The sequence below is a fragment of the Teleopsis dalmanni genome, chromosome X (assembly GCF_002237135.1).
Source record: "Teleopsis dalmanni isolate 2A chromosome X, ASM223713v2, whole genome shotgun sequence".
Taxonomy (NCBI): Eukaryota; Metazoa; Arthropoda; class Insecta; order Diptera; family Diopsidae; genus Teleopsis; species Teleopsis dalmanni.
The window spans coordinates 66,178,632-66,243,862 of record NC_051848.1 but is presented as its reverse complement, the minus strand read 5'-3'; the positions used below and the strand labels follow the sequence as shown (position 1 = coordinate 66,243,862).

The following is a 65,231-nucleotide window of genomic DNA, read 5'->3' as shown; positions in this document are numbered from 1 at the left end:
ATAAAATTTCATATAAAGCTTACTTATTTTTGCATATATGTACATACATATGTATATACAGTCAAACTGCCATAACTCGAAGTATCATTTTGCAAAAAAAAGGTTCGACTTATGGAGACTTCGAGTTAGAGAATTTATAAATTTCTTTTTATTTTTGAAACAAACTAGAATTACATTTTAAGATATTTATATACTTATTTGAAGTCAAATATAGCATAGAAGTAATAGCGAAGTAAAATATACAAAAATTAGGGTTTGGGATTTTATTTTTTTTTTCTATTTTCAGTAAAAAGAGATTTCAATTTATTCCAAGCCTTATAGTGATCATCAGTTGTTATATCATTCGTTTGCAAATATTTTGAATGAGTCTTCTACTTGATTCTTGGAAGTCTAATGAACAATTGCATCCACCGAACCCTCATCATCACTTTCTGTTGTAAATTTCATTCAAGTACAAATTTCATTGTCAAGCTCAACATAATCGGTAAAAGTAGTATTGAAAGTTATTTTATTTACTTTAACGGTCTTCAGCAATATTATTCAAGAAAACTAAAGGAATGTCGTCCTGTTCATTCCATGTTAAAAATTGGGCAAATCCCGCCTTTTTAAAGCTATAGTTTATCTACTTACATCAATATACCTTCTATACTCGGATTTTGTAAATAAAACACACAAATTTGAATTTTATTCCAAATTTATTTTATCTCCTTCAAAATATGCTCCTTCTGAAGCGATACACATATGCCAACGCTTAACCCAATCTTCCATACACTTTTCGTATGCCCGTGAAGGTATGGCTTTTAGTTCCTTAACGAATTCACTTTTACCGATTCAATCGACTCAAAAGGCTCACTACGAAGGGGTAATTTGAGTTTTGGGAACAGGAAAAAGTCGCACGAATCCAGATCTGGCGAATTTGGTGCCTGAGCGATGACAGTGGTGCTGACAGCCGTGTTTGGTCAAAAAATCGCGTACAACAACAATTTTCCATAGTAAAAATCGCTAAATGCACTTGAGGTAGTCTCACATTAACAGCTGCTGTAAACAAACTAATTGACAGATGGCGCTCAAATTTGTACCATATATCAAGAAAGGTTGTAGCAACATAACAAAAAAAAAAATTTTGAAAAAAGTCTATTACTTAAAGAGTAGTTAACAAACAATAAAATCCGGAGCATGCAATCTATAAGTGTAATATCCCTTTTTTTATTTATTTCTATATGTTTTAGTGTATCCTTTACGATTCTGTTGCTATAGTTACACTTTAAATTTTGAATTACTCCCTTATAAAGCAGTTCAATTTAGAGTTCATATGCGGCGGAAGAAATGCCAATTCTATGCAATATAAAGAAAATATTAAACATTTGATTTGAAAAAAAGGGTTTCCCCTAACATCAAAATGGTTCCTATTGGCATGTGACAATTATAGAGAAATTATAGAGAAATTTGAGTTATAGAAGTTTGAATTATCGAAGCAGAATTGTATGTTATTTGCTCTCTAAAACCCTGTTGGACTCTTTTTGGTTCGAGTTATAGAAGTTCGAGATATGCATGTTTGACTGTATATATATATACCCATTTTAGGTTTATATAATTATTTCAACAATTTCGCAGAGTGTTAATAGTATTACTGAAACCAGAAGCCATTTTAATATTCCATAATAACATCCAAAATCGTTTTCTCTTTAGTAATTCATTCTTTTTTTCTAAGCCATGCCAATGTGTTTTGTATTCTTTTTTTTTGGGATACAAAATGAACTTTGTTGGTAGATTACCTCGAAACTGATACAATCTTAAACTCAGATTAATATGGTAATCTATTCAACCAATTAGATGTTAAAATTCTTAAAAAAAGCCTGGTAATAAAATCAGTGAATTAAAGCACATTCTGACTTCTAGCTCTTCTCACATCTCAAACATTTTTTTTTTGGTCTACGAATTTTATCAAGCGAAAAGTAAATAGCTGCGTAGCGGGTTCTTTTACAAATTTTTTAGAAAGTAACTACAAAGATGGGACTTATAATTTTGAGATTTGTGGGAATAAGCATTACACGGTAAAGAAAAGTATACTGATAATTTTCCATTCCACGAACAACCTTATGTAGCAGAGGTATCACCAACGGTGTCCAAAGTTTAATTTCAAAGTTTTCAATAAGTTAAAAATTTTACTAGATATTGAATTACCCTGGTATTATCTCTGATTATATATATTTTTTTTAAGCTTTATATACCAAGGTTCAGTTTTTGAATTGTCTATTAATTTGTGTTTTTCTGTTAAGTGTTCGTTATATGCGCGATTTATACGCTTCAAAGAACTTCACTGTTAATTCCGAACGTAGTTTGACCATTCATTTTAAACAAGGTTATTAAGTAATTTAGACTGCTCCGTAGCTTAATGAAGACTCAGAGCAAATTGATTTTATAAACAAGCCCGTTGATGAAATTGGAGTTTACTTTTATATTATTTATTAATTATTGCTAAATTCCAGCCAATAAATATTTGCGATATCATTTGTTCACTTCCTCAGCGTTCTAATAGCATTTAGCATTTCCTATTATGTACTGCAATTATTTGTACTAACACTTGAGGAGCACCTGACCTGAACCAAAAACAGTGAAAATACTCTGACTTCACCGACGCATATAATTATCAATAAATGTCATCACTACAAAAGACTGTATTTAAAAAATTCTATTTTTTTTCGAATGCATCTTTTTTGTGGACTGGGAGTATTCGAGAGAAAAGTTCTTCGTAAGATCCTGGGTCCTCTATGAGTTGGCGACGACTTCCGAATACGAATGAATCACGAGCTGTACGAGCTTTATTATATAATTCAGCGAATTAATATTAAGCAGCTTCGCTGGCTTGTTCATGTCGTGAGAATCAATGAAGATGCTCCAGCGAAATAGGTGTTTGAGGTAGACCATGTCTCCGGTGTAATGATCAAGTTAAGGGAGCACTAAACGGACTTGATGTACGAAACTGAAGAAAGCGTGTACGCACCAGAGGCGCCTGGAAAGACATGCTGCTTCAGGCCGAAACTAGATAACGAGTTATGTCGAAATAAGTAAGTAAGTGTAGATCGAACAACACTGTACCATACCTTAGCAATCTGTGCACACCTTAAATCTGTTGAAAACAAAATAATTAAAATCGAAGAATATTTCAGAATTGTGATATATTTGACTTAGAAACACAACTGTGGCAAGATTTATGTGTTAATGTTAATATGGTAGTATGACACTGTAGTCTTGGCAGGTAAGTAGGGTTTAATTTAAATAAAATCCATGATGCATATATAAGGGAATTTTTATTGCGTGCGCTTTTTGACATTTTCCGAGCTCAACTCTACCGCAAATATAACTAAACATTAAGTAATTTTTATAAAAAACTTCCGGTACTCTGAAATAAAAATTTTAACTATAAATGTCTTTAAAATGTATTAATGAAAAAAATCATTTACTGCAGTGTGAAATGAACTTGTGCTGCTCTCCCTGCTATCAGAATCAGATAAAATACCATTGTAGTCCTTTTGTAAATAATCAATAGTGTTCTGCATAATTTCGATTCTTTTATCGCATCTCTCTCCAATTTTATTTGCCTCCTTAATAAACATTTTTTGTGCTATTAAGATAAGTCTATTTATGCCCAAGATTTGAATAGCATTTAGAATTGAATAATCATAATCGTCCAATGTGTTATTCTTAAAAAGATTCAAATCTGCAGTTGATATTTTAATCTTATTAAGTGGAGTTTCTAACTTTATAAAGGCATTTTTTTTTTGACATTTCAACCAATTAATTATTTTGTAGAATTGCTCATTTGGAATTTCAGGTAGTGCTATAAAATTTCTTGTAAAAATACCTGTTTGCCAAAAGTACATCCATTTTTGAATAGTTGGAGATTTCTGTAATAGACAGTAGTCTATGGGAATTATGGTATTTTCTTGAGTTTTAAAATATAAAATTTTTCCTGATTTATCCATCACCAGAACGATCAACTTATATTAAGCTATAATATAAAACATACAGATATATCCATATCTATATATAGTGAGTTATATATAGTAAGTTAAAGCTGTAAAATAAAACATAAATAAATTAAAACTATAAAAAAGTAACAAAATTTGTTAGGTTTCAAAAATATTCTAAGTTTGCGTCATATTTCCACTGCAGCTAAAACTTCTTATGTTAAAGTAATTAAGATTTGGATGTTTCTATTGGCATGAGCTGATTTACGCATGTGAAATAGCTTTTTTGTTTACATTTTTGTTTACAAATATAAGTTTTTTTTTCGTTATAAGTCAGATAATTTATTTGTAATGAGCTCATTTCAATAAAAGCTCTTTGTATAGTAAATTTTCCTCATTAGCGGCTTTAATGAGCAAAGCTGCATAAATGATACAGTGGAAACATGGTATTACAGTACAAGTAACGTCAATAAATCCGAGTATAGACCATTAGAAAACAGAATATAAGCTGATTTGACAAGAAAATAATTTTTTAATTATTTAGAATTAAGACTGAGTTCGGTAGCTTGGTTAAAAAACAAAAATCTGCAAATGTTACTTCGTAAAGTTTCTTCTAGGTAAGTATAAGTTATATAAATACATTTTCTAAAGAAATCCTAGTATACATCTGATATCCTAGTATATATCTGATATCTCAGCAAGAATTTAGACATAGAATCTTATGTCAAAACTGAGATATAGTCCTAGCTTATAGACAACTTTTATTTTAATTAAACTTATATACATACATTTTCTAAGGAAGAGACCTGACCATACTTTTATGTTATCTACATATCTGAGATTTTAATGTAGATATACATATGGTAACTTAGTAAGAATTTAATCTGTCAATGATACATCAATCTTATGTCAAAGAGAGAGAGAGAGAGACTCCTAGCTTATAGCCAATTTTAATTTTATTTATTTAGGATTGAGAAATGGTTTTCAAAATTGTGAAATAAGCAATGATAAGTAATGATTTAAAATGTAAACTACAAAGACCAGGTCCCTGCGTGTATGCCAAAAAAAATGTGTATACCATGTCCCATTGTAATATATGGTATTTAACTAATTTTAAGATTGGATAGGATTCGTTTGGATAACCCGTCAGTTTTGTAATGAACAATAGATAAATAGGCGCATAATATCAACTAAATAAAATTTTTCAAATTTGGAAAAAGAAAAAAGGTAATAGACGATACCGTATTGGGTCAATTAGTAGTCTCAGTGTACGGATATAAGATGGCTGTTGCATGAAATTGAAATTATTTACTTTACTTACTTGAGTAGGATTTGTTTTTTAATATTTCTTGAGTTTTTGTTGGATACCGGGTTATAAAGCCTTTGGAATAAAGTCTTTATTGATAACTTGAATTTTGAAGTGATTAAGCCAATATCTTTGAAAAATAAAAATAAATAAATTTTTAGATCCCATTAAGAAAAAAAATCGTTTTTCAATCAAAATTGTTTAACTAACTTTGTTAAAAAAATATTTTTGAGTTAGAAATGGTGATGACATTTTCTTGAAAGCGGAATTCTTTCAAAATGAGTTGTATATATATGTTATAAATATTTTATAAGAACTATATGATATTTATATTATCTAAAGCTAACTTAAAGTTTCAACTTAATGTTTTTAATGCTCAGAAAAAGTAGATATTCTTTCATGTAAATTAAAATGACATTAATTTCATTACCAGTCCATTTTTCAATTGGTTTATCTCTTATAAATTTCTTCAAATCCATTTGTTTAATTAAGATCCTTACCATCAATATAGGTCTTAGTTAAGTTAGTTTGTCATCTTTTTTCTTTCATGGGTGTCATCAACATTATATCACAGGATAGCCATCACTGCAAACGCTGTCATAAAGATTTAGGATCACTGTCCTCATTACAAACTTTAAACTATCTGACTTTTGAAATGTTGGCAGTACTGCATCCATATTTCTCTTGATAAATCTTGTAGAATATTATCATGTAGAAGCAAGTGTCGATTATGTCATGGAAATGTGAGACGATGCTATAGTAAATGAAGATGTTTGATACTATAGACATATATATATATATAAATATCCCACGAAATGAAACAAGAATTTTATTATTTGTCCGTTTTTTATTTAATATATTTGGAAACGGTTATTAAATTAATTATAATATAAATATATTATTTATAGTAAATATCTTAATTTCAACTTATATATAAATTTGTTCCTTGATTTTAGTATTTTCAACAATTAAAACTTAAAAAGCATTTAATAGGAAGCAATTATTAATGTAGTTAGTTATAAATATATGAATTAGAACTTAGTTTTATACGAGAGTATACTTATATAAAATAAAATTATTTCATAAAGCCAAGTACAGTAGAGGTTCACAAATTCGAACTGTCCAGAAATTAAAACCCAAAAATTTTGAATACATTGTATGCACGGAACACTCTAGAGTTCTCCTTTCTGTTAAGTTTTGTATAACTTAGTAACGTAATAAATGTTATTGTTCGTTCTTTGTTTTAAAAAAAAATAAAAAGAGGTATTCCCAAAATGTACACCTCAATGAAACGCAATCAGAAATGCAAGTTCAAGACGAATCTGAATATGATTTCAATACTGATAATGATACAATAAATATGTAACAGTGGAGATGACGTTCCCACCCCATCCCACACTAAATGTGTCTCTTTCTGATGCGATTGAAAGCATCAATCTTAACAAAATCAATCTTAACAAAATCAATCTTAATAAAATCAATCTTAACAAAATCAATCTTAATAAAAGAATGAAAGAATGAATGACTTTTAACTCTCCGTAACACAAAAATTGTAAAACATTTGACTAATTCAAACAACAAAAAAACATCACTGAGTATTTTATACAATTATGCTTAATAGTGATTGATTTTAATTATAAAATAAATTTTTATATGGAGTTTTAATATTTTGATCATTTTTTATAGAAATGAAGAAGTCCAAAAATTAGAACTTTTCGCAAATGCGAACTACTCGAAAAACCAAGTGGTTCGAATTTGTGAGCCTCTATTGTACTAACATCCATTTCGCACGAACCATTGACATAGAACATCATAAAAAAAGATTTCCAACAGAATTTTGAAATTGTAGGAAAATGGATGCTAGTACTAGGTTTAAGAAAAAAATACAGGCTTAGGTGGCAAAAATTGCGAAAAGCGGAAAAAAGTGTAATACCCAATACCCGCCTGAACTGGTTTTTTCGGATTAGGCGTTGCATTCGGCTTAAAAATCGTTAAAAATACTCATGTAGGTATATAGAGTATGTGCAATATATTTTAAATAAGTATGGTTTAATCTTCAACTTAAAATACATTCAAGTTACAGAGAACTATTATTTTCAGACAGATATATGCGAATATCTAATGAATATATAATCTGTAATATTTAATCTTAATTGAATTTAAATTTTGACTAAAGACAGCATTCACAATACTCACACCAATATAATATTCTTGAGAACCATCTGTAAACAATGTGAACAGAAAACTCATCCTCTTTTATTAGATTAAACAAACATTTCTTACACCGACACTCAACGAGAATTTCAGATTTCAAACACTTAGGCAGCACGTACCTCACAATAGGTTGCTCCGTATCAACGCTAAATAAGCAAAAAGACTGCCGAGTGTTAACATACCATAGAATCCCTGGATTATTCAGTTAATAAGCCAACTGTTGTTTTATCTAATACATTAAAGGAAGACGGATATTGGCAAATATCGGATATATTGGCAAATAATGTTGTAGAAACGATAAAATGGGGTTTTGTGCGCCACTGTTAGTGGGACTTGTATTTATAGAAAAGTTGAAAGTCCACAAAGTTCAAAAAACGATCACTAAAATCAGTGAATCAAAATACGAATTGTTGCAATACCAGGCCTATACTGCAAATCTAGGTGTCTTTGATTTCTAGCTCTTTTCACAGTTTAAATAATGGTTTCAATTAAAACGATTGTTATTAAAAAAGAGATAATAGAGAGTTAGCAAATTTTTCGACAACCTACTACAGACATTAGATCCATAAATTGAATAATCATTGAAATGGGCATATTAAGGTTGCAAATTTATCTTCTTAATAATATGGTCATATCTCTTTAAACACTATCGCTAGCTCACGATACAATTGTAACGTCTGGTATTCATATGTAACACCTGGTTCACAGGTCTCCGAATTTCTTCGCTTCGGAGTCACCAGAGTGGATATTGATATATATTGATATTTAAGTCGAAAGAGTTATTTGTACACTCTTTTTGTATCGGTTTAGAGTATCTAAATAGTCTTGATTTGGGATAGTCAATCAATTCAGTTGTGGGATATTTTATACTTTTTAAGAATGACCTATTACATTCTGTGCACTATAATTTTATTTGTATAGGTTGATTATCGCACGGCCTTTAAACAAACTTTCAAGATATTAAAGTTTGTCCACATCTTAGTCTTCTTAATAATTTTCAGAAAGCCTATTTTATATTTATTCACAATCATGGCATTATCTACTGGTTCGATGATGCGACTTAAAACTTTTATGATAACGTTTTTAAAACGGTACAGATTGTCCCTGCGCACATGATGGATAGTGCAATAGGAACACATAGTTCGACCTAGTTTTTAATCGGATAATTTTAAACAAAAGCCATTTCTATCATTGTTTGTTGGTTGGGATGTGTTTAGCTATGGTTTATAGCAGTACAAGAAATTTTTTAAGGCACTGCACTCTGATTGTATACCTGATTGGTTTTATTTATATAATTTACGTAAGTTTGTCTATATTAAATCTCTATACCAGATTAGAGTCATGTTTACAGCTGTATTGCCATACATATTGTATTTTAATAGCTGATATAAGAAGGATTGTTAGTGATGCTGATATAAAATTTTTGTTTGTGCTTTATAAAATATAGAAAGTCAATGTCACTTCGATATGGTAGAAGAAGTTATATTGATAGGACGTCAATGGCAAAACTGGTTTCCAAAACCAGGTTTTCCTTTTGGCAAATGTGTTGAAAGTATGTTACACCACGTTTTGGAAGGTAAAAATAAAATGAAGTCATTTATTGAATTGCATTCTCAAAAAACTGCCAGTGATATTTTATCTAGTGATATATTGCTGATAAATTAAATTTTTTAACCTTTACCGCACAATACTATAATTAGATTTGAAGTACTATCCTAACCTTTACCGCACAATACTATAATTAGATTTGAAGTACTATCCTGAACTGAACAGATTCAATTATTTAATTAAATAGTCCTTACTTGACTAATAATAAAGATGTAAGATGTCATAAAACTGCCGGTCATTCCCTAAAAAATTTTATTGTTCGGATGGTATGATTTACCAGACCCACTTTATTCTTAAGATCTGCCACCATTGGATTACCATTTGTTCAAATTTTTTATTTGGAATCATGACTGATAGTTAATTAAGTATTTTGGATTGAATAATTTGAAGGCATTAGAGAATTATGGATATGGTGTAGAATTCATGTCCTAAGTATTGGATTTCCTTGCAAGATATAATGGATTATTGAATTTCCTTGTAAGTTAAGATTTCTATATATGTTAAAATGTTTGGTCAGTCTAAGCTTAAATGAAAGACTACAGATAAATAGAAAACACTTATTTCTTAGTTATTCGACTGTATTTACATTGCGAGGTTATAAAGAATAAAGTAAATTACGCATGGGAATATTTTGAATAATGAAATAATTATTTCACTGGATGTATACACTTGAAATCGTCTTTCAGACTTTCGTGTTTTCCGCTTAAAAAATATATGTTTTTTACTGAAACAGTTTTAGATAAAATTTAGAACAATATTTAAAGACACATATATTGTATATATAAATTAATACACTAATAATGAATAAAGAATAATGCATAATGTAAGTAATTTTATTGATCAATAATTAAATTAAGCAAATATTATACAAAATATGTGGGTAAATATTATCAAATAACGGAATGTATATCTAATTAACTACTACAGACATAGCTAGAATTTCACTAATATCCTGTTCACACCACATAAATAATTCTTATTTTTATTTTAATTTTATTCGTTCGGCTCGCTTCGTTAAAACCTTGTTCACATGGCAAATCAATCTTTCAGTGTGATTTTGATTTTCATTTTTCTTATTGTATTTGATTTTATTTTTCATTTTTATTTTTGTAGTTACGTTGTTTGTTTCATGAATATTTTGTTTCTTTTTGTTTTGGTCTCTAAGTGTTAATGAAAGGAATTTTTTGTTTTATAGTTTCACTATATACCATAATTGTACTATTCTGAATTACCTACTTTATTTTAACTTGATTTTGTACAAATTCCAATTCCATTATCATTTTGGCAGTCAAATATTTGTTTGCAACCGGGTTATAATTTCAACTTGATTTTGTAACAACGGTACCCGAACGAGCCGAGCGAGTAAAATGACAAGTTAAATTCAAACTACTTGTGCCGTGTGAATACAATTATATAGGAGTGATGAAATGTGTTTTGGAAATGAATTTTTAAGGAATTGATGCTAAGCCGAAGAAGGGAAGGATGATATCGAGATGGGCTTTGAACATTTATTTCGTAAATTGTTTTTGTTTTATACATCAAAGCTTGCTTAGAGTGCAACAATAGTTCTTAGATGCAAGTGCGAAAAAATTATTGTTTGGTTTTCAAGGAAAAAGTTCATAAATATTTAATATCAATTTAAGCTTGGTTTTGACCGTATAAGTTCGGGTTCTTTTCACATTTTTAAAAAAGTATTTTTAAATAAAAAAGTAACAAAACAGAGTGCATATAAAATCAGAAAGTTAGTTGACTTTGTACGTTCGCCGTAGCCTCGCAGTTCATTGGAAAGTGTGGTAAACTTTTCAACTTTAGTCCAGTCACTAAGGCCAGCCAAATTCATTGAAGCAGCACGCATGTAATAAGTAGTATTTGGTTCTAACTTATTTAGTGGGTATGTTGCACCTGAAATGGATATATTATCTATAGATATAAAAACTTTTAATGTAATTTCATAATATTGGGTGCTAATATACTATATTCTATATCTTAAAATGTGATATTACCATATTAGAAAAATATTGTATTTATGGTACAGGGTTATCCATTTTGTGGTTTTTAAAGTAACCATAAGTAAAATACACTTACGATTAAAATTTTAATGAAATGTCAGTATATCGTTTAGACCTTCCTTATAAATGGGGAATATCATATCAATTAAATAAAAGGATATCCTATTAAAGTAATTTTCGATAGTAATATAGTATGTCGGGACATACTCACTGGTCGTACATAATTTAATGGATGTTTGCTTTAAAAGGATCGAAAACTTGAAGATTATCTGTATAAGCATGATCATTTGTGTAACTTCTCAAATAAATGTTTAGTGATGACTTATCATATAGTCTTGATAGGTAATTCATAAAAATGTGAAATTACACATCTGAAAAGTTCTTTACTCAACAAAGTAAAAACAGGGCACAATGCAGGCCTTATGGTACCTTTTTATATGAATCACACATCCATGTCTTCTACATCCATATCTTCAGTTGTGCGTCTAAAAAAATTAGTGCAGTCATATGGCTATAGCAATCAGAATTTGTGACACAAAATCATGATATTCAGAAAAGGGTTTGGAATTTTGAACATCAGACCAATTGTCACACCACAAAGTAATGTTTTGCAATCATCTTTTGAAAGTTACATGTGAATTTAAGACATAGGTATCAACCAAAAAATGACGATATCGCTGAAGAAAATTAGATGCGAAAAATGTTGACCATTTTTATGGTGTTTTTAAAATTTTATACGTTGATCGGTTATTACACGATCCAAATTATAAAATAGCAAGTTTTAGACTAATATGACATATAATGTTTAAAAACTTTAGTGCCAAAGTAGCACCACGAAATGGATAACCTTTTACATATATATTGAGAATTTCTTAGGTCTTAGAATATTGAGACAGGTACTTTGTCAAAATGTTGAAGTTGCTAATGAAAACGACGATGGTTTTAATATCATAATTATAGGTTAAATTGGGTGTATGACCCAAAAATTCTGAATATATACTACTAATATTTTCATACACAATTTTACTGTATATCTAATTGGATATTTAAGCTTTGATTTCTTATAGTTTCTGATAAAATAATTATTAAAAATGTAATCCATATACTATGTTTTTTTTGTACTTGTACATGTGCGTCCCGGATATGCATACTTTATGATTATTTTATTTTTGTTTAAATAATAAGAGTTTTAAATAACATAAAATTAAATAAAATTAACAATTTCGAAACATACCATTCACAAATGGAAAGTCTCTTCGTTTTGCATTTTTCCAATTTCCAGCATTCGTTCTAAATTCATTTCCTGTCTGGAACTCAATGCGAAAGGCAATCACTTCCAAAGGACTACGCATTGCTGTACGTGGTGTTCCCAAAACGATGTCAAAAGTATTGGAGTTATATCCACGCAAATGAAGACCATCGGGTGCAGGTGGTTTTTCGCTTTGTTTGAGAGTAATTGTTCGTTCCAGGAAGCCCAATTCATTTTGAATACGACACTTGTAGACGCCCATTATACTTGCATCACGTGCTCTTATGGTTAAAGAGGACATCACATGATTGGTTTCGATACTAAAATATTCATTATTATGTATTCGTTTTTTTAAATAAAACCAAGTGAAATTTGCCGGTGGCTCCGCAATGGCTTCGCACAGCATTGTGGCTGTTCCATTAATATATGCGTACTGTACACTTGTATGATGGGAGTGTATCCAAACTGGCTTATCTAGAAATATGAACAAAAATAATGACTTCCATATAACGTAGATATGGTTTTTTCTAGATTTATTTAACATTATACTTTTAACGACATTAAATAAAATTAAAAAGATAATTTTATTAGATAAAAGTGTTGAAATGACTTTTTATGTCCTTCAGTGGTGTAAAAAGGGTTAAGTAGGGAAATATTACTAGATTTTCCTTCCTTATAGTGTCAGTATAGTGTAAGCATTGAATTAGATTAGTGTAAGTATTGAATTAGTTTTCTTTATATAAAATTATTTTTTTTTTTAATTTGTTTTGTTGTTGCTGTTCTGATAGTATATAATAAATTATTTTCAAATGTAAATAATATTTCTATATCAAATGAAATAACCAAATATATAAATAAAATTTACACGACGTAGAAACAACTGCTAAAGAAATAAACACTAGTGCATTGGAGTAATAAAAAGAAATGTAATGGTAAAAAGACAAAAAGAATACTCACAGTGGCTTGTCAATATTTATGTTTAAAAAGGCAAATTAAAATCGGAAAATATTCATCTACAACACCTCACGCGAGGCTCTTCAAACTCCGCAAAAATGGGTATTCATCCACATCGTTTTATATAAGCCACAGCTACAATCTAACCATTACCCAGTTACTCTCTGTGTTATGCCACAGTTGTAGTCTTATCTTTACCCAGATCATCTTATGCTGATAGTTATTCTTTTGCTGTAGATTAATTTTCACCAAATCTTCTCACACGGTTCATTGCATTTATCTCTTTCCGTGATATGCCATCGTTGTAGTCAAATCTTTACCCAGATCATCTTATGCTGATAGTTATTCCTCTGCTGCAGATTAAACCTCACCAAATATTCTCATACGGTTCATTGCATTCAGATAATTGTATTGCTGCTAGTTTGTTGCCATAACCGATACTGCATGCCCAATTCGGTATGCTCATCCGAATTATGTGCCCAGGAGCCTACAGCGAACTCAGAATGCGGAAGTTATCACTAAACAGGTGGTGCAAGATAGATATTAGCTTACTAATGAAGAGAACTGTTTAGAGTCAAGAATAGCTTCACAATAATATAGAAGACAGAAAGTGGACACTAGTAATATCATAAGAGACAAGAAAAATTACAAATATGGTAAATTTTAAGATCAGAGAGCAAATATGTTTCAAGTGGTTGTTGTAAATTGAGCGTACTACAAATGCAGATTTAAATATAGTTGAGTGATCGTTCCAGTACTAATCAAATTTTTTATAGCGAAACAAATTTTTTTAAGTGAGTTAATGCGTCACTAAATCGCCAGTTTCAATTGGAACTATAGGAGAAGTTACTTTGCCTAATTAGGTAAAGAGATAGATGTCGGTATTTGAATGAATCTTGAAATTGTAATAACAGTTCTGGGCTGATGTTCCGTTATGAAATCAAATCAAATGATTATAAAATTAATTGACTTATTCTTAAATTATGTTTTGGACAACTTGGCTTTTACTAATATATCGCGTTAACCGTTTCAGTACTCTTGTCGATCTTATCATTAATATATATGACTGTATGTAATATTAGTATTGTATCTCTGTCTGATTTTTAGATGCGGTATAATTTAATTACATGATTGGTGTTACCTAAGGTATTACGATGTATGGTTGTAACATTTGTTACGTTAGTGTTGATCTTGAAGTATATAGTACTTAGGAATTGATCTTAATTCGATAAAGATCCAAAGGTAGCCAGTTGAAAGCAACTAATCATCATATATTAACTACTTTGCATGTAGTAACATGCTCACAATTCAGTAGTAGGTTCGGTAACTTGGTTTCTATCGTCAGCACAATGAACCAAGGTCAATATTTGACTACTCTAAACGATTATGCGTTTCTTTCCGGAGATAGGCTTATTGGAGAATCACTTATCTTGTAACAGGATAATGTTCCATGCCACAACTCCGAGATGATTAGTATTTTTTTTAAGGATATTGGTGTTACTACTTTGAACTGGCCACTTTAAAGTCCAGGTTTAAATATAATAGAAAACGTCTGGTCTCTTTTTACACGGAAGAGAACAGTTTCGGTAAATAAAGAGAGGAGACAATTTCTGAAGTCACTTTCCTTTGGAAAGAGATGTCTCTAGAGATTCTTCTTCATTTTATTAAATTCTACTTACTTTCTTCACTTTTAAGTTTAAATTTTGTTATCTTAGTATTATATATTTGTCAAAATACTTATGCCAACATATGAAATTACTAATTAATTTGTATCTCTTAATATTTGTTTGCTTATTTTTAATTTTGTATTCGTTATAAATAAAAACAAAAAACAGACAAGAATTCTTTAGAAAGTCATTTCAAAGTAAAACTTAAAAATGCACGATTTTTATTTTATGCCGCCTAGTGTACCTATATGTATTCAAAAAAAATGATTGTTACAGTTAGTACATCAGTTAGTATACCAGGTTAAATTATATAATTAAAGTGCTAATACAAAAATCGTAGACATCAGTGTAGAATAAATCGCATTTTGCTAATCCGCAGTGTTTACATACATTCCATATTTCTATGCTCCTTAATTTGATACTCAGATTTTAATAATAGTATTACATTTTTTCGTTAGATAAGTGTAGTCCTTTCTTTACTCTCGGACTCAACTATAGCTGGTCATGGTTATTTGGTTAGTGAAAATAGTGAATTAACAATATAAGGCTACTACTTGAAGTATTGTAAGATACTATATTTTAGTAATGTCGTCGTGGTGTTATTTGAATAGATAGATCACAACGGTTTTGCGTCTACCAGTCAATCTTATACAAATATATAGAATATATATATGTGAGTAACATTGCATATCACTTCGTTTATACCGTATACATATATATCCGAAGTATTTGTTTATAAAATGTTTCCAAATTCTTAAGAGAAACAAAAGCCGTTAATATTACTTGAAATAATTGTAATAGGGTCGTAATGGTAATTTAATGTTGATCGTATGAATTATTTAGACTTAGTATTTAGATTTTAAGTTTTTCTAAATCTACTTAACTGTAAGTTTGCAAATATTACATCTTCCATTAATCACAGAATCTTTACTCTATCAGTTAAAAATCTAAGGGTCTGATGGACGTCCAGAAACAGATAACTGGAAACCAATTTGTCTTATCTATAGGTCTGATGGACGTCCAGAAACGGATAACTGGAAACCAATTGTCATTATAACCAGCTAATTATGCTGGTTATAATGAATGAGGCCTGACTTATTGCTTAACTGACATATAATGTGAGGGATATACTGACATATAAAATAAAATATTCTTACGTCAAGAATTATTGAAAATGTATCAAAAACAGTAATTGCTTTATAATTTTATTTTTTTTAAATTACGACTTTTAAGTATTTATAATGCAATGAACAGTTATTTATATTAAAATATAACATGTAATCTATAAATTACTAGCAGTAAAAAATGTTTTTTTTTTTTAAATTTATAATTAATAGACATCGGACTCACGTTCAATTTTTAATAGGACGGTGCGTTCCTGCATATCTGATGCAATTGAGTTCACTTGGTATGCGCGGCACGTATACTCGCCAGTATCATTTTGTGCTACCTTGTTGATAAGTAAGCCATCAGCTAAAATCCGGAGCTTACTAGAATTTGCTGTTTTAATAATAAATTTATTTTCATCAAGAAAGTATAAAAATATAACAAAACTTTTCATTCACATGGAACTTACTATCGATTGTTATAGGTTGCCCGTTGAAACTCCATGTAATGGTTGGTTGTGGCTCTCCTTTTACTTCGCAAAGTATTGTAGCATTTTTCCCCTCCTTTACAGCTTGAACTGTGGCATTTTCAGTGAAGATGATTTTTTCTTTATTTTTGTATAGAAGAAATACATGAATTCTTATTCAACTGACTTATAACGTGTTTTAGCATATGAATATATCGATAAGTTCTATATACTTACGATACACAATAAGATCAAATGTAATGTTATGTGTTCCACTCTCAGTGTCTTCACAAGTCCAATTACCCTTATCGGCTAAAGAAATGTGCGTGAAAACTATTGTAAGTTGACCTATATATAAATGTATATATATATATGTATATATATATATGAAGAAAAATAACTTCAGTTTTCAAAAGATGTTGGAATTTGAATAATGTTTTACCTGTAGAACTATTGTTTTCAATGTGAATACGTCCTTTATTCTTCTTAATAAGGTCGCCATTCGGAGACTTCCAGTGAAGGTTTAAATTGTTTTTTACACTGCTACATTGTACTATAAGCGATTCATTTGTGTATCTAACTAAAGTTGCATCGGAAGGACTTAGTGTTAGGGAAGAATGATGGCCATTACCAGGTACTGTAAATGTTTAAACTAAAAATTATTACGAATTACGAAGAGCAATATATATAATATTTATTAAATAATATAATTACTGTAAACGTTGTTAGATAATTTGTAATATACATTTTAAAATATACTCAACTTCAATATACATATTATACAAATAAAATGAAAATAAAATAAAAATTTTACGGAAAAAATATATTAATAAAAACCAATCAGAAGGTCAACAGTAGTAGACAACAGTAGTTTCATTGTTTTGTTTCATATATATTTATTGCAAAATCATCAAGCTACCCCAGTCTAGAAATTAATTTTTGAATGTGATTTTTACTAATAGATAGTAAAACACAAGAAAAATACGTTAATATTATTAACATTTGTTATAGTATTTTTTTAGAACTTTATCTCTATCTTTTATTATCAGACAAAGTTTTAATAATTTCGTAACCACAAGACAAAATTCATTAAGAGCCTTGTTATGCAGGTAGTCCCATATGAAGAATGGAAACTTTAGCTTGACGCCCTTTCTGCTCAAGAACCCAAAGGAATGTTATGCAGATAGTTAAATCTCAATTGCTATATTATCACTACTATCTGCACACTGTCTTATTGTTATTATAATAATAAAGTAAAAAGTTGTGTGAATATGTGACCATATTTGCTCCTAATAGGCGCAAGTTCTGACATTCATTATTGAGTGAATTGTTTTAACTTATGTCAAGAAGTATAGAAAATAGCGTCGTCGTGATCAAATTTTACTTGAACTTACTCTATAATACTTAATTTTTATTGTAAATTGGTTGTTGTTACCAATTTAAATTACTTAAAATCAAAATAAAAAAAAAATTAAATAATGACGTATAGTGGGTGGCGCAATATATAGATGGCTGTAGAAATGGGGTTGACATACTGGAATCTCATTTTATTGTTATAAAATGTCATGTGAATTTTATTTAAAACGTTTTTTTGGATGGCTGGAGCGTTATTGAAACGGTTTGCTTTGGTTATCGGTTTCAGATTGGTAAAGTGCCAGAAAATCATGGTCAAATCAAATGCATACGATATGTGATCGAAACAGTTACAGTTTTTTTGGTCAAGGATTCAAGTACCATGATGACTCTTTTACTATTCCGGTCGAATTTTGACTCCAATTATTGTTAGGTTCAGTTAGAGGTGAAGAGAAAGAAGAAACGAGTCTTCCTCAATTAATTAAAAAGCAGTTTTGGTTCATTAATTTTTCATAATGGTAGGTAGGAGAATGTTGAAATCATTATTAAACTCTCAAATAATAATCTATGTTAACCAGCTCTCCTTTTAAGATAAATTATTTTATATATTATTTTATATGAACAATTGCTTTTAAATCGATGAAAATATTAGCATTGTTTTAAAAATGCTCCTCTGAGATAGTAATTTCGTTTTTTTTTTTGCTAATCTGTTGACTTTTTCTCCGCACTCTGATATTTTATATTCGGATTGTATTAAAAATACCACCTGCCATGTTCAGTTACAATGGCTGAAATGCTTAGCGAATTCTTTTGGAACGTTTTTAATATATCTTTGTAATTTTAATGCTATAAATTGTGTTAGACAAAACACGCACCACCTTTTGTTTTGCCCAAATATTTGAATAGAGTATGGTCTTCATTGTTCCACTTTCTTTATAGATGAGTCTTGCAAACATTGAGCGGTCTCTTGTAAGAATTTTTTTAATATTCTGGATGACTTCTTTATTGTCAGTTGTTTTTGGTGGTGGTGTTCAACCATCGTGTTCAACATATAACCATCACAGTATCGGATACTTCGGTAATCTAGATAATCTAAATTAATTATCCCAATGCTTTTGTTTCTTTACACATTGTAAAGTACTTTCATTAAATTTAAAACCAAATTAAATATTTGTGTGATGTTTTTTCTATCGACATACACAAAATAAGATTATATAAAATGCCAAGTCGTTGCAAAATATTGAGCAAGTTCGCTCAAATTTGGACAGTAAGTAGAGAAGTTTTCCACCTACTATACTTCACTCATGGATATCGCTACGCTAAGAACTTCTATGAAACCAGTCTCATCGCACTTGGGATAATATTTATGGAGGAAATTGTAATTAAATACAGCAAAATTCTATTTCTTTGTCTTTTTAAAGTAGTTTATTCATCAGTCTTTAAATAATTTAAATAAATAAATATAATATATATAAATATATACATATCACTTTACGAATTTGAAAAGGCTAAGTTGACATTATCGCTGTGCAGTATTTATTGGCGTTTTTCATATAAAATCCATACAAATGAGAATTATCAACAGTATAAGTGAGTTCATAAGTGATGACACATTATCCACCAAGTGAACACTTAAACAATAGAGATTTAGAGATAAATCAAATACCGCCTCCTAAGTGTTTTCTAAGGATATGAGTGGGAAGACAACATAATTATCAGTGACTTTCGATAAATATTGCTAGTCGTTGAAAAGCAAACTGTGTTCAATTTAAAATTTTAGTTAATTTTGAGCAAAAAATTTAGAAATATTGCTTTCTTAAAAAAAAAAATTAAATTTATTATGTAATAAACTATAAAGGAACCGTTTAAATCAATAATTTCAAATATGTTAGCACATACATGGACAAATTAGAGAATTAATTTTTTTTTTTTTTTTTTGAAACGTATACATAAATGAATTTAATAAAGTATATAAATTTAATTTAGATGAGTTATACAAATTAATTTGATTTAATTATATTCATTATATTATATGATTAGCTAAACATGGGCTAATCATCTTTTATTCATACTGATTAGAATATTATACAATTAAATTCAATGTGTAGATATTAGATAGATACAAGGTAAATATTAAAAGGCTTGGGAGTTTTAAAAATTAATTGTAACTGTATTACTTAACAAGCTATTTTGACACTGATTTAATAAACACGAAAAGTGTATTTTTAATAATATGTTAAAATAAACTTATATGGTGGTTTTGGGACGTTGTTGTTGTTGTATCCTGCAAGGGCCTATAAAGCAATTAACATGAAAGTAATTACAAGACGAATACATGGATTAGAATGTGGATAAGTATTGGTAGTGTGAAAGTGGATGTCATTACTTAGGAGTGAGAATGCATTGGGGGAAAGTTGAGATTTAAATGGAAGTCTATTTAGATATAGGCGGAAAAATCTTAATCCTTTGAGAGGTAAATCCAGCTGGTTTCAGAATTTGTTACTGATTATAATGATAACTAAGATGCAAAATAAATAGATTCATATCTAAAAAAAAAATTTAGTGACAAGAAATTTGACCTCAATGCTAACATTCAAATAATAACTTTTAGATACTTTTTTATTATATTATTAAACTCTTGCACTGAAGAAAACCTAGATGTGAAATTTATTTTGAGGAAAATTCAGTTATTGTTAAGAAAGGTTCATCAGAAATAAAGCCTGGGAAAAATATTGAAACCTAGATGTGAAATTTATTGTTAAGAAAGGTTCATCAGAAATAAAGACTGGGAAAAATTTTTAAATCTGTAAGTTGTACGTAAAAATATTCCATAAATTTATAAAACCTAGATGTGAAATTTATTTTGAGGAAAATTCAGTTATTGTTAAGAAAAGTTCATCAGAAATAAAGACTGGGAAAAATTTTGAAATCTGTAAGTTGTACTTAAAAATATTCCATAAATTTATAAAACGGTATCAAGCTCTCACAAATATATTTTAGAACTATGCATTTGTCCAAAATAAACAAAACCTTTTATATAAGACAAAAAAAGAAAAAAAAACAACTAAAAGTTGTTTGGAAAAACCGATTTCTTTTATTTAAAATAGTACTATTTCTGACTCAATTCGATACTTATGCGAGTATGAAATGTCCTTCAGGATGTCATAAATTTGTATGACTTCTACAATAACAAACGCATTAGTTTTATCCGGAAATGTAATTTTCCGAAAAGGTCACTGGGAGTGGTTGGCCTTACCGACAAATGCAGTTGCCAAAAGTTGGCCTCACTGCAGATATCTATTTTTAAGAAATGTGCTTTGGTATGCATAATTTATACGCTTTTGATATGCCAATAATAGTTCTTTTAAGTCAAAATATTAAAATTATTCAATTTTCATAATAATGTCTCTACTTTTTATTAGTATAATTGCAACAATTTTTTTGACCTATGCTGCTAAGTTTTTTTTTAAAATATCTCTGTATCTGGATCTTCTCTTTCCAAGATACTATGAGTGAAAATAAAGAATTTTATACATTTTTCAATGACTTAAATTAATTAATTTCAATATTTAGTTCACATATATACATGTGTACAGATTTTCGTATAAGATTCATAGCAAAAACAAAAAATCAACTTTAAAAACTATTTCAAATACGCCAATAGGAAAACACACTCACCGGCAATGGCGGTCAAATACAGCAATAATCCAATTAGGTTTCTCATTGTCCAAAACAATCAATACCCCCCGCACTACGAAACCCCTTAAAAAACGTCTACAAAACAAATAATAAAAGTTAATTCACTGAAATGCACTTCTGAACTTCAAAATTAAATAACGAACGCAACTTCATTTAACATTAGAAAGCACTATTGGATGACACACACACAACAACACTTAAATCCTATCATTTAGTTTAATAACAGAACTCATAGTAAGAGCTGCTTTCATTCCTCATTAATTGTTTTTGTTTTTATTTTCTGTAATTAACATTACTGTGTTTTTAGTTTTCGCTCAAGAACTTATCACTATTTTAGCGCTAGCAAAAGTTAAAAACTTCGACAAATTGCGTAAGCGCTTTAGCTTTCGTTAATGCATTCTTTGAAGTTGCTTAAAACCGTTATCTAATGTTTCACCAAAGTCCTTCAATCCTTTTTCTGTGAAGGGCGAAATCGTCACCGAAATTGTTTTCTTGCCAAACTGTAAGCAGCCCAGAGCAATTATATTTTAATTAGTTGTAAAAAAGCGTTAATGTAAGATTTTAATGAATTTAGTTTCTCAACAAAAACATACTAACGCCACTAACGGCACTAACGTATCAGTATATGTCTTCTTAGGCGCCTACTTACGTTGTGCTTTGACACAGCTAACTGCAGCTTTAAGCGCCACTCTGTCTTCGAGACTCGAAACAATGTTGAGCAAAATTTAAAATTTGTCTTCTTCTTAAAGCAACTAGTGTCAAAATCAATTTTTGTGGCATAAACTTAAGAAAAGCTCTTTTTTCATACAAAAGCAAAGCATTTGAAAGCAATAAGTAAAAGTTTATTTTCTAAGAAGGGATGGTGTTAACATTTGAGCAAATCTAACTCAGATTCCCTTAACCCATTTCGGACCACCGTGTAGCGCACCACACGGCTTGCTTTGAATACTTTTTAATATTTAAAGAATATTTTATTTTTTTTAGGTATATATAAAGTGGGAGTAATCTTTTAAATATATATTAAACTCTTCTCATTTGCTTGTTTTATTTTACCATGTATTATCGAAATTTCACCGCAAAATTTCAAGTTTGAAATTGCCTGGTAGTTAATGGGTTAATGTAGGTAATTTAAAACAGTCTTTTCATATGTTGATTTGACGAAGCGCCAGGTAATGCCGTTCTATGCTGCCTTAAAGTTCCAGGTCGATGTTCGATATAACTTCAAGATAAATATTAAATTCTGCATTGCACAAATTTTTCTCGCTTTTTTTCTTTGATATAGTCTAACACTGTTTTCTATTGGTAATGATTGGTAACTTCAATTCAAATTCACTATTTGTATTATATTCATTTTTGATTGATAAATTTCGAGGGAAATGTATACCACTTGAGATTAATTTATAACACTCTAGATAAATATCCCAAATAACAAGATTACGCTGATATTAACAACTGTTTTATATGATAAAAAATAAAGTGTAGTATATATTTGAATATGTATTTACGAAATATGTAAATATATATTAACACTACAAACAAAAATGTTATTTCACTTTAAAAATGTTTGATTGAGCAACAAAATTTGACAGATCAAGAGTAAATCTAGATTGAATCCAGAATTATCAATAGAAAACGCCATGAGTTCATAGTATTATATTATATATATAATACGAGGGTGGTTTGATGTCAGTGACTTTTTGAATTTCCCGCGTAGTTACTTCAAATGCAACAGTGTTGCCGTCAGCTGTGATCTAAAAATGGGCAACTTTTTAATTTTGAGCAAGCTACGTCGTTCTGTTGGTGTTTGATAGGCGTTCAAAGCAGACAATTTCGTGAATTTTTACGAAAATAGAAAAAAGTAAATTTCGCCATTTCTTTAGGTTTGGAAACAGAAAATAATCGCAGGAGGCTACATCTGGAGAATATGCTGGATGGGATAGCAGTACATATCCCAATTTGTGGATTTTGGCCACAATGCTTAATCAGCACACGAAATTTTTATCTATCCTTAATTACATTTCAAAAAATTTATTCCGTATTTTTCACAATTAGAATATACAATGAAATTTTAATGGTTTTTTATATATTTTTAAATCTGGCTGTAGGTCTCTTCTTGTTAAATAATTCAACGTTTAATATTTTTTATTATACTCTATAGTTTAATTGTTCTTGAGAGTCTTCATCAGGATTATTATTATAAGTTAATATTATTAAAATAACATATACGTCATGCTCTTTGTTCTTTTGTCTTTATTACGTCTATAGTGCAATTTAGACAAAAAAACAAAGAGGATGACGTAAATATAGTTTTTGAAATATTAATTTATGTTAGATTGTGATCCTGATGATGACTTTCAAGGAGTATTAAAATATAGAGTATAACAAAAAATATTAAATGTTGAATTATTTAACAAAAAGAGACCTACAGCCAGATAAAAAATATATAAAAAACCATTTTAATAAACAGGTCGATAAATAAATTCAAAAAATTGTATGAAATTTTAATTTTAAATATCTTAAGTAATTGGTTTCATAAAATTCATATAATCCATGTATCTCTCCAATAAATTTATTACAAATTTTAAAAATATTCATAAAATCAATTATTTCTGCTTTCTTGTTGTTCATTTTCAATTTTCTCAACAAAATAAATTTTTAAAACAATTTTTGTTAAATATTCCAGAATTTGAATAAAACAACAAAATTTGACGTTAATTGGAATTAATCAAAATGGCCAGCTTGTACATCTGATTTAGTTAATCTTAATACATGCATTTATTATAATAAATCAATACCAACTTGAATAAGCTATATTTTACCTTTCATTCATTGTCTGTATTCTTTGTTGTTCATTGTATCCATTCAAAATACTCATTGGTATGAGTACGAAATGCAACACTACGTTCAACCAATGTTTTGCTACAAGTAAACAAATATTGTAACGCCTTTTGTTATTACATTATGCACTTGTGTCGAAAGTATTAAAAATTCAATTTACTTTGCTTTAAACTATTGCATTTTATACATATCCCGTTCAAAAATGAATGCAAATGAATATAGTGCGGTTAGAATTAAGTAATGGAAATTTGATATTTCGGCTTTAATCATCGATTTATAAGCGGATTTCGTATAATGTATATACGTTTAATAAAGATTTACGTTGCAGTTGTGTTAAGTTTAATGTTCACGATTTCGTTAGTGAAGATAGTTTTATTGATTTGGAAAATATATCCACAGTGGAATCGTGCCGATCAGAATAACGCACTGCAAACAGTAGACCAGTGGTTGGAAGAGAATAATTTAACTGCATACAAAAAGCTTTTCGTAGATATTGGTAAGTTGAAGTAGTAAATTGTACTTCTACTGATACTATTTTATTTTGTTGGTATTTATTTGCATTACCTTCCTCTATTTCATTTTGTTTAAAAAATAATTATGTACAATATTAAAAATAAATGTATTGTTTTTGTTGACAAACGTTCCCTACACTAATATTCGGTCAGTTCAGTGATACATTAATTATTTTAAAATAAATAATTGTTCATATGTTACATTTTTTTATATAATTTTGATTTAATTTAATATTTACAGTGTATACAATTTGTGGGGACAATTTTGTGCTAACAAATTGTTTTATTTCAAACGAAGTGTAAGAAACACTTAAAACGTTTATATCATACACATATGTATAATTTATATATGTATAAGAACAATATATAATACATTTAATATGGCAATCACATTGCATTATTGTCGATCACAAACAAATGTTCTAGAGCTTATATTTAGTTTTACTCGAAATTCTCAACGACGTCTCAATGCCATTCTCAACGACAGTAATATGCATAAATTAAATAATTTTGACCAACTGTAGCTCACATGTCGCAGCATTTTTGATACTGTAGTTCTGTTAGATAAGATATAATAAACAAACTTTAATATCAATCCAATGATTTGTATTTTTCTTCTACATAGTGTTGAAAACACAGTGAGCGCGAAACGAGATTATAGAAAGTCGAAAATATATCATACAGTCTGACGAACTTGGTTATAGCTTCTCTAAAAGGATTGAAACCTATATGCAATTCGTAATTATATATGCAATTCTAATTTAGTTTATTGTTAAGTTATCAATAACAATATTCAATTTTAGTTATCTACCCAACGATTATATATCAGTAGTATTTATTCTTTTTCTGTGTTATTGTTATTTAAAATGATTTAGATTCTTTAGAACGATTTCTTTAAATTTATTCAGAATTATTTTTTTTTATTATAAATACATTTTAAAAATAAGTATTTGTAATATACAACAATGGATGACGAGTAATGAAATGAGGTGATATACCAAATACTAAAGTGCAGTAAGATAAAATTAACACAATGCTTTGAATGATAGCATAAATATATACATATATAACATAATCGCAAGACACATATCTTATAACAATTTTAGTATTGAATAAGTCCTGTAGATCAGAAAATAAGTAATTGGAATGAATATTATTTAACATGTATTCTCTTCATATAATGTACATATGTATTCATATTTATTATACATCTCTTTAACTAGTTATCTAGAAACGTATATGAGAAGTAATTATTTATTTAGTTGAACATAAATTTTTTGTGTTTATATATTTAATTTTATAATGCAGTTGGATTAAGGAACAATTAATTTTGAATACGCAGCATGTAATCGGAAAAAAAACATATTATTTTTACTTAGGAACTTTTTATAAAACTTATCAAATTTTATTAATACACCTTTAGAGAACCGACAATATATATCAACTTTAATAATTTTTTAATGTTGTTATATAAAACTTGTTGTTACACACTCTTTCATGGAAATTTAACAGAAAACGATTTAACATGATTCCAATTAACAATATATTTAAAGTTATTACTCACTTTGTCTTGCAAAGTCATTGCAAGGGTCACGAAATGCAAGAATACAGTACTAAAATTGCTAAAGCACTAGAACACCTCTGTTGCAAATTACAACATCAAAATGAAACAGCTGTTTTTACAGCGTACCCCATCCACATGATAAGCAACAGATGTCACAACAGCTGTTTTTTTCCTTTTTTGTGTCGTTGCAAGCATATATACATGGGTTTAGGTATAGCAGGATTGCAATCAATTGCAAGAAATTTGCATTGCAACGTGCGCCTTGCAATGAGTTTGTAAGACAGAATGAATAACCCTATTAGTTCTATTATCATCGACACTAAGTTTTTATTTATGTATTTAACGTTTTTAATGTATAAAAAACAAAACTTCAATTGTTTGTTCTAAAATTATGCACAGATTTATAGTGTCGTTATATGTATCCTAAAAAAGTTCCTTTAGCTTTAAAAGTGATTAACTATCCGCGGAGCAGCTTTAGTTGGCTGACCTCATTGATTACTGGACATAGAGTATCACCTTAAAGTTGACTGATCTCATTGATCACTGGACATTAAATATCACTTTAAAAAGATAACTCGTGTTGAGGAAGACACTTGCAGACTCTGTATAGAAGAAAAGGCGACCGCGGTGCATATTTTGTGCTTATGTCCAGCATTGGCAAGCAGGAGGATGACTGTCTTGGAGCATCATTAGGTTGGTGATGACTTCAACCTTAAACAGTCAGCCTTAAGTTAAATACTTGCAATAACAAAAGATTTTGTTATGCGAACTAAAGCCATTTTAGCTTTAACTCAATAATGACATCCGAGAATCGAAGGCCGAAAACAACCCAAGTCGTTTGCAATATATCGTTGTCTGCAATATATGTATAGCTTATTGGAGAAATTTGGAAATGTAGATCTACTTAATATATTTAATATACTTAAATTATTAATATTTAAATATCAATTCAATGTTTATGTACTAAAATATTATCATGCATGTGCAAAGCAATCGAGATCTAAAATTAAACAATTTCACATAGTATATGTAGTATTTTGCATTTAAATTAAAACTTTTACAAACTGAAATATAAAGTAATAAAGTTTTTTAAAATGTTGACTTTTCTCTGATTTATTTCAAATAAAATATTTGATATATGAATTTTATGTATATATTTAAATATTATTAAATAACATATATAATATTTATAAAACTGAACTATAGTCCACCTCAGGACTATAGTTCGTCATCAGTTAAAAGATAAATAAATTATAATAATTCTAGTGCAGTTACAGCTTAGTGTGGGGCAGGGTAAAGCCCCCAAAAGAGTAAAAGTGAGTAATAGCACTAACATAACTCAAATCACAACAACAAATGAACTATAGATATTTCATACTACATAAATAATAAATTTTTATACATTTTATTTAAATTAAGTTATATATGTACAAGAAATTGTTTGCTTTAAATAAAAAACAATTATAGAGTTGCAAATTACATGAATGCGTTTATTTTTCTGTTTGTGACTGATATACATACATAGGTATATCACTTATATGTAATTTTTATTTTGTGATTCTACCTACGATTTCAGTTTGTGTTATGTCGCATGTCGCAATTTGCTGTGATTGTGATTTGTATGAACTTTGATTTTAATAATGTAAAATAGTAAATATTTTAATTTATTAAAACGAATCAATTTCATACATGTGGAAATGATGTAATCAGTACCCTAAATTGAAGGACGTACAACTGGTTTTCCGTAACTCTGTCTGTCAGAAAAGTCAACTTTTATTTCCGCGTGGTGCTCTCTGTTAACCAAATTGATAATTCTCCTTTCATTTTACTTAAACTTTCTTATTTTACTTACCACTTTACTTACCATTTACCACTTCCCACCCATTTTTTCTTTATCCTTTCCTAACTATTTAGTTCCACTACTTCTTTATCCCATCATCTTACCGAGTGTGATGCAAGAGCTTGTCCATTGGTATTTGCAATCGAGACAAATTGTAAACGGATAGTGTGCAATGGTAACAAAGGCCATAGTAACTCTTCTTTTTGATCGCCAAACATGGTTTTTGAGGCAACTTCTCTGAAATAGATAATGTGTCGAAATATAATTAGCTCAAATATTATCAAGAAAGTATACAAAATGTTTGAAGGTAATGTTGATGGAAAGGTTCTGGCATCTAGTCAAAAGAGCATTGGTGATTGTATTGTTCTGTTTACTTTACGTAACATACTATTAAACACATTTATCCATAGATAATGTGAAATTCAATCAGTTCACAGTGATATGTGTGCCACTAAACAAAATTGTGTAATCGTGTAATCGTTAAAAATGAAGTTGCTGATATCATTTTGTAACACATCCCAAATGGACAAAGTTAAAATTACCGCAGCAGTTGAAGTATGCCAGGAGCTATACTATAAGAAAACTGCATGTGATCTTAAAGAAGATTTCAAAATATTATCCATTTTATTGGTGCAGTTCAATGAATAGATCCACAGTCATATATATACCTTATTTGACGACACACATACCCATACACAATTAAAAAGTGAGTTTGAATAAATTTTAAATCAACTTACTGCATAAAATCTATACAACTCTGATAACTTTATACCTTCGTTCGGCTGTCTGCAATCATTTTGACCAGGGCTGTCTAGACTAGATACGATGGCGAGTCAATATAAATCACTGTGCAGATTAGAGGGCTGTAAAAACAAATACTTATGTTCATGATTTTTTTTAAATACTATATGATTTTTGTATATACTATATATATAATATATATATACTAGATATATAATATATATGTAGGAATGTTTATTTAATAGTTATTCATTTGTTACAAAAATCAAAGTGTATAATACGTACAATCGACTGACTACAACAACGACTTACTACTAACTGACTTCTTCTTCATTCTCCTTGTTCCCTTTTCCCCAGCGTTGCCAGATCTTACTCTTTCTACCTACATATATATACTTATATACATATAATAATATATAATAACTATATATACATATAATATATATATAGTATATATATAATATATATATAGTATATATATACTATATATATAATACATACTTCTCGAAGTAATGCGAAAGCTGTTCCGAGGGTGAATAAGTCTCGCTGAAGAGGGGGTGTTCTAGTCCGTATACTATATATTAATGTTAGGGACACACCATTGCGACGACGGTCGGTTCACCTCCTCACCACAAAAAAAAAATATATAATACATGTATAGTGTTTTTTTTTTTAATATAGAGAATTTATTTTATCATTTAACCACTTTTTCTCTCTGATTGCCAATGTCTTATGGAATGGCTTAAACAAGCCAAGCTGGGAATAGGTTAGCTGTGTGTAATTTATTTCATTTAGCAAGTGCGTGATATGTGATTATCCAAAGGTTTCGGATAGAGGACGTGTTATGATTTGAATTAAGTATGATAAATTTTGCACTTATATCTCCCAATACTAAAACCAACACATTTACTTGCGCTTCCATTCCCAAAAATTGTTTGTCTATGTAATCTGGTTTTATGTTAAAGTTTTTTAGTTACCATAAGTCCAATGATGGTTTCACAGAGTTGCGTTCTCAAGCATATAAGTGTACCACCTTATTTTCCTGATGAACCTTATGCTGCGTAAAATAAGTATTTAATATGAATGAGTAACCTTTATGATTTGTATGTAAATATTTAAATGTGTAACTTCTGCTTATGATTGATTCTCAAATATTTTTTGTAGAAAAATCTTACTACTCGATTGAAACCTAGGACAATTGAATAAATGAGCTGCTTGCGACATATAAACTAATTTAAAGGTGAGTTCTCATATAAAGCGTTAAAAGCAAAACGTAATATATTTTATCGTTATGCAAAAGTGAGTTTAATTTTTGCATTTAACATAAGAGAAACAAAAGCTTTGTATATAACTGGAGCAATATAATCATTATCTGTTATTTTAGATATGCAATCGTTAATGATATTAATTTAGGCAAATTTACGAATATAATATAGAATGAAAACATATTTGGCTTGTCAAATTTTTCATTGTTCATATTTTGGTAGTTCTGCAAAATTTATTTACTATTTATTTACTATTAACTTAGTAAAAATTTCCCGAAACTGTATGGAATTATACTGTCCTATTTTCGTTGCCAATTTCATTTTTTTGGATTTACAAACAATCCTTGAATATTTTCATACGAATTGTTCAAACATTGAGAAAGTTTTTAAAATCAACTAAACCAAATCGGGATGCGCTGTTTTGATAAAAAATAAACCAGGGTTGCCTTCTAAGTCTTGCACCTAACAATGTAAATACAGTGCCTAATCAGTGAATATGGTTTTATTGTTTTTCGAAATATTCTCCATAATGATCAATAAATACATTTTTGGATTCGATTGAATCAATTTTCAAAACATTTTTGCGACTCTGAAGCTGGCATCTCCAAAACCAGGGTTTTGAATGTCTCAAAACAGGCTGTTCGGGCGAGGAAAAACGCTCGCCACGCATTTTCTATTTTAATTTTTGGGAACAACAAAATGTGATTGGGTGCCAAGTTGGGACTGTGAGGTGGATGACCCATCAATTCCATGTTTTGAGTGCTCAAAATGTCTTTTGTTTGAGCTGATGTCTGAAATATTGCATTGTTGTGGTGAAAGATGATCTTCTTTCAACGGCTGATTTTCTTCAATTCTCCGGAGACTTCCGGCATAGGAAAGGTTGTGTACCAAATATAATTGGCCGTTCTATGTTGATCAAGTGGTACAGTTTCGACATAATCGGTTGTTTTGAAAAATATGTGACCATTTGCTTAGATTTATTCCATCCGCGGATAATTTGAAAGTTTAGATAACTAAGTATTGAAAGGTTTTTTTAGTTTTGACTTTTGATTTGAAATGAAGTACGATGTAAATAAAGCCCACAATTGAAGCCTTTAGTGAAATCTGGTGTCTGGTGTCACTTTTTAAATATCGTGAGTAAACTTTTTAATATAAGCTGAAACGATTTTTGCAGTTGTAATGACTTTTAATTTTGAGTTTTAGGTATATGAAGTATTCTGTTAATAAATAGGTTAACCAACACAAATACGTGAAAATATTTATGTTGTCACAATTTTCAAATTGAAATTTTTGGCTAATCAGTGAAAATGGTTTTATTATTTTTCGAAATATTCTCCATGATCATCAATAAATAAATTTTTCCATTCCATTGAACCAATTTTCGAAACACTTTTGCAACTCTGAAATTTGTATCACCAAAACCAGAGTTTTGAATGTCTCAACGGCCTGTTTGGACGTAGTGAAGCGCTCGCCAGGCATCAATTGGAAATCCTTCATTTTGTTTAGAAAATCTTTTTATTTTTAAATATTTTTTAAAATTTAAAAATTATTTTTTAAATTACTTAGTCAACACTCGAAATTCTATTTTCTGCATTTCTGCAGATTAATTTTAAATTTTACGTGTTTACACACCTGTCAAAACAAGATAAGCTTCTATAATTTTGACTCAAGCTTTTGATGATTCTCCAGCTATAAATATATCGTACGATATTTTTCATAATTTAAAATATTCAAATATTTTAAACCTTATTTAGTATGATGATCTTCGGCTTATTAAATAGTCTTCATATATATATATTATACTAACCAGAGTTGTTAAGTTTATGTATTATTTTTGACCAATTATTATTTTAAATGGTTATAGGCTAATCTGGTTTTGGATTTTATAACAACTAAAACAATAAAATTTTTTTTATTTATATTATTATGGTTTTATTTCATATTATCACTTGACATATCGTTGGTAGTTCCCAACATCTTTACATAAAATTATTAAACACTGTATAATATTTTAAAATGTACTTAATAAAATCTTCATCAACTTGTTACACAGCCCTCGTACATAATACAAGCTATATTGAATTGAACAGTGCATTGCAAATGATAATCGAATATATTTGTTTGTATGTTTGATGCTCATTTTGCGTGGGTATGTATCCACCCCCAGAATTCCATAAGGTAAAAATAAAAAAAATTAGTTATTACTTAAGCAAAGCATAGAAATTACTTTCGATAAAAGTTTTGAGATATGGTTAAAGTATTATATCTGAAGGTTCAAGGTGAATTCCTAGGCATACATACATTTTCAGTTTACATATTTCTGTAGGATGAAATATTCTTGTACAAAAGTATTGAGTAAGTTAAAATTGTATAAGAAATGTGAATTAAAATTCTTAAAATTTTTTTCTTTTGTTAACATTGTTAAAATTATTAAAATTCTTAAAATACTTGCTTTTAACTGACTTCAGCAAATTGGGATAAAGTCAAAGTTAAATACTTGGAGTATGCTTACAGATAAATATTTTAGATAAGAAACATTACAATATTACAATATAATATTTTTTCTATTAACATTAATAAATATGGTTTTTTCTATCAAAATACTTAATAATTATTATAACGAATCTATTTACAACCAGTATGTAATGCAAACTTCAAATAATATATTTTCTATCGAAATAAATCAGTTCACAACTGTCAACTTCTTGATTATCTTCAGAAATAAATCTATAGATATCTATAGAATCCTATAGTTAATAAGGATTACAAAAATAATTATTTTCCTGTTTTTTATTTTATATGTTTTCAATATATTTTTATTTTATATATTTTCAAAATGCATTAAGAGGAAAGCCTTTTATTGCATCATCTTAAAGCCAACTTAAAAACTTACAAAAAAAGAGATAAATAATATATACACAATAAATAAGTTAATTGATATTTTAATATATTTAATTTTTTTCTTTTATTTTCTCTATAAATACAGCTTTTTATTATAATACAAAGTCTATTAGAAAGCTACAAATCTATAATTGCATACTGACGCAATACTAACTTGACACCTGTTTTATTCCTATCGAATTGAATTATTTTACACCTGTCACTTTCTCAGATTACATTTAGAAATAAACATTGCAAAAATAATATTTTAATTATATATAAAAATATTAAATAATATTTAACGTTAAAAATCTATTTCAAATCATATAGCAATGTAAACTTCGTAAAGATTTTTCTTGCAGAATGAAATCATTTCACACATCTCAACTTCTTAGCTTATTTTCAGAAATTTATCTATTTATATTAACAAACTTTACAAAAATAATTATATTTTGTTTTTCATATGATATCTTTTAAATATATTATAATATATATCGTTTTTTTCGTTAAATATATTTAATAATTACTATAAAAAATCAATTTGAAGTTAGTTTGCAATACTAACTTGACACCTATTTTATTCCAGTCGAATTAAATCATTTCACACCTGTCACTTTTTTAGATTATATAAGAGATAAACGTGTTTTAGGTAACAAACATCACAAAAATAATTATATTTTGTTTTTTTTTCTATAAAAATATTTTATAATTAATATAAAAAATCTATTTGGAGTTAGTATGTAATACTAACTTCAGACTTATTTTATTCCTGCAGAATGAAATCATTTCACACCTGTCAATTTCTTAGATTATCTTTAAAAATAAACAATACTAAAAATACATAAAACTTTTATTTAAATATAAGAATATTTAATAATCATTATAAAAAATCTATTTCAAATCATTATACCATAGAACGTAAATTTCATATATATTTTTGCTGCAGAATTAAATCACTTCACATCTGCCAATTTCTTAGATTATCTTTACAAATAAACAACACAAAAAATACATAATATTTTAAATTAAAAATAAAAATATTAAATAATTATAAAAAATCTATTTCAAATCATTATACAATGGAAATTTCATAAATATTTTTCCTGCAGAATTAAATTACTTCGCACCTGTCAACAAAATATGTGGCATTACAATTCCATTTGTATTTCCGTGCATTAAATCATTTAAAAAATTCCTTTATTTTAAAACAGGAAAACGCCACTGTTTTAGACACAATATAACTCCTTACTTGATGAATGCATAAACGGTTTGTTTAAAATGCTGCCAAATTGGAAGTATAAGCAAAAAAAAAAAACTTTAAAAGCGGCGAAGCTTTTCAAAGTACAAAAGCTAATACAGTTTGTATTCCTGTGAACTTTAGTGCTTATTTCTTATTTCGTATAAAATCAATTGAATTGTCCTTATACACTTCAGTTGTAGTTGTCTTTTGTGTGTTGGTGGTGCGTTGGCATTTCTCGGTCTTGAATAAAAAACAAACCTACCTTCAAAGGGGAATAATCATGTTAAAAATCCTTTACTTGTGTTCCACACCAACAGCAACAATTTGCGTTCTTGAGTCATCGATAAAGTTTTTAGTGATATAAACGTAGCATGTGTGGTGTATACGTAACTATTATTCTAACATATTTTAAACTCAGTAACATGTACTGATGTATGTGTGTGTGTATAATAAATGAGCATCATGTAATATAATTAGAACATAATTAATTTATAATATGTTAATGTGTATATGTATTTCTGTACCTTACATATAATCTGTTTGCATAACATGACTGCAATAAAAGGAGTAAAAGAAAATGTAAAAAGTTGATTAGAAAAAAGGACAGCAGCCAAAAAACAGTGCTTCTGTTATGTTATTGTACACTTTATGTGTATTAAGAAAATAATGTGTTTATTTCGTAAGGATGGTTGTTATATAGTGAAGAGGTTATTCTAGAACCTCTTCACTATAGTATATATAAAATGGTTCAGTTCAAAAAAACGATTCGATATGGATATTTTAGTTTGACTGTGTATATGTTTTAAAGTTAAACGATACATAAGTTTTGGTTGTATTTAATAGTTGCTATATAAATAAAATATTTGCAATTAATATTACTTAGTTGTTTTATAGACATTTACACTGAAATTAGTTTTATACATACTAATAATATTTAATAATTTTAAAATATATGTAGTATTTCTTTCAAACAACTTCAGTTAATGTGACGGTGCCTTATAAAACGACAGTTCCTCTGTGCTCTTATGTAAAAAATTTTTCCTATAAAAATTTCCATAAAGTTCAGTTGTTGTGCAATATACTCGTAATTTACTAAAATAAATAAAAATCGAAAAATAAATAAAGTGATTGATTAAAATTTGCATATATGTTAACAGACATACACATTAGTTTTCAATTTAGACTGATTGTTATAAGAATGTTTTTTGCATTTGTTAATATATTTGTGTAATGTTAGTTTCATAATCCAGAAATTTCCTACTAAACTGACAAAACCTTAGCCACCAAGTTTCCTTACAAGCTATTTGATGGTACATTTGCTTTGGTTTATACCATTCGCTCAGAATGTGTGAAACGCTCGTTTTTAAGCGCAAACATTCGATGATTCGCAATAAATTTGTTATATTTTTATAAATCTATACACATGTATAATATAAAGATTAACTACATACATATGATAGTAATGGTAATGGCAATGGTTTATGGGTTAAGCTAAAGCCTTTATGTACTGCGACCAGATTGATCTATTGTGCACCCCTTTGTATTTAGACATTTACTACATACATACATAGAATACAGATAGTAGGTAAAAAAAAGGAAAGAGACTAAAACATAAGGGAATAGAAATAATTATTGCTTATACCTGTATTAGAGGTACTTTATGTGTGGGGCGTAATTGTTACACTTGTTTGATATTTATAATTTATTCAAATATTACATACGTCAGTCGCCTGGATATTGCTTGGTAGTTGACCGAATAGTTAGAAAAGAAGAAATATTAGGCCTGCAAACTGGTTCGCCATGTAAGCGTTTTTTTTTTGTTTTTGAAATGATTCGATCCCAATTTAAAAAAATTAAAGTTTTTAAATGGACTCACGAATGCTGAAACTTGTTTCATTAAAGCTTTTAGCTGACTATTGCAGTAAATCCTGCCTGTACTGAAAAAATGGCGTAGATCTGTAAACAGTGTGATCTAAGCCATACTGAAAGAATAACGGTGGTGTGACTTTCCGATAGAAATAAATAACCGCATTAATTTGTGTTGTATTATTTATTTGGATTAGCATAATAAAAAAAACAATATTTTTATTCTCTACCAATAATTCTCTTCGTAACTACAGAACAAAACATTGTAAGAAACTTTTTATTCTTTATACACATAATATAAGAATAGTAACATATATTTAGTTTTGAAAGAAATTTCTAACAATATGAAATACATGTTAAAATACATATCTTGTTGATAAGTATGATGAGATAAATCGATCTATATATCACTGCCTGTTTGTATCAACAGAAACTAATTTCTTGGTTTTAGAAGCTTGTGAATCAAATTTTGCTTTGATTCAATTATAGCTTTTGCCGATTTTTCTTGTTGTTTATAGACCGCATGAACCTTATGCAAAATACTATTATTATATTAGGTGTATTCGGTGGCTCGCAAGTACGGCAAAAAACAGCAAGTTGTTGGCCTATGCAGGCCTATACTGGCCGCAATGTATGCAAAACAACAACACTATTTTCTCTACCTCGGCCAGCATAGTTATGCTGGCCAACCACATCGGCCAGTAAAAAAAAAAATGTTACCAACGCAATAAGCGAACTATTGTGAACCTTCATTGAAAATTCCAACGAATAGTGCAATCAAATGTCAAAAATTGAGGAAATAAAAATTCAAACAGAATTCAAAAATTTGAAAAATTTTGAAAAGTAACGAAGAAATAATAAGAATGGACAAATCGTAAGTATTGAGCACATTGAATTTTTTATTATGTTAGTTATTACCAAGTAACATTTATTTTATTTCATTTAATTTGTAGTTTACATACGTAAAATTAATAAAACAAACATAATTTTTAAAGTTTTTCTAAAAAAATTTTTTATAGAAATACACGCAAACTATGGACCACAAAGGAAACGAAGTGTTTTCTAGAGTGCATTCATAACATTTAAAAAATCCTCGTCCCTCGGCCGCTGCAAAACGTTGCGATGTCTCCCAACATCGACAGTACCTTCAAAAATTTACTTATCTTAGTGTTTTATTTTTAAATTTCCAATATTCTTACCATTCATTTTAATTCCGTGTTCTTTTTAATTTTATAATATTTTCATAAAAATATATTTGATTTATATGCACATATACAAGATTTACTGTTTGTCAAAACAAAACATTTGACAGATTGTAACAGTGATGCCAATGATTCGCGTGGCCAACATAGGCCAACATGCATTTTTTGCCGTACTTGCGAGCCACCGAAAAGGCCTATTATTATAATAATTTGTTATCGGGCTAATTGGTCAAATTCAAATAGAAATAAAAAAGACACTAATTTATTATTTATATTTAAAAATCATTTATACTTTATTAAAAATAATTCTTCCGATATTTCGACTAACATATCTTCAATAGTCATCTTCAGGGAAAACTAAACAAAATATACGATGTTCCATCGTATTTTGAAAAAAAGAAACAAAAAAACTTTACAAACATTCTGTGTCATTTGTTTATAATATTTCTATAAGCCTGAGCACAGTTGTCCGTATCAGTTTTATAATTAAGTCTTATATTATTGGGCACTTGAAATATTGAGAGCATTTCCAGAAAGTACCTCTTGTTATGGTTCCTTTCTTCATATAAGATTTTTGCCTTCTCAAAATCAGGTTCATGTTTATGCTCCATACAATGTACAGCCAATGCTGTATTGGCTTCAGCACCATTTTTATTTTTTAAACTATGTTTATGTTCAGCCATCCTTGTCTAAAGTATTTTTAGTCGTACCTATATATATTTTGTTACATACATTGTACCCATCACCTTTACAGTTCAGCTGGTACACTAAATTAGATTTGTCTTTATTATTAATTTTTGTTTTAGTATTGCTATAAAATTTAGCTATTGTGTTAGTTGTCTTCTGAGTGATTTTATAACGTTCCTTGTCATATATATTAGAATTCATTATTTGGTTTGACAATTTCGGAACATAATCAATAGATTTATATATTTTTTTGTCATTATTATTGTTTGATTGGAGATTATTATATTTATATATTATAGGCATTATTTCATTAATTCAAAAGAAATTAATCTTTTTGAATCTATTTTATAATATGATTTCAACACCAAAAATTAGAAACCCATCCTAATGTTAGGCAAATATATTTCAAAATTCAAACATCTTAAAAAAGAGTAAACCTTCATGATTTTATGGATAACCATCTGTGATCTTCAGGTCATATATAAGATATATATTTTTTGTTTTTAAAAATTCCTTATACAGTCAAATTTCCATAACTCGAACATCTATAACTCGAACTAAATTAAGCACAACAGGGTTTAGAGAGCAAATTACATATAATTACAAAAAAGTTCTTTAACCTTTTCTTTGTAATTAATTAATTGTAATTAATAATTATAATCCTTGTTATTTGCACTTAAAAATTATTTACGGATAATTTAATCCCAGAAGTATTTACAAAAATCACTGATTGGTATTAGATAGTACTGCAAATAGCTGTATGGTCAGGTAAGAATTCTATTAACCAGAAATAAAGTGCTGTTGTAATTCATTACTATTGGAATGCTTCTATTTAAAAACAGTTTCCTACGTCATATTAAATTTGAAATAAATTGAAAAAGAAAATACGTTTTTGATGTAATTCTTTTTTAAATAATAAACGCAACTCTTCCATTAGCCTTAAAGTTTTATTACCTATTAAGTTATTGATTTTTTAACTTAATAAAAAATTCATGGACACTTAGTTTACTGTATGACTGTTTATTTTCCTGTTAGGTAGTAAAAGAGAATAAAATATTTTTATCTTTATATAATGTAAAAGTGTATATAAGGAAGTATAAAACATTTTTGTTTTGTATTGTTTATTGTAGTTATGGTAGTTATTTATGAAATTTTTTTTTCGAAAAGAACACCACTTTTAAATACACTAATTGAAATTATGGTATAAGAATTTTAGTCTAAAGCAATTAATAAACAAAAAAAGTTAAATAAATGAGTTTTTAAATAATCCAAATAAGCAATAAAGTATATATTACAACTTAAATACTTATATCAAACAAATTTTATAAATTTGGTTAGAGGTAGTGTTAACATAATATATAGGGCTCTTAATTTTTGTTACCTTCAAATAAACCTGTCCATAAGTACAAACTTTTGAACATTGATTCATAAGTCATGTAGGTACAATTCACTGATGGCTAAATATGCAAGTGTATTAAGCAACTAAATATGTTTCCATTGGCAATACAATACTCTTCTAATAATATCTAAAGCTGCAATTTTTCTCCATCGATAACTATATGTCTTAATGAATTATCATGTTCGAAGCCTACTTTGTCGTTAATAAACTCGTGATATCCGGGACTGAAGCGTTACTGTTTATTCTTTGTAAAAAGAGGAGTTATATATCATCTGCGAATAATTTTCAATGTTTTTAATAGATATAATAAGATAGATGAATAGATGAAATTAAAAAACAATAAATCCGCCAACATTAATACTTACAACTAAAATATGCGAGTATTAGTTTCAACTGAAGCAGAGACTTTAACAGATTATGGGAATAGTTAAATTTTTTTTTTTCACTTGATCTTTTGAATTATTTTTGAAAAGATATCTTCAAAAAATAGTGAATTAAAAATTTTCAACGCCATTGACTTAAGTCAAATTGAACATTGAAAATATCTCCATTACAAAACTCCTGATAAAAATGGTTCGAGTCTTTTATTTTTGTTTTAATTATTATTTTAATTTTTATTTTGATATTTTCGTCGTTCAAATTCAATTAAAAATGAGTTAATGTTATTTTATTATATTTATAAACTCTTTCGCTTTGTTAATGTATGCCGATAGTGCTCAACTAAGCTCATATAATAAAATGAACAAATGAATTACTCCATTAAATGTTTTTGTTGTCAATTTTTTATTTTTCGCTGCATGATGTAAAAAATAATTAATTTAAAAAATTAAATGAAGCTTAATACACTGTATACAAATAAAAAAATATCATTTACTTATCGTAAATGATAAGTATTTATCACCAATAACAACATGATAATACCCTTAATAAACATTCACAACTAAATAGATCGTCAATACAAACAATTTATTCTTCTTGAATTGAATTTTAATACAAAAATTAGAAACAAATAATTATTTTTATAAAATACCAGAAGCTTATAGGAAAAATTAATTCATTAAAGTAGTTCATATAGAAACGAGTGAACTATATGTTTGATTTTGTTTCTTATTGTTGAGTAGTTCTTTTAAATAAAAATATCACAACTTGTCCAGCTCCACACTACTTCCACTCATTGAAAACGGTGTATGAATATTACACAATAAAAATTCTAATAAACAAACGTTTTACCTCATAAATGGACCTCTTTCTCTCTTTCATTTAACTTCCAGAGTACGTTCTTTTGAGCTGACAGTTTTCTTAACCGGACAGATTTGCTGATTTCATCATTAGCCTCAAAAGATGCTTTCTTCACTATGTTTTTTTTAAAATAAACACATTGTTTTCATAAAATAATGACTTTCTTTACAAACTACAGGCACGTTATATTATATTGTCTATACATAAACCGATCAAAAGATCAATTATCGATTATATTATCATTCTAAATAATAAAATTTTTTTCTGCTACACAAATTTATAGTTGGTTACTACCATTTTAATAAGAACTTAATTGTATTACTCTGAGGTCAATTTTTTTTATAGTGTATATATAAACAATTATACTGATAGAGTTAAAAACATGCTGATTTATGGTATATAGTGACTGTTACAGTTTTAAAATCTTTAAAATGAACGAAATCTACAATTTTGTTTAGTCTACAATTATTAAACCAAAGCGCTAATAGTGTTTTTGCAACAATAGAACTATATATATTGTAGGACGTTGGGACAACGCACCGCCCAACAAGTGGCCCCACTGAAGTAAAGTATTAGTCGAAGTAGACCACGAAACGACTTGGGTCCTTCTTTGTTCTTTAATTCTCGGATATAGTTATTAAGTTATAGCTAAAGTGGCTTCCGTTTGCATAACTACATCGCTTGTTAATGCAAACAGCTCATTTAGCTTAAGGTTGCCTGCCAAGTCATCATCAACTCCAATGGATTCCCAAGACAGTCTTCTTTCTGCTAGCCAGTGCTGGACATTGGCACAGTAGAACTAAATCGGTTGTTTCTTTTTTAATACAGTACATTAAAGAAAAAAAAAAATTGAAAGGTAATGGAAGTAATTTAATTCTTTTTCAAGTCTTTTTACAAATAATTGCGCTTATAACGTCAGAAAACATATGCATTCTAAACCACGCACAAAAAGTTGTTAAACGTGACACCACTGTTTTGTATTCAGTATGTTTCCATTGGTGTTTAGTGACCTCTGTGTTCTCTAAAAGTAAACTATATTTACGTAAATATTCCTGTATTTGACTTGAGTTTAAGAGTATAGAACTTATATATGTGTCTTTTCGAAAACAATCAACATAAAACTTCACTTCAGATTTATATGTGTTTGAATGTTCGTCTCTTATATCTGAAGGATTCAATAACATTTTAGGCCGTATAGTCAATGTATGACGACTTTGTTCAGCCCAATGGAAAAACTGATCAATTTTTTTTGGTATTGGTTCTGTTGAACTATTAATTTCATTACTTAACTCCTTAAATAGTTTGACAGTTATTGGTTTGCAAGTAATGCAATTTTCAGATTCCAATAACACATAAATTAATCCAGGATGTTTAATTACAAATCTTAAGTCCATTGGTTTATTTGTTGTTGCAATAATATAGTCCTGGTATTTTACATGTGATTTGATACGTAAGACGTCTTTATTTGATGCAGTAAACATACCCAAATGATCCTTTGTTTTTTTATTTAGAATATGTAAATTGAATTTTTTGTCCTCTTTTCCGAGAGGAGATATCAACAGTACTACATTCTTAAGAATAACATCTTTATTGAGTTTTCCGACAATTTCGTCAATAATTGTGTCGATATTACTAGTTTTGTATTCGTTTTTTAGCACTATTCTTCTCTTTAAAATACGTATTGGAGACACATTCTTGATCAAACTTTGTATAACTCTGCTTTTGGATTGGGGTTCACAATTCTCTCCTAACATTTTGCAATTTTCAGATATCTTTCTAAATATTCGCCAAATTATAAAAATTATTTAACAATGCTAGTAAATTAATATAAATTAAAATATAAAAATATATACTATAAAACGTTCCAACTTACCTATAAAAATAATTAATTAATAAGTTCGAAAGTAAAATTTAACTTAAAATGTGGTCACGAGAATCGGAAATAAATTCTATTGCAATGGCGACTACTTTACGCCACTCCCCATCGTCGTCCTCAGGTAAGTTACTATGATCCAGTAAAATTTCGATATTATTTTAATGCAATTAAAAAAAATGATTTCTGAAAAATTATTACTTCAAATTATTAATTTGGTTCTCTTGGAGCAACCTTGATGTAATTATCAAGGATACAAGGATATATCCAATTATCAAATATAATTATTTATTTGTATTGGAAATAAAATTAAAATAAGTTCAATTTTAGCAAAAATTTTATTGGAATTTCAATTAATTTGCTTTAAAACAAACTATTAGACATTTTTTAGGTAGGGCTGTTATGTTTCCCTATAATTTTTTTAACTATGATGTTAATAGTAAAAATGAACACTAATGCGAAATAAAGTTGTCACTGTAACCAGTTGATTGATGGCCCTATTTTATCGAAAATATTTAATCAATGGTTAGAATAGAATAGAAAAACAACGGAGTGTTGGCTCTTGGGGAGTAGAACACTCTCTACAAAATCTACTTTGAAACAAAGTAGACTTTGTTTCAACTTTCTTTTAACTTACAGACCCTAACGGAACGGAAGAAATTCCATCTTTTGAATAGAATCCAAAATGGGTGCTGTTGAGGGTATTTTAACATCCAATAAGGGCAACAGTCCAACATTCTAATAGACTATGTTAGGATGTCGGATATGACTCATTCGCTTCCAAACACAGACGACACTCTATCTCTTTAGACAGATCCATGTTATTAAGACAAGAACATGGATTATTATGACTTATTAGATAATCTACCAATAAACTTAGATGCATGTTACTGAGGATGGATACCCTGTGGTAATTAAACGGATGGATACCCTGTGTTACAAGCTCTTTAGTATGACGATTACATGAAGTGTCGCGTTTAATAATTAAAAAATTTATTAAAAATCGAATTAAAGCAATAAATCTGATTGGGCCCCATACAAATAAAGACCTACTTCTAAAAATACGTCTTAGAAATAATAAAACTTTAGAATTATAGTTTCACAGATATATTTTTTTTTAATGAAAGTCTATATATGAATTCAGGGGTTTTAGAGTGGATTTATGCATTTTATGATATGAGTTTGTAATATATATACGCGTATCGAGCGTTGAAAAGTGTTCCAAGGTTTTTTAAGATTTGATGGGTTAAAAAAATAGTGTTTGTGTAGAAGAGATGGTTAATATTTTCTTAAAGTTAATGGTATCTTAGAAGGAATAACAGCCTTTGTAATGAAGTCATCAAAGGGTGTATTAGAAGTCTAAAAATTATCTCTATAGAGTCTTTTAAGGTTTTGGGATTTAATTATCTTGACTATATTCAATATAAAAGAATCTGATATATATAAAAAAGTCTATTAAAAGCTTTTTTTGCTCAAAAATTGTAAACATTGGGAAACAACATTGATTTAAACACTTATAAATATTGAATCTACATAAATATGGACATTAATTGTTTTTTAAAACAATGGCTCGTTTTCAAATCTTGAAGAAGTATGGCAGAAATGTAAAAATATTTAAAACAAAACATATAATCTCATATTTGCATTATAAACCCTTTTGTACAAAGATCTGATTATAGTTATGAACATATGTTTTGCTATAACATATTCTTAATACATCTTTAAATGAAAGTAATAGATAATTTCGCTTTTAATATATCTAATCCAGAAAAATTGCAGAAAAATAATTGGTCTTTAACGTCAGGGAAAATAACGCGTTTCGGTTTATGCTAGTGAGTAATAATTAATTATCAGAAGAGTAATATATTATAATATATTATCCTTTGTAAGATAATAACACTGGTTGAAGCAAACTCACCGCAGTGGGAGAGAGTTATTAATCTAGCACATAGTATATGTATATTACAATAAATAACGATAATACATACCAAAAAATTATTTTTTAACCATCAAATTAATGCCAAAAATATTAAAGCTATATAAATAATTTTAAAATTTATAGTTCGTATGCTATTTGCTTTCCTTACAATAATATATTTTCCTTTGTTTTTTTATTAAAATTTTAATAAATTTCAACTATTAAGTCAAAGGTTGCTTTGTGATAATTGTGGTATTTTAATTCATTTATGACATAATTTGTCTGGGTCTATTGCATATTGAAAATTCTAACTTTATAATTTAATATAGAACTTTTAAAACAAAAACTAATCGAATGAGCTTACTAACGGCCAAAATTATTACGAAGTACACAAACTATATAAGAAAATGGTTTAGCATTTAAAGTTAAGACGGCTCATTAATAGCAATTTATTCGCCTACCTTCTCACACTCACACCGGATCAAAAATTTTATTATGACCCATATTCGATTAACTTCTTAAGTAATTATTCCTTAATGGCTCTTTTCTAAGTAATTGCCCTGGCGGTATCGTGTCAGGAGTACAATATCGTTGCGACACTTACGAATTCATTATTAAGCACTATAATAAGGCTATTAGGAGTGTATTTGATTTAACATTACCAATTTACTTATCCTGTGTAGCTTATCAGATATTATTAGGCGGTGATTATACTTGTAGTTTTCGATAAGTTTTATTTTAAGCACATTGTTTTCAGTTATTTAATGTAATTGACGTTTTTATTTAATGTAAAGCCTAATTGGGCTGCTTTATATCACATTTGTTGATTTTTTCTTATGACAAAGCATAAATTGAGAGAGATAGCATTGCAGATATTTTCCGATAACTAAATTTTAGATGATATTTTATGGAAAAATTATTTTTAACCTATAACTGCTATGAGTATAATTGTATTGGCAAATTCAACACTAAAACAAATATTTTGTAAATATTAAGTATTATTATTATTATTTATTATTAATTCAAAAAATTCATCCAGCACTTAGAATAATTATAGAATTTTATTTAAAATCTAAATTGACAATAACATATTTATTGTGTGTCAGATTGGCATACAAAAACATGGTCCATATTATTAACATTATTATTCATATAAATTCTTTAATAATTAATCCTCCGTAACTTAAAACACTCTTCATGAATTTACACAGGTTATTAGTATTGCTACCACTTAACAAGACTTTAACTTCTTCTTCGGACAGAAGTCCTTTATCAAAAAAAAAAATACGTCTATGTTCTCTGAACATCGGATACACCAATAAAATTACATATATTTTCTATTTCTATGACGATTACACAAAGAACAATCACGTTCAGATATATTAAATTCTCTATCGTTCAGTTTAAAAAGACCGGCTCTTCATTTAAAAATAAGGCTCAATAGTTGCAGAGTATTTTTGTAATAAAAACTATGTATAATATCATATTGCAGCTGTGGATATATATTATGAGATCACGACCTAACATTCGCGACAAAGGATTCGAGTTCACTCCGTTGGTTTATATTCCGAAAACTGCTTATTAAAAGACCCGGTTTTCTAAACACATATTTTCCCAATCTTTGGCCCAATATAATCCTTTGTCAATTAATTTATTAATTCATTTATTTGGTATATTATAATGTGAAAGATTATATTATATTATAATAATGTGAAAGAAAATTTGCGTAATTGTGTTAGATTAAAAATATGTCACGGGTGCTTTGGACAGTCCTGCTGTAGCTCATTAAGGTAATCTGTAGACCATCTTACCTAAAAGTCATGCTTCAGACCTTCAGTGCCGTCCATTCACTAAATTGGATCACATTGTAGTGTGATCTCGGTGGGTTGCTAATATGTTAGCTTTTTATATAGAAAGTGTTTTACCAGAAAAACAGTCCTTATTTGGATTTAAGGGCATTTCAATTTAAAATAAGATACATTTCTATAACAAGAGTGTTCAGTTCTGTTAAACACTTTTTATAAGTGGATATTTATTTTTTCTATGTTACCACAGATTTTGGCACGGTCTCCTCCTTATCCTCAGAGCCACACTCTGTCATTATAGGGTATGACTAGTAGGTTTTAAATAAATTTTATTTTAGTTTTTCTCAATTATTATTAAAAAAATTATTAAAAATGGCATAAATTTGGTGAAAAAATCTACTACTGTCTGGTATCGCAAGACATTATAAAAGACTGCAAATCGGACAAAGTTTATATTCCTTTTTTTATATTTGTTTTTGTGATTAAGTTTTCAATAAATTAGGAACTATCAATAAAATAGGTTTCCTTATGCTAAAACGTTGTACATATTTTCAATTTTTAAATATTATTACATTTTCGTTACAAACACGTAATTGTTTCAAATATATTATATTTTTCTTCCAGGCATATCTTCATTATCAAGTTGTGGCGATCCTGAACGTCTCCCTGAACTGCCGCCCGGAGATGAACAGCGATTACAGCGCGCGGCTTTGCATTTGCAACAAAAACTAATATTACGTGAATGGTTACGTGATCATAGTCTGCAGCATTATTATCAACGTTTAGTATCAGTAGAGGTTTCTTCATTGGAAGACGTCTATTGGTTGGAAGATTCACGAGCAAGTAAGATACTTGGAAAAGACTGGCAAATTTGGTCTCAAGCTCGTCAAACATTACCAACTTCTAAGTCTCAATTAGAAGTGCTTAAAGCACAACTTTGGTCAACTGTTGTTAAGTCGAGTCAACATCAAGACGCTTGGACATGGGGTGGCATGCTAGTTGTGTCTGTTTCAGTAGCTGGACTAGTTACTCTTGCTGCTATGACACAACCTTCGTTGGCGCCTGAAGCAAGGCACTCACTTTTGCAATATGTTACAGGTAAATATTTGTTACCAGCAAATTGTAAAGTTCAATGGGACTGGAATGATCCAACCATTGTTGGAGACACCATGTGTTTTCTAGTAAGATTTTTTCAACGCAATGGACAGCCTTATCCTATCTGTGATACAGACCAATTTTTTGTTGAAGTAACCGAAGGAACACGAAAGGTTAGTTGTTGTACCTAAACTTTTTTTGCATAGTTTAACAATTACTCTTAAATGTTTGGATATATAGGTAGTTACCATTAGTGAACTGGGTTCATCAACTAATCCTAATAATGCAAATATCGCTAAAGTTAAATTCACTGTACGCACTGCAGGTCAATATAAAATATCTGTATTGATTGGTTCTAGTCATATTGCTGGCTCTCCATTTTTAAAAACATTTTTGCCAGGCCCTGTAGATGCTCGTCGATCGCGTTTTGTACGTCCAGCTAGCACTGTCGTTTGTTGTGCTGGTACACCTACTTTATTGCATATTGAACCTAGAGATGAGTTTGGTAATGCGTGCATATTTGAAAACGATGATAATCTTATAAAGGTAATATTCAAAAATAAATACAAATATTAAAAATGGACAGTAGATTTTTTTATGTATTGTTATTTAAATTAACTTATTTTTAAATCTGAATATTCATTAGTTTAGTGCTCCGATTTTCTTAGAAGCAAAACCAAAGTTTTAAATTAAACTAAATTCAAGGAAAAGAGAAATTCGATATTTAACAAGATAAAAATGGCATCAAAACTATATTATTCTCTATAAAAAGTATTTTTTAAGTAGTGTCCGTAAAGGATAACGCCATAATTTTTTTTCTGTGCATTTGGTATTAATAAAACTGTATTGTGTTACCATGCGAGATTTGAGCGCGATCTGTTTCCCCAGCTAGGTTTTACAATTATACTCTTAAGTGTTCTGTGGTGGTGTGAAACCGTTGTTATACAAAAGACTTTTGAAAAACTCATGCTTTGCTAGAATTACCACTTGAGAAAAGTGTTTTGTGTCGGTTCTAACCATCAAAAAATATTCACTTAAGGAGTTCAACATTATACTAAATGTTTATAGGATTGCGTCAAGCGCTAATATGGTTGAATTGCAGTCACCGGGAGTTATTTTTTTTAATTTATTAATTCCTAATACTTTCTGCGCAAAATCTATTTAAATATTTCAGATTTTGTTATTTGTTGTAAATTTCAGTTTTAAACAAAATTATAAACATAATTACTTTAGATTAAAAGTAGTCTTCAGGTAAATTAATCATTGTATCCTACCGATCCTTCCGATGCAATGATTAAAGTAAATGAACGGGCTGTTGATGTATACAAAGAGAACTGGAATCAGTATAATTGGGATGAGGTTGTCTTTATCGCTTATCACTGGGATTAATTTTTTAGTGGTTTGTAGTTTAGAGACCTGTTGTTTGGATAATTTCAGTTACAAAATTATACCGGTCGATTAAAACTTTGGCATAGGTCGTCAAATAAGTTAATGAATTAGATAAAAATTTGTGTATAGAAAGATTGGTTTCTTTTTTTTTATTTGAATAAATGGAACAATCTATTTTCGCTATCAAAGAATGTATTTTTGTATGTATAATCATGTAATCCATTAAATTCATAACAGCGTTCTAACATATATGATTGAGTTATGATTACCAACGACAATTTGCATGTTTTATATTATAAAAATTCTAAATATTTTATTCTTATGTTTATATTTTTTAATTTATGTATTTTTTTAAATTTTTGTTAATAAAAAACTTTACCTGAATTTGTATTCGAAGTTGGGAGCTTATGCTCTAGCATTTAGTTTAACAGACTTTGTTCCAATATCGCGGCTTCATTTTTATGATTAGTCGAAATATGTATATGTTTTCCATTTCTAGCATCAAGTATACCAACTATATATAAATATGACTGCATGTATCAATTTTTACAGTTGTTTATAATTCTATTTTCAAGTTTAGTATTAATAAGCGATGTATTTTATTTGAGTGTACACTTACAAAAAAAGTGCGCACTTTGTAATGCTTAATTAATTAATTTAACCATAATTAAATATTTTTAATTGCAATGTGTTTTTAGTTTCCATTACAATTAAATTGATTTGTTTTTATTTCAACCGGAGGATATTTTTAATCTCTAACTAAATTACTTTACTTAAAAATTTAAAATTTTTTCTTGACTTATATAATTAGACATAGATTACTCTAAATCTTATATTTGATTTAAAATTCTGAAAAAAATCTTTATATTAAATATTAAGTCACACAATAATTAATTACTTTATAAAAATATATTACACATTTATAATTCTAGGGTTATCGTGTAGAAATTTTCGATCTTATTAATCAACCAATCGAGAAGTTAGAGCGCGCAATAACATTCTTCTATGATAAAGTTAACTCCAGAGTATCCGTAACAGCTTTGTTTCAAAAGCCAATTTGTTTAAGAGCCGTCATTAGTTATCTTGAACAAAAGTTACCAAATGGTGAATTCGATATTATAGTCCTAAGTAGTAAGTATAATGTATATAAGCTAAATGTTCATGTTGCTGTTGAATATGTTCTTGTATTATTTAAACTAAATGTTTTTTTTTAACAATATAGTCTGTCAAATATTGAAATGTTCAGTATACATGTATCTCACCTGCTCTAGTAATTATAAGTAGTACTTATACCATAAGTTACTAAATAATATGTATTTTAGTTATTGCGTTCATTGACTTATGTCAAAACGTATGTCAACAATAGTGGTATGGCATATTTTTTTAAATAAGGCACTGTTCTTTATGTATATTGTATGTGTTAACTGAATTCTTTAACGATTAAAGGATTTTTAACCCTTATAAACTTAGATTTAATCAAATTCAATAGAGTCGTTATCTCTAATACCATGAATTTTATAAAGCAGTTCTTCAGATTTTTTATATGCGGTTTCTTTGCTTCGCATAAAGTCCGTAGACAATAACTCTCACTGAGGAAACCACATTTCGATTTTATTGCATTGTTAATCCTCTAAATATATTACGTCGCTTAACTCACAAATGTTGTGTGAAAAGAAATCATTTTAATTGTAAAAACCGTTTGAGGAAAACAAGTCATATAAACTAATGTCTTTGCTACCTGTAGTATCGGAACTTTTATTTTCACTTGACTAACCACACTATACATCCAAATGATACTAGATAATGTAGCCGCAAACTCAGTGTCAACTGTTTAATCACGACCTAAATTAGCGATGAGCTTAGTTGGGTGTGTCGAAGTCAGTGTTCTTTAGTATATATTTTTACCAACTTGTATAGAGTATAAAAATCTCTACCTTTTATTTTCTAAATTCCTGTATATACTCTTCGCTTATTGAGCTAAAAAGGAGTTTTTGAGTGAATTCAAAATTCTCACAAATCTCAAAATCCAAAGGGCTTAGTGATATTTTTTTGCCTAACACAGCGTGAAATAGCTGATTTGCTTAATACTATAAAGTATACTATAACTTTATAGTATTGCTTTCTAATTCAGCGCATTGTATGGACTTATAACAGTGAGCTCCTGTTTAGTCCATTTTTCGCAGCTAGTTGCATAGATGGACATACAAAAGGTTTATTATTTAGTAGGAGCATCTATTTCTTCATTTTCTTGATGATATCATGAATATAATAGTAACTATTTAACTGAGGAATCATTTCTGATCTTAACCACCGATGAAGGTTTGTAGCATTACAAACGGGTATAGTAGCCTCTTAACTTTACTAACAAAAAAATCCGACTGCTTAAAGTCTTAAAGAACATAAATTGGTTAGGTCTAATTTATTAATAGAAATTGGTTTAAAAAATAAATGTTATAAGTACAGGGCTCTTACGCCAAAAGACCAAAATGTAACATATACGTATTGAAAAATATTCTTTCAAAAATACATTCACAACTAATATAAAATAAATAGAGCACAATATTTTGACCAACGTATCAAACAAATTGATTAAGTGCTATTAATCTATCTGTTTATCGGTATATTAATCTTTGGATTAATAGCTTGTTTTCTGCTTTGGAATAATGTTCTGTTATTCCAACTGTTAACAATTGAATGCAATTGGTCATTATGAAATATCTACAATTTTTTATATTGTATGCTTAAACGCATCTTGTTATATTGTAACCAGACCAAATTGCTTTTTATAAAGTTCAACACATATATTTGATGAGAAAGTTAGACGGACTTGATTTACTTGATTTACGCACCCACACCGTTTTGTTCAATATTTACATACAGGGTTAGGCGATTAAAGTGTTACCTATTCAACTGACCATACCTTTTTTGTGTGAAATTATTTTTTATTGATTCAAATTACTAAAATTTGTGGAAATAATCAAAATTTCCGAATCCATTCACTCTAGGTTAATGTGACCACCTTTTGCCCTGAATATGGCCTTCAAACGGTTAAAAATGAGTTACTACTTCACGAGTGTGATCTTCCGGTACAATAGCTTTCTTCAGAGCATCCGTACTAGTATATTTTTTATTCCTTATCTTGCTCTCCAAAATGGCTCAGATGAAAAAGTTCATCGGATTTGCATCTAGCGAATTCGAAAGCCATTGTGTGGATGAAATGAAGTGTGGAACATGATTTTTTAACAATCCTTGGTTCACACGAGCTTTATCAGATGTTGCCGAGTCTTGTTGGAAAGGTCTAAAGCAACTTCAAAAACATTTTTCAGTTAATAAATCGCATTGAATTTGCGATCAGGCTCGATGAAAACGATTAGAGAGCCTTCAACGGCCGTCATAGTGCCCATACCATTACTTAAGATGGAAAATTAATTCCATCAAAGGGGTGGTCTAACAACTTCATTATTAAGAAAGATTCTTAGAGTAAACATTGCAATGGAGTGCAATAAGTGTTAAATAGTATGCAATTATTTTGTGTTGGTTCAGGGTATAGGATTTATTTATTCGAATGCGGATTTTAGTCTCTGTTATAAGATTTTTACTTTATCACATGTCAATCTTAATGTCTTAGCTTTTTATATGTGTTATATTAATTAACTGCATATTAGAAAACTTATCTGTGTACATGTACAACTTAAATATACATATTTTAACTACTTTTACTAGGTAGTGATACAACACTGGTTCACAAAAATATTGCATCAAGGAAGCACAACATTTGTTATGAAGCTAAGTTATTAGGAAATTGTAATGTTCCTACAAAAACAAAACCACGTAAGGTGATTTGCTTCGTTGGTCCAAAGCAAGTGAGTTCATATATTTCGATTTAAAATTATTATTTTTACGGGTCCATTTAATTTAAGTTTAAAATTTAATACATTTTAGATAACGATCAAGGAAATGATTTTGAAATTCATACCGAAACGTATTGCTACATTTCGTTTGTGTCCGTCAACGAAATTTCACTTTTTACCACAACTCGAATCACATACATATGGGCCAGTATTCATTATAGATGATGGGGCGCAACCAAAAATTGAATTAGCATCGAAGGATCGAAATATCATAGCTGCAACATTCACACATTTTTTGTTAAAAAATATTGGCGGTTCTGAGACTTTTAAGGATAAACAGGACTTTTTTTACCATGAAGTACGAAAGTTTCATTCATCCTGTTTTCACGATAAGTTAGTTTTAAAAGTACATCGTGACAAAATACTGGAGAGTAGTATGAAAGCTACTAAGGGATTTTCAGTGTCAGATTGGTGCGGGAATTTCGAAGTAACATTCTTCGGCGAGCAAGGTAATAAATTGCAAAAAAAAATCAATATGTGCTTAAATTTTTGTATTAAATGAACTGAAGGTATTGATTGGGGAGGTCTGCGACGTGAATGGTTCGAATTGATATGTAGTGCTTTATTTGATCCACGAGGAGGTCTTTTTTGTTCATTCCATGACAAGCATCAAGCTCTAGTACATCCTAACTCAAGTCGTTCACCACACCTTAAATTAAAGCATTTTGAGTTTGCAGGCAAAATTGTGGGAAAATGTTTATATGAAAGTGCACTAGGTGGTTCATATCGACAGTTAGTTCGTGCGAGATTTACTAGATCGTTTTTAGCACAATTAATTGGACTTCGAGTACATTATAAGGTAATATATATATTAATTTATGTAAACGCATTTATACCATGTGTTGAAATATAGTATTTCGAGCAAGATGATCCGGATTTATATTTATCTAAAATAAAATATATACTTGACACTGACCTAAATACAACAGATGCCTTAGAACTATATTTCGTTGAAGAAATTTATGACTCAAATGGCCAACTAAGCAAAACTATAGATTTAATACCTAATGGCTCTAAAGTAAGGGTCACGAATGCAACTAAAATTCAATATTTGGATGCTTTAGCACAACAACGTTTATGCAATAGTGTAAAAGATGAAGTGGATAGTTTTTTGAAGGGTTTAAATGGCATTATACCAGATAATCTACTGAGTATATTCGATGAAAACGAATTGGAGGTGGGTGTACAATTATATATAATTGTTTCTTTTCTTAACATCTTTTGTTTACAGCTGTTGATGTGTGGTACGGGAGAATATTCGATAACAGATTTCAAGGCTCATCATATTGCTAATGGCAGTTCAGCGGAATTTCGTCGAGTACTGGCTTGGTTCTGGGCGGGTGTTAGCAATTTTAGTCAAACAGAAATGGCCCGCTTACTGCAGTTTACAACAGGATGTTCACAATTACCACCTGGAGGTTTTCAAGAGCTAAACCCACAATTTCAAATAACAGCGGCACCAACTTTTGGAAGTTTACCAACGGCACATACGTGGTTAGTTTTTCTAAATTATATTTTCGATAAGTTTTATATTTTTATGTACATATTTATTTAGTACAAATTTAGGTATAATTATTTAAGTTACAACATTTTTCTTGTTATCATTCTTTCAATCTTGGATTGAGTTCTTTATATACCTTTAATGTTATTAGCTGGCATTGCTCCTAATTAACATAGGAGGCAGATTTTGTATTCTAAACTTAGAGAGAATATAGAAAAATTGATACAGCTTCTGCCAGATATTAATTAATTTAAACTTTTAGGGATTCAAAACATTTATATAGAATATACCACAAATATCCACAAATTGCCAGAAAGGTGGTCAAAATGTGTAGAAAGCAATGGCCAATACTTTGAATAAAATGTTTTTTGTTTCCTATTAATAAGTAGTGTTTTATTTTCACCAAAAAACGCTCATTTCATACCGGAACACCTAATATACCGCATGGTAAAAACTGCAGTTGCCTGCAATATGGCTGTACTATTGAGAGTAAATGTTACATGTTTACATAACGTTATTTATCATTATTCGATGATTTAATGATCAACAAAACCATTGACCATTTTTAATATTATATTACAGCACACAAAGTTGTTTCAAGTTCATAAATTGTATAAACGTCCATAAAGGCTGTGGAATTCTGACATTTATATCAAAGATTTAGCGTGAATATACGCCATGGTATAATTCTTTTTTAATTTAATCACTAGTTTCGTTACAGGTCGACAGCTTTTCTGTATATTATTATTATAGTTTGTTCAACTAATTTTCAAAAATACATGCGAACAAGAAAAACTAAGTTTGTCTTTATAAGAGTTGAACTATTGATGTCACACTTTAAACTAAATCATGATATGTCATGAAATCAACCAGAATGGATTCTGTGTTTTTGATCACCTTATCGAAAAAAATCACTATATTTATTTTTTTGTCTTCACAGCAATTTATCATGTTATTTTTTACTTCCACTAAAGCACTAAAAAATTATCAGACTACCATCAATCTCATGTTAGTTTTACTGTACAAGCTAATAATATGCCATACCGTAGTATATATTTCTATTTTGCTTAAAGTCACTTCCTTTTATCCGATATAAGACGCCTAATTCAAAACTTGTTGCAATTCTAAAGTCCTATAAAACGAATGTCATATAAATGTTTTCACAACTTCGCTGAAGCCTCTTGTGAAACTTAGCTGAGTTATAAGTACTGTCTATTGATAACTGTATACTTTTTGTTATGTGACTTCTATATATTTCTTAAAATAAAACACAAGATCCTGAAAATGATTTATAAGAACTATAAGCGTTGAGAACCAAAAATCTGAGTATGATTATCACTACGTTTTTGCATATGCGAATATAGAGTATTTATCTTTTTTATAATTGCGCAATGCAATTATATTATATTTTTATAGTTAAATAATTAAAATTGAAAATCTGGAAACTATATTTATATATTCATGCATAAAACTATTTGTTTTTAATTTCAGTTTCAATCAACTTTGTTTACCAGACTACGAAAGCTATGAGCAATTTGAGAAATCGTTACTTTTGGCCATAAGCGAAGGTAGTGAAGGGTTTGGTATGGTTTAGTATCTGAAGAAATATGATTTGTATTTCCCTACAAGTGATATGTATTAAAAAATATTATAAATAAAATAATATTTACTATGTACGCTTAAATTAGGCTTACTTATTTTTTTATAAAAATATGATTTAAATAAATGTAGTATTTTCCTATCTGATTACGATCAGAAAGAAAATATGTAGATATCAAAAACAAAATGTTTAATTTACAATCCTAAAAAAATATTCTCAATCTCAATTATTAATATAGAACATTCTGACCAAAAAGTATCGAAATTTTGTATAATATAATAGATGTAAACTTTAAGAAATCTGAATAAAAATTTTTATCTAACTCGGTAATACTCGGTAGCACCATGTAGTGTGTGAGGGAATAGTGAACTATTACTGTCTATGAATGCTCTACCATACATACAACACATTATCACGGTTGATCGCGATCTGTTAAGGATGTATGAATATAATGTCAAAAAAAAGTTTGCAAAAAAAAAACAATTTACATAAAAATTTAATTCAAATTTATTGAAGTCAAATATGTATAATAAAAAAACTATTTTATTATTTCGAATCGCTTAAACTGATCGTAGGATAATTTTAACCCAACTGATCTGTAATAACAAGTCGAAAGCTTGTTATAGAAACTAAACATAAGAAAGAATTAAATAAAAATATGCATATAAATAATAAGAATAGTACGGTAATAGAAGAAAATTATAATAGTTATATTAATTATGTATTGTAAATTTGTTGCTGGAATAATAAATGGATAAAAGTTTTAAGATAAAAAAGCAATCAAGTCAAATGCGGTGTTGAGTCAGTTCTCTAGAAGTGCAGAGCACTTAAACTTTGACAGGGTATAAGATCAAATTTTGTTACTTATAATCTAACATATTATTTGCCAATAATTGAATTTAATAATTATTTTCAAAAACCACTGATGATCGCTTTTTGGTTATTCTCGAAACAGCTGGTGTTCTAATAAATTACTATTCAAACATTTTTGAATTACAAATGCTCGATACATTTTTGGATAGAATGATTGTATATGATATATATTATAAATTATAAATTCAGATATTAAAGATGTCTTCATGTTTAAGATGTGTTCATGTAAAAAATAAATCAAATAAATCTGATCGCGTATGGCATAAAAATTTGTCCTTCAATTGCAAATCTTTTATTCTTCATAACTAAACAAATATAAAATAAAAAAATTTAATCGGTGAAATATTCATACCATAACAACGGACTATCCAAAAATATAGACCTATACGTCATAATCTCTTGTTCGTAATGGCAACAATTAGTTATTGTAGGTGGGAGATTAAAAAAGAAAAATAAATTTTGCTGTTTAGCATTGTAACATAGAAGTCATCTTTAATGGTAAAAAATAATAATACAAAGTTGTATTTATAATTAAAAAAATTCAAACTAATTAAAAACTGATTGATTGAAAAAAAAAAGAAAAATAAAACTCGAAATTGTTGCCAGAGTGATAAATTTATTTGAACTGTCTTTGGGGCTCAATTGTTGTAAAAATTTAATTATTTGTTGATCGGTCCTAAAATAAAATGTATAAAAAAATCGATTGTATTGTTTTATTTAATATGTGAGCGATGTGAATAATATACATAAAAAATTTTAAGAAGATCAAGGTTACTTTTTAAATAAAATTATCTACATTGTATTCTTAAGATTACTTTTTATGTTATTATAACATTTTTTTTATTATTAATGACTCAAATTAAAATTATAATAAATCATAGTAATAATTGGAAAATAATATCTTAGTGTTGTTAATCTGTGTTAATCATTGATGTAATATGAAAATTACAGTACAACAGTGCACATTTCAGATACTACTCAATAAATTGAGATACTGACATTAGAAACGAATGCTCTGATTGCTAAAAAGAAAATTATTTTTTTTTAAATAATTTCTACAAAATATATTCTATATTAATTTTTATAAAGAGAAATTATAATTTCCATAAAATATATTCTATATTAATTTCTATATAAGAAATTATAATTTCTTCTTCAAGAGAAGTAATGCGCTGTACTGCTTCTTCGGAACAAAAAAATAGAAATGTTTTTTCTTCGGAACGCATTAAAAGCACTGTTAAACCGTTCGGTGGATTGCTGAGTTTATTTTGTAGAAATTGTCTATATTGTCTATAGAAAATTTTTAAAAAAATAAATAATTTCTATAAAATATATTCTATATTAATTTTTATAAAGAGAAATTATAATTTCTGTAAAATATATTTTATATTAATTTCTATAAAAGAAATTATTTCTATGAAAAAAAACGCTCACTTTCAATGATATAGTAATAAAAAATGAACTCGACTTCTTCAAGGCTCAGTTAGACGGTAGGTAACGTAAGAAATTAATTCAAAGCGAAATGCCCAACCAACCAAACTTGTGTGTTTGATAGAAACGAAATAAACAAAGTACACCGTTTTTGTTCCTATCAAATACGTAGATTTGGTTGGTTGTGCATTTCGCTTAGAATTAATTTCTTACGTTACCTACCGTCTAACTGAGCTTTAATAAAAACAATGCACTTTAGTGCTTCTCCTGAGCGCATTAAAAGCATTATTAAATCGCTAGGCGGATAGCTGAATTCATTTTGTAGAATAAACTACATAAATACGCATATTAAAAGAAATAAAATGATGTACAATAAAAGCAGAAAGTGAAAATTGAACAAAAATATTAGTTAATTTGGTCGAAGGTCTCTCACATAGATCTAATAAGTAGAGTTGTATAGTTGTGGTGTTTCAGTTTCTCAATTTCTTTTTTTTGATGTTTTCAATAATAGGTTCATTTATCGTATATATTTCGTTTGTTAGTAAATTCTCTCCTTTTTATTTTTTTTGTTAATTATTTTTTTTTGGCCATTTTGAAGTAATTTTAAAGTAAGTTATTTTAAGCTATTTTAAAGTAAGTTTTCCTTGCATCGCTCTTACTTCTCTGCATTCCATTTCGTATTATTTATTAGTGAAGTGTGGTTTTAGGCGTATGGGCATGTTTGAGGTATTAAGTTTAATGCTTGTTTAACGCATTTCGTTTTTGTCCAAAAAATTTTTTTTTCAAGTTCTCTATCATTTTATTCTTTTTCTGTTCGAAAATCTTTTTAATTTATTTTATAAAGAGGTTTTTTTGAACAGTAGTGAAATAAAACAACAAAAATTTTATTTTTTATATTATTTTAATTAATTGAATTTTTGGCTGACCATACAGCTGTTTCGAGTATTGCCAAATACCCATCATCAGTGGTCTTGGAAATAATTCTTGTATTTAATTATTCGTAAATAATTATTTTTGAGACCGCAAGTACCAGGAATCGAACTCGGGTCCTGCCAAATGTGATGCTCAGAATCAGCGCACCTTAACCAACCGATCCAAAGCCGTACTTGACTTTTTTGTTCGCATATTTTTCTGGAGTTTTGTTACTTTTGCTATGAAAGTTTTTTTATTAACAATTTTATTTGCTGTGTTTATATTAGAACGAAATCATAAACCAGCTGTAGAATAATTGAATTAATTAATTATATTTTTTATTTTCAATTGTTAAATTTCAACACTATTCTGTTCATAGAGGCATGATTTGTTAATTTATTTTATTTTATTTTTTATTAAGACAGTTTTACGGACTTATTTGTAACAGCTTTATCTATATTCTGTAAATCTTCCTACACCAATTTGTACTATTATTTTTAAATCTACAAAACTAATATATAATGATCTAAATTGCAAGATCTCACATAAGTATTAATGATATGTGTCCCTTATATATCAATATGTGATCGATTTAATTAATGAATCTACACCTTAGCAGGACTCAGATCTGGTTATGAATATTTACACTAAATGGCCATAATAAATTAATATTGATTATTAACATTACTTGGGTACAGAATTACAAAAAAAACACTCCCTTATCATATACTTGCAGTAATACTAATAAGCATCTAGTATCTATTTTTTATAATATCTATTTTTGACTTAAAAAGGAGGTAAAAGCGTTTGGTGAACTTTAAAAGTATAAAGTTCAAATGAGTTGCATTTGAAATTAAGAATAAAGCTTCTTAATCGATTCATCAAGTTAGGGTTTCCTGTAGGGCAAACATGTGATTTATAATAGCCTAACTCTTACATAAGCTTTAAAAACACATCAATAGATGACTATAGCAATGCACCATAACTGAGCACCAACTAAGCGATCAATTAATTACTACACGAATATAAGGTTAATTGTGGCACTTAATAAGAAAGTCAGTAAATGTGCGTACATACGTTGCACTGAAATTAAATCCTTGAAGAAGAAGAAAGCATTAAGAACATAAAATTAAATGTAGAAAAAGGATCGACAGAAAAATATGCTTATTTTCAACGCATGGAGAGTAATCAAATACGATGGCGCGTAATCGGAATTATTCGAAATCTTAATGGCTTAGTTCCTCATACTCATAATTAATATAAATTAATGTAACATGAATTTATTATTATGGTAAGTATTGTTTAATTTGTTTATTATTATAATAAATTTGTTTATTCTTTTCAGCATAAGTTAGATATTTTCTTTCTATATATTATATAGACGACATTTTTAACAAAGAATGCAAAAAATATTGAATGAAAATAATTTTAATGAGTTACATGATTTGTGATATTATAATTATGATATTATATCTCATATTATATGATATTATATGAGTAATTAGCAATACTTGAAACGAGTATATGGTCAGCTAAAAATTCAATTAATTAAAATAATATAAAAAGAATTTTTGTTGTTGTAGTTTACTACTTTTCGAAATCTCTCTACCAGATATTATATGATGCAATATTAAATATACAGTAGAAATCGCATACGTCACCTATTATAGCGACCAACTGAATTTAAAGATCGAAACGGTTAAAGTCGAATTTGGTTTCTGGCTACTGGTTTTAATGACCAAACACAAAAAAAAATTGTTGTTTCTTTTGTCTTTAGAACATTTGAAAAGTTATTACCTGAAACAAATCCGCGTCGACTTCGACGATATAGAATATATGCGTTTAAAATGTAACCATCAAAAAAATATTGCAATTAAATTTTCCTAGTGAGGAAATTATATGTAAATAAGAATATGTAAAAAATATATAGAGTATAGTTTCTTAATGCCATTTTCCATTGGTAAATCTGGGGTAACTTTTTTAATAAAGATTTACTTTCATTTGTCTTTGGTAAATCTTAAGCGAAATGTGTAACACTCGAGATTAATTTATAACATTCTAGATATTTTCCAGAGTAGCATGATAACCCTGAAATTAAAAGCTAAAAGCTATATGACTTGACAAATAAAGTGTGATTTGATTCGATATTCATATGAATGTATTTATGAAAAATATAAATAAAAAAATATTAGATTACTTTAAATATGCTCGATTGGGCTATTAAATTTAATAGAAAGAGAGTAAATCTAGATTGCATCCAGATTTATCGATCAAAAGTGTCATAAATTAATAAATGAACATAAATAAATAAAAATAAATAAATTTATGTAAATATACATAATATACATATTTTAATTTATATTTTAATTTATATCACTATAAATTATATATTATACATTATATATTATTTGTAACCGGTTCTGACACTGTACTTACAAAGATCAAACAGCGTTTGTACCTTTTCTAATATTTACAAAAGCCACAGTGTGAGACTTGAACCCACTAAAACCACTTCTTACCAGTAATCATGGGAAAGAGATGAAAGCCCATTATATAAATACCCATTATATACAGATAGGCCTTAATACATTTACAAAAAAAATATTTCATTCACTTTATAGAACGATGTGGAGTTCTTAGTGAAAGTAAATGGTTTCACTAGGGTTTGTGGTGTCACTACTACGCTTTAGTGTATGGTGCAGACTAGCAGCCAATATAGGCGTGAAGTGTATATGGGCTGTGAAATAGCTAAATTTAACTATTGTTCCTTTTCAAATCTCCAGTTTAAAAATTGCTAATAACAGCATTTTGATGTTCTTAACAACAATTAAGACATCCAATTGAATATGTATTATCTAAAACAAACTTAAGTTCTTATTTAATATTATGTATAACATATAACAAATTTTTTTTCACTTATTACTAAATAGTGAAAAAAAAACATAAATAAACTAATATTAAATATAATTAAAATTAAAGTGGTTTTTGAGATATTAGTGAAATTTTTATTTCTAATATTTTTATTTTTTAATATCACGTGTAACAAGTATTTTGGTACTCATGTCGTTATTTGGCTATAAACTGTGTTTGATTTAGTAATTTATAACTCTTAACTCACACAGTTGTCATATTTGCTAAAGGTACTCAATGGTGGGACAGAGGTGTGAGGAGTGAAACGTTACATTTATTATTGACAGGAAAAGTTTAAACATATTACACTAGCGGCGTGGCGTGTAATACTAATTTATTTGTTGTTAAAAATAAAAATGTATAACTTGACCTGGTTGATACCTTCTTATTCCGAGCAGCAGAAAAGAGAGAACAACTTTAAGCGGTTAGTGAGTAGTGTTGGTATGGAAGACAACATTTACCACAGAAAGTGTGACTGTAGAATGAAATTTTTACACTTGCTCAATTCAAAACTTTTTTCCGCATTTGAAAATAGATTTAGTAATAATGGCTTTATTAGTTTATATACTTGGTTAAACGTTTTAATTCTTCAGTTTCAAAAACGACTAAACTTTATTACTCATCCATGTTAATAACAATCATTCGTAGTCTAGACGCCATACCAAACAGAACCTCGGTCTTATTGGTTTATATTTGTCGGATTTTTTTACAAAAGGATTATCAAACACAGCAATATACATACAATATTATTAATAATAATCGTAAACGAAGTTGTTTATATCCGAGTTCAATACCGTGTTTTAGAGATGATAAAGTTGCGAATAATTGAATTAAAGATTTTTATATATTGTGTTTTATTTTATTTTTCAGAAGGTACATAATATTTTTGTTTGTATAATCGTAATCTTACTTTTAGTAGAAAGTGCGTTACGTTCTAAAATTTCAAAAACAGTATATTATATATGCAGAAATATTCACCAAATTTATCTAAATACACAACAATATATACAAAGACTGATCTGAAAAGTGTTAAAAACAGATTTCGTTGTTTTGAATCTAAGGAAAGTGAAAAATATTATATAAAAACCAAAAAAATTAAAAAAAATTTAATTAAAATTATTGTGCAAATATTTCAAGTATTTTTGATTGATATGTATATATAAAAATAATATTAGTTTTTCAGAATATGTGTTTTAAGTTAATAATATTAAAAGGCATAGTTTGAATTTAGACAAAACTCTTAGTACAGAGTATAGCCGTTGTTGCGTAGTAGTTAGTGCACTGAACCCAATGATATCACAAAGGATACAGCCTGTCTAGTATTATAAAGTGAGTAAAATTCTTCCTCTCTTCCTCTCATTCACTCATTCCGATTCAATTATAAATTGAATAGTCCAAAATTGTCTTTTCGGGACATAAACTAGTGCTTTCAAGAAATGCCAAAGAAAGGTTTCGAATTTGTTATTTCTATACTCTTTTATGCATTTCTCTCTCTACGAATATTTCTGCATAATTTCCATTTTAAATCATAATATATTACAATATACTTAGGAGAACATGCGAGTATATGAAGCTGTAAATTCTTTAGTACAATTATCGGATTAGCATTATCGACTTCAATGACATTAATTATTTGCCATCTGTCTGCAATATCTGAGATTTGATTTGGATAAATATTTCCATTTAAAATTATAATTATTTAATATATTAATAATATTTTTATTTTAATTATTTCCCTGTGTACGTCATTTTTCATATTTGACAGCAAAGTCCTTTGTGAAATTCAGATTCCTTCATGTTCTGCCTCCGTTTCATCCAATTTGATGATAAAAATCATTATAAACATTATATTTCTTTAGTTATCATGAATTTTATATTAAAAACATTGTCTATATGTTAATTCGTTGGTCTCTATGAATATTTCTATTTCTAAAATTTTTATTAAAGCCATGGGACTTAATACTTTGTTTAAGAATGTATATTATTTATAATATATATACTATATATATATTCATATATATTTAATATATATATTTGTATTTTACTTATATCCCGATTTTTCCGTATAAGAAATACTTTTCTGATTTGTTTATAAATGAATATTCCATTCTTTCATTAAGGTTAATAGAAGAATATAGAAGAGTAGAAAGTAGAAGAGGGAAAAGATCACTGCTGATTCCTGGGGCGTGCGAAATTATTTTACCTTTAAAAAAGTGCTTTCCACTTGAAGTGTTTATTTATAGTTAAGTCTAGAAATTCTTTTATTTTGTTACTCTAGTCTTAACTGATATTTTTGACTTGTTTTAAATTTTATCGAATTTTTTTCATAGATTTGAATAAATTTTTGTTCCGATTTTAAGAAATTTTCAGTTGTTCTTTTTTAAAAGTATTAGCTAAATTCTTAAAAAATGTAGACCTTAATAGTCTAAAAAAATTATTCAAATAGTATAATTTTGAAATATAGTTATAATACAATTTCTTTTATACAACGTTATCAACATTGCTATATATGGTAAGGAACGCTTTACTTTTTTCCATGGTAATAACTTGGATAATCGTCAGTCATAAAGTCTTCACTGGGTTGATATTATAACGAATGAACCCATTAAAAATGCTTTTGCTTAAACCCAATCAATTTAGTTTTTAATTATTTCACATTTGGTTATATCTGATATTTTAAAAGAATTGATTTTTAATAGTTATGAGAATGTAGTTCTTAATGTCTATTACTTATTTTAAATATATTGCAAAGATTTGTGATAATCAGTTAGGAACAAAATATATCTTCTTTATGACGCTTAAAAAAGTGCTCTTAATCAGATACTGATTATTCCAGTGATACTGACCGGTTAAGAGAATTGTCCGTATAAAATATGTGGTTTTTATGATAAAAGAATATTGGATACTATCAACATTGCACGATAGAGATATTTGCCTATTAAATCCTTCGTTTTAAAAAGTTTTTACTGTACATTATGTATAAAACAATAACATATGTGAATCCTAGTGTATTTGTTTGTTTGGATACTGATTATAATAGAACTTCTGAGTCTTCAAAAAAACTTATTTATATTCCTCTATTGAGGTGTTTAATATGCTTATTTTATTTTAAAATAATTTAATACATTGAAATATTT

At 28.3% G+C, this 65,231-nt stretch overlaps 5 protein-coding genes across 10 annotated transcripts in view; 2 read left to right on the top strand and 3 right to left on the bottom strand.

Annotated features, from left to right (window-relative positions):
• Nucleotides 1–3,162: 3,162 nt before the first annotated feature.
• Nucleotides 3,163–5,439, bottom strand: LOC119689418. 2 transcript variants are annotated; one of them, XM_038104244.1, is made up of 3 exons: nucleotides 5,293–5,439; nucleotides 3,465–4,078; nucleotides 3,163–3,403 (listed from the first exon to the last, which is right to left on the bottom strand). In XM_038104244.1, exons 2-3 carry the CDS (start codon nucleotides 3,984–3,986, stop codon nucleotides 3,383–3,385), a joined length of 543 nt encoding a protein of 180 aa, XP_037960172.1. In that variant the 5' UTR covers nucleotides 3,987–4,078; nucleotides 5,293–5,439; the 3' UTR covers nucleotides 3,163–3,382. The 2 variants fall into 2 exon arrangements, with proteins under 2 accessions (XP_037960172.1, XP_037960171.1); XM_038104243.1 differs by having other exon boundaries at nucleotides 3,465–4,012.
• A 4,508-nt stretch (nucleotides 5,440–9,947) lies between these two features.
• LOC119687856 (neural cell adhesion molecule 2) lies at nucleotides 9,948–22,235 on the bottom strand. Its single transcript, XM_038102373.1, has 7 exons — nucleotides 21,583–22,235; nucleotides 16,994–17,188; nucleotides 16,789–16,899; nucleotides 16,555–16,692; nucleotides 16,329–16,478; nucleotides 12,343–12,831; nucleotides 9,948–11,001 (listed from the first exon to the last, which is right to left on the bottom strand). The coding sequence occupies exons 1-7, from the start codon at nucleotides 21,626–21,628 to the stop codon at nucleotides 10,775–10,777; spliced, it is 1,356 nt and encodes a 451-aa protein (XP_037958301.1). The 5' UTR covers nucleotides 21,629–22,235; the 3' UTR covers nucleotides 9,948–10,774.
• Nucleotides 22,236–24,533: 2,298 nt separating this feature from the next.
• On the top strand, nucleotides 24,534–56,659 carry LOC119687625 (apoptosis-resistant E3 ubiquitin protein ligase 1). Of its 4 annotated transcripts, none has more exons than XM_038102016.1 (10): nucleotides 24,537–24,937; nucleotides 47,097–47,740; nucleotides 47,808–48,113; nucleotides 49,889–50,087; nucleotides 52,680–52,819; nucleotides 52,899–53,316; nucleotides 53,377–53,666; nucleotides 53,721–54,044; nucleotides 54,099–54,361; nucleotides 55,860–56,659. In XM_038102016.1, exons 1-10 carry the CDS (start codon nucleotides 24,736–24,738, stop codon nucleotides 55,960–55,962), a joined length of 2,889 nt encoding a protein of 962 aa, XP_037957944.1. In that variant the 5' UTR covers nucleotides 24,537–24,735; the 3' UTR covers nucleotides 55,963–56,659. The 4 variants fall into 4 exon arrangements, with proteins under 4 accessions (XP_037957943.1, XP_037957944.1, XP_037957947.1 ...); XM_038102019.1 differs by lacking the exon at nucleotides 24,537–24,937 and adding an exon at nucleotides 42,779–42,873; XM_038102015.1 differs by having other exon boundaries at nucleotides 24,534–24,937; nucleotides 53,721–54,361.
• Nucleotides 41,726–44,784, bottom strand: LOC119687626. 2 transcript variants are annotated; one of them, XM_038102021.1, is made up of 2 exons: nucleotides 44,738–44,784; nucleotides 41,726–42,652 (listed from the first exon to the last, which is right to left on the bottom strand). In XM_038102021.1, the coding sequence occupies exon 2, from the start codon at nucleotides 42,628–42,630 to the stop codon at nucleotides 41,758–41,760; it is 873 nt and encodes a 290-aa protein (XP_037957949.1). In that variant the 5' UTR covers nucleotides 42,631–42,652; nucleotides 44,738–44,784; the 3' UTR covers nucleotides 41,726–41,757. The 2 variants fall into 2 exon arrangements, with proteins under 2 accessions (XP_037957949.1, XP_037957948.1); XM_038102020.1 differs by lacking the exon at nucleotides 44,738–44,784 and adding an exon at nucleotides 42,750–42,842.
• Nucleotides 56,660–60,600: 3,941 nt separating the features above from the next.
• LOC119688517 (myb-like protein A) overlaps nucleotides 60,601–65,231 on the top strand; it is a 7,548-nt gene continuing 2,917 nt past the window's right edge. Inside the window, exon 1 of the mRNA XM_038103192.1 lies at nucleotides 60,601–60,655. Within this exon, the coding sequence (XP_037959120.1) occupies nucleotides 60,601–60,655 (55 nt within the window). The remainder of the gene's footprint in view (nucleotides 60,656–65,231) is intronic.

Coding starts and splice junctions, on each gene's coding strand:
- LOC119689418 (XM_038104244.1), bottom strand. CDS start 3,986: ATGGATAAATCAGGAAAAATTTTATATTTTAAAACTCAAGAAAATACC. Junction 3,404..3,464: donor CAAGTTCATTTCACACTGCA/GTAAATGATTTT, acceptor TTTTTATTTCAG/AGTACCGGAAGTTTTTTATA.
- LOC119687856 (XM_038102373.1), bottom strand. CDS start 21,628: ATGAGAAACCTAATTGGATTATTGCTGTATTTGACCGCCATTGCCG. Junction 16,479..16,554: donor GCAACCTATAACAATCGATA/GTAAGTTCCATG, acceptor TTATTAAAACAG/CAAATTCTAGTAAGCTCCGG. Junction 11,002..12,342: donor AGACTTTCCATTTGTGAATG/GTATGTTTCGAA, acceptor TATCCATTTCAG/GTGCAACATACCCACTAAAT.
- LOC119687625 (XM_038102015.1), top strand. CDS start 24,736: ATGTATATACGTTTAATAAAGATTTACGTTGCAGTTGTGTTAAGTTTA. Junction 53,667..53,720: donor GACTTCGAGTACATTATAAG/GTAATATATATA, acceptor GTTGAAATATAG/TATTTCGAGCAAGATGATCC. Junction 54,362..55,859: donor TTACCAACGGCACATACGTG/GTTAGTTTTTCT, acceptor TTTTAATTTCAG/TTTCAATCAACTTTGTTTAC.
- LOC119687626 (XM_038102021.1), bottom strand. CDS start 42,630: ATGTTAGGAGAGAATTGTGAACCCCAATCCAAAAGCAGAGTTATACAA.